Here is a 56117-nt window from a genome sequence, read left to right on the forward strand (position 1 = left end):
CCCACCCTTCGCCCGGCGAAGGATTTTTAAATTTTGAGAACTGGAGACAAGCCACGTGGTCCCTGTGCGGCATGAGGCCCACGTGTTCAGGGCCTCACGGCGTCTGGCCAGACACGCACCGTCCACCTGGAGCTGAAGGGGGCCTGGCGCCCTCTGGGGCCTCGGAGCGGGCCACGGGGACAGCTCTAGGCAGCTCCGGGCCACTGCCCACAGATCCACTGCAGGGAGGGGGCCAAGCCCTGTCCTCGGTGGGACAGTGAGGTCCCTGCCTGGGGGTCTAGCTCCTGCCTGTCCTGGGTACAGGGCAGTGGGCACCGGCCAGCCCGCTGGGGTCTGGGCAGGGGTGGGGCACCCGTGGGCCTGGGGGGGAGGGGCGTCAGGCTGTCCCCCATGTCCCCGCAGAGCCGCAGGGCGTGACGGGAGCGCGGGTAATTGGGCTCTGGCTGTGATTCGGGCTCCGGGTGGGGGGAGGCTGTCGGGGGAGCGGGCTTGCTCGGCATTAAGCCTGGCTCCGCTGCGCCGGCTGTGGGATTCTGTGTCTGATCCGCCTCCAGACTGGCCCGGGAAGAAATTGGGGGAGAATCGATTTGTGCCACATCCAGGCGACCGCGGTGGGGGGGGAGAGCCCCCACCCCATCCCCCGCCCAGCCCTCTATTTGCCCTCCCCACGCGCCCCCGGCCAGCCTGCTGGCGCCGGGAAAGGTGGGGCTGGGGCCGGTGGTTGAGGCCTGACTGAGGGGTGGGGGGGCGGGGGTCCTGGCTGCCCCCAGAGGCAAGAGCCCAGCAGGGTCCCCTGGGGGCGACACTCATCACATGGGGCCTGCGTCTGCCAGCCGGCACCAGGGAAGACACGCACACCCTGGCCGGAGCACCTCAAGGACGGGGACCCCCGTGCCAGGGAGCCTCAGACACGGGCACGGGTGAGATGTCGTGTCCCAGATCCTGTGCAGCCAAGAGGGGGACAGACGGATGCCGCGGCTCCAGGCTTTAGTTCCCTTTCTTGGACTCGCAGCACCTGCTATGAGCTGCTACAGGGAGGAGAGGGTGGCCTCAGGCAGGCTTCCTGGAGGAGGCGGCCCTGAGCTGGTGCCAGTGGGACGGGCAGGGGTTGGTGAGCAGGGCTGAGGAGGGAGGAGGGATGCCTGGCAGGAGGTGAGGCCCGCGGGCCCGCGAGACTGTTGGGCTGAGCCGCAGAGAGGCAGCGCTCCGTGGGCCCGGCCCCGGGCGAGCCGCCCTCTCCTGGCTTCAGTGAACAGACGTGCTGCGTGGTCCTGCGGGTCCCCATGGTCCTGCGGATCCACGCTGTCTCACGCCCGGCTGAGCTCTCTCAATCGCCTGGAACATGTCTCCCTGACACCCTGGCTTCCCCGAGCGCGCCAGTCGGCCCAACAGGCTGGCACCGTGCGCCGAGCCCCTTCCGGACCGCCAACCCCAGGGGGGCCTCCTCGGCCGGGCCCAGGCGGAGGGGCGGGCAGAGCTGGGCAGGAGGCCCGGCTGAGATGCTGGGGAGGGTTTTGGCCTCAGAGCCAAGAGGTTTGCCTGGCTCTCTAGGCCGGCGGCGAGGGGTGCTCTGCACGGAGCCAGCCCCCCTTGAGCGGCGTGGGGGGCAGTGAGCACAGGAGCCCCCCGGGAGTGTCCTCCTCGGAAAGAGGCCAAAGCGGGACGCGGCCCAGGACGGGGCATCCCACACAGACCCTGCAGTGCAGCCCTGAGGCATTGGCAGGCCCGGGCCTCAGTTTTCTCATCTGTAAAATGGGACCATCTGGGTTCCTGTTGGGCCTCTCAAGACCATTGCGCAGAGCTGATAAGGGCAGGTGGCTCTGTGTCCATGGGAGGGCTGGGCTGCAGGAGGGTGTGAGTTACCGACCATGCCCCTGCAGCCCCAGGAGAGCCCAGGCCCGGGCCAAGTGTTATTTTGACTCAGATGCTGCCGCTGGGGCGGACTGTTCCTGCCTTTCGCTTCTGTCGCATCCTGTACATTAAACAGCATTCACGCAAACCTCTCGTTTTGAGGAATAACCACACCGACACCAGCCATGAGGCCCCAGGGGCGCTGGAGGGCGGGCGCCGCCTGCTGGCCTGGGCACGGGGCCGGGGTGGTGGGGGTTGGAAGGCAACCTGACCCTGGACCCCCGGTCTGGCCCGAGAGCCGTGGTGGAGCTCGCCCAGCATCGAGTTGCCAGAGGCCTGCCTGACCGTCAGGCCGGATGCAGCCGTCCTTACCTCACGCCACGGTGGGGAGGGAGGCCGGCGTCGGCCCCCTGTGTGCTCCCAGCCGGTGTGGGGGTGCAGGGCCCGGGGGGGAGCCGAGCCCCAGCCTCGCGCCTCCCCCGGAGAGGCCGGCCCGGGGTCCAGCCCAGGGCAGCCGGGCGCCGGCTCACTGCCCGGGGTGAGAGGCCTGGGGGTGGGAGGGGGGCTGCGAGCCGAGTCGGAGGCCAAGGAAGGGGCAGCCCAAGGCCCTCCCGGTGGCCCACGCTGCCAGCCGCCGGCCGGTCTGCCACAGGCCAGCCAGGTGGGCAGAGGGGCACCTCAGAGAGGCCCCGAGCGGCCAGGGAGGGCCCGAGGGTATGTGAGGTCTTTCCGGTGTGGCTCTGACCCTGGGCCGGCCCTATCCCTGGGGTAGCTCGCGTCATACGCTCTCAGCCACCCTGGGGCGGTTCTGGTGCAGATGGAGAGACCGAGGCACAGAGGGGCCAAGTCGGGGTGTGAACCTGAGGCCTGCTCTCGCCCAGGGACTGCCCTCGGCCGTGCTTGGCTCCTGGGGGCCCACCCCCTGCCCCTCCCGCCTCTCACCACCTCCAGGAAGCTGCCAGGACTGCTCTGCTCAGAGCCGGCCCCCCGTTGCCAGCCCCAGCCACCGCCCAGGCTGCAGCGACAGCATCCAAGTCCCGGGTGTGGCCGGGCATTGGCCCGGGGCCGGCAGCGGGCCGAGGGCCGCCTCGCCACATGCTGTCCAGGCCAAGCGGGCGGGGCTGGGGTCGGGAGAATGGGTGCCTTCATGCTGTAGCCCCGGCTCTGTGTGTGCCGTGCCCTGGCCCGGCCCGGCCCACCCGTGCCCCCGCCCCGCCAGTACCCGCGGTGCCCTCCTCCGCTCGCGCGGCTGGCGGCAGGGCCTCCCCGTGCGGGACCGGGCAGCCACCTGCCGCCCACAGCCGCAGCCACACAATGGGGCCCTTGTGCGCGGGCGGCCGGCGGGCGGCGGGCAGCGCCTCCCGGCCCACCCCGGGCTCAGAGCCCCGTTGTGTGGGGTGGTTGCCCAGGCGGGCAGCACGGAGCCGGACGGGCAGGCCCCGCCCGAGCTGGGCCACGGTGCAGCCGGGCCCCTGCCCCCAGCCCATGCGGCTCCTGGCCCGGCACCCCCCTGAGGAGAGGGTGGGGCTTACCCAGGACGAGAGCTGCATGTCTTGGGCCCCTTCCCAGGGTGTCTGGGCTTCACCTGGAGCTGGGCACCGGCCATGTGCCGCCAGCCGCCCCTGGCTTCCCTCGGGTCCCCAGACCTCAGCTCCCCACAGCCGGGAGGCGCTCTGTGGACACTAAAGCTGCCCCAGGTGCCGTCCTGCTGTTCCCGGGACGTGTCCCGAACACGCTCTGTTGGGAAGGGGTCCCCCAAAGAGCCTGCTGGGTGCGGCTCCGGGGATAGTTACCAAGCCGAGGAGGGCTGGCTGTGTGTCCCCCCCCCCCCCGGGAGGCCTGGGTGCATCTAGCCTAGCACCGGGGTGCTGGGGACCTCGTCCCGAGATCCTGCTGAACATCCCGGGGAGTCACAGAACGACCAGCACCCCCTCCAGGCAAAGAACCTTCGAGTGCTGAGGTTCTTGGGGGCCTAGACCCCACAGATCCTCAGAGGGGACCAAGGCCACTCTTCCTCTGACTGCCTGGGCTCTGTGGGGTGGGCAAGGGGATTTATCACAGGGTCCCCTTCCCAAGCATGGGGTAAGGCAGGTGACTGCAGAGCCCACATGAGACAAAGGACAGACAGACCTCACATCTCTGGAGCTCAGCCCACGCAGGAGGCCATCTGCCTTGGGAGAGCGAAAGCACAGAGAAGCTGAACTGAGCGGTGGAACAGTCAGGAAAGCAGAGTGCTGGATCCAGCCGTGCCTGAAGCCATCCTCCCAGCTTCATGATCCAGAAACGTGTGTGTGCTTTTCACTCACTCCCTTCATCAGGGAGACTGATGTTTCTGTTAGTTGCCTCGGAGGACTTCAGGATGTCGAGCCGATCCCAGGAGCAGGGAGGAGCACTGGGGATGAGCTCCGGGGCCTGTGACAGGTGAGCACCAGTCCCTTTCCTCCTCCAGGTGGACCAAGGCTTCGGGGGCCCAGGTACTGCTTTGGCTGCCTGTGGCCTTGTCCCTGTGTTCTCCCGAGAAGCATCTCGGACCTACTCTGGCCTAGCAGGCCCAGCAGGCTCTATTCCCCTCCCCACCCACTGGAGGGCCACCAAGTGACCCCCTCCCCCCTGGGGATCTAGAGACTGGGCCCCCACTTCTCAGGCCTGCATGTCCTAAGCAGGTCGATGCTGCGGCTGTGGGGGGCTCCGTGAAGGGCCTCCACGTAGCTGGTTCTGCTTCAGGCGGTGGGGGAGGGCTCTGAGCAGGGGTGTCCCTGTCCTCCAGCCTGCACGTGGCCACTAACCCCCTTGTCTGACCCCCAAGGCCGCTGCTCCCTGAAGGGGTTGTCCAGTGTCCCCTGGTCACACCTGACTGCAGCCTCACGGCCCCCCAGGACAGCTCCAGGGGCAGCTGGGAGGAAGGGCCACGACCCTCCCGGGGCTCAGGACCCCACAGCGCCCCCTCGTGCCCCACCCTTCTTCCTTCGGCACCCCGCCCCCACCGGCTGCACCGTTGGCTGTTGCAGAGGTAACTCCGTGACGCTGATTCCTGGGGTTCTTTCCTGGCAAGAGGGGGTTAGGGGGCTCGGCCCTATTCTGGGGCAGTGGCAGCCGCTCAGTGGCCAGGGGCCCCAGCGCGGCCCCTGGGGGGAGCCGTGTGAGGGCAGTGGCCTCCACTTGGGGACGCCTTGCCTCCCAGCTCTCCTCAGTGGATGAGGGGCGATCCCTGAGTCCAGGGGTTTCCTGGGGGGCGTCCGCCGTGCCTCCCAGTTCAGAAACGGTGCCCGCAGCCCGGCCCCTGCCGGAGCGTCGGGACAGCAGCCCAGGGCCCCCCCCCCCCCCCCCCACCCAGCCAGCCCCTTCCCAGCTGTTCCAGGCAGCCCTGCTTCCCCCGGGACCTTTGCAAAGCGGAGGATTTCCTCCTGCCCGGGGTCCACAGCTGCACTCACACGTGTGCAGGGAGGAGGGTGGGGCGAGGTGAGGGCCATGTGCCTGAGCCCCTCCCCAGCTGGCCTGGGGCTGACATGGGTTCCCGAGCCCCACGGCCAGGCAACCCACAGCCGCGGGGCCCCCCTCACGGGACACAGAGCCCGGAGGCCTCGGCCCAGCACCGACGGCGGGGGGGGGGGGGGGGGGGGGGGGGGGAGGGGCGGGGAGAGGGGCCCTGCCCTGAGGTCCCTAACCATCTGTGAACGTTTCATTTTGCACTGGGCTCCTCAGGCCTGTGTTCTTTCCCGAATGCGGGGGTCAGGGGTCAGGAAGCACCCCACCAGCAGCACTGGGTCCTGGGCTGGTCACGGCCCCCGAGGGCTCCTCCCGATCGGCGCGGTGCCTGGCGCTATCAGGGGAGTCAGAGACGGGCTGCAGCCGCTGCTGTCTCAGTGGGGCCCCCGCCTGTCACCCCGATAACCTGGCCGCTGGAAGAGCCGGCAGAGCCCGGGAGGCAGGCCCACGCCTGTCCCCCCTCAGCTGCCCCCTGCACCCTCCTGGGCCCTGCACCCCACGAGCCCACCCATCCGCTCTGCCAGGACCCAGGGGGGAGGGGAGGCCAGGCCTGGGGCCGCTGGTTCTGTCCAGGGCTGGGTGGGGGCCAGGGAGTGTGGTCAGCGCAGGGCTGTTTACATCAAGGAGTCCTGCCCGCACAGACCCCTGCAGCCCCGATCTTTATGATCTAGTTTTGGTGGAGATCGGCCAAGAGGTCACAAGACCGGGCGGGGCCGGCAGGTGGGGGGCCCGTGAGGGGGACGGTCCCGCAGCCCTTGCTGCCCGATCAGGGTGGTCCACGCCCGGGAGGGGCAGACCTGGCCCCTCAGCTGGCCCCAAGCCCCCTTGGTCACTGGGTCTTCCTGAAGTCACCCTCCCGCTCCGTCAGAGTCCCCACGAAGCCCCCACTTCGTTCAAGTGCCCTGGGCGGGGCTGTGGAGGAGGGGGCTGGGTGGGGGGGGTGGCCTCCCTCCCCCCACTCCCGCTCCTGGAAGCTCGCCCGGTCTGGGCCCTGGCTTCCTTGCCCAGGGCACGGGATGATCGTCATGTCTCTGTCGGATGGTCGTGTGAGAGCAGAGTGCAAATTTGTGCCGCGGTCCAAACGGCGTGTGCCTTCTGCAGCCCACGGAGCTTGGTAGAGGTCGCTCCTCAGAGCCCTGTGTGCGAGGGGAGGCCATGAGCACCTGGTGTGGACATGAGGCACGTGAAACCAGCCGCACCCAGTGGGCGCTGAATGACCTTCCCTGGAGCCCTCCTGGTGGGGCCAGTCCGGCCAGAGCCAAGACTCGCAGCGTGGGCCCTGATGTCTGCCCTCAGGGAGGCGGGACGCCCACGGGCGCCCAGCCCACGCGTCCGGCCAGGGCACCTGAGGTTTTGGGGACCAGCCTGCCAGGGGTGCTGCTCGATCCCGTGGAGCTGCCGCTGACCCCAGGACAGACGCGTCCGAGATGAGGAATGGTAGGACAATCTGGCTGAAATGAAGCTCTTAATAGGAAAACCACTTTCGCGGGAACACATGATATGCGGCCAGCCGGCGCGGACACATGGGGGTCTGGGAAGGAATGAGATCCGGAGAGACAAACGGATCCATGCGGAGCCGCCCCAGACCTGCTGCTGAATTATTAAACTCCTGAGTGGGGAAAAGTGATAAAATAAACATCCACCGCCCCAGCCCCTCTCAGAAGTGAAGGGTTCCCGGAGATGGGAAATCCAGACCGTGCGGGGAGCCGCTCCGTCCGAGTAAAACCATCAGATGTTTGCTTGAAACGAAGCCCAGATAAATCACCTGTTTCAAGCCGGCTAGCCACCTTGCGGCTGGGCCCTGGGCTGGAAGGGCAGCTGACGGATTGGGTGCCGGGGCAGGGGCGCCGCGTCACGGTGCCTGAAGCTAGGAAGGGGCCGGACCTTGTCCGCCTGTGGTGTCTGGCCGAGGCCTTCTGTCGTGAGGGGGTCAGGAGGGGGCCGGGCTGGGGAAGCCGGAATGCCCACCCCCGCGTCTTCGTGCAAGGCAGCCCAGGGAGTCAGCTGGGGACCGGGGTCCAGGAGGCCAGGCTGCTGGGTGGCTGAGGTCTGAGGTTGACCTGACTCCTCTCAGGAGTGGCCTGGAGCCTCATTCAGAGGCCTGAGCGGCCCCAGGCTGGGTGCTATTCGGGGCGATCTTTAGATGTCACCCAGCTCATTCAGCAAACACGGCACCCACAGGCCACTGTGTCAGCCTCTCCCGATGGGGTGACCAGGGCTCAACCCCCCGCGGAGCCACGCTGCCCAGCCCCCACTGTGTCCCCACAGAGCCTTCTCCTGGGGTCTGCAGCCCCGCCCTGAGCCTTTGGCTCCCGTCCTCGACCTCTCATGGCAGCCACCAGCTCCCCTGGCTGAGCCCCGCATCCCTGAGCGCCACCACACCTGGGCTTGGCTGGCATGAGGGTTTACTCCCTTCCGCTGATAACCGGGGCCCCGGGAGGGAGACGTGGGCTCAGTGGAAACACGTCTCTCGGGGCAGACATGTGCTGGTGGCCTCAGCGGGCTTGCCTGGAGGACAAGCAGGCGGGTCTCTGACCCTGGAGCCTGGGGCGTCTGTGGACCGGCCGCCCTTGAACTGGAGTCTCTGCCATCAGGACAAGTGGTCCCTCAACAGTGCGGGTTTGAGCTCAGCGCACAGGCCTTCAGGGAAGCACCCGCCCTGCCCGGTGACGCTGCCCACGAGCGAGCACCGTGGAGGCCACTGAGCTGGCTCAGCGCTCGTGGGGGGTCAGGGACGAGGCTGACGTCGGGGGGACGGCAGGGCCAGTGGATAGCTCACAGGCGGGCCTGCCGGGCACCTCCTGGGCACCGGGCACCAGGAAGCCACTCGGCAGTTTCCTGCTGCGTCCAGGGACGGAGGGCGTGTGCCGGCGTCCTGGGCCAGTTAAATGCTCCCCGCAAGTGGGGGGCTTGAAAACAACACGAATTCATTCTCTCACAGTCCAGCACCCATCAGAGGCACCCCAAGACAGAGGGGCGCCCCTCAATAAATGTTCACAAGTGGCCTGACAGCGTAGGGACCCCCTCCTGTCGCGGCGAAAACGGAGCGGACGGTGCCTTGACCAAGGCGCTCCATCTGGGTTTGCACCACTGGCCTCGAAGGGCTGGGTGGTGTGGCGGGTGGCAGATGTCCTTCCCGGCTCTGTCTGTAGCGAGCGTTCGGCCGGCCTTGCTGCCGCAGGCCCGAGGACCCCTAAGGTCCTGCCCCCAGCCCAGGACCCCCAAGGCCTAGCGGAAGAGGGCACGGGGCCCCCGTACCCCTGGGAATGGCCCTTGGCAGACCGGACTGGGCCACGGAGGGCCCACCTGCTCCAGGCTAGGTGGGGGCTTCCGGGCCTGCAGCTGTTGGCCCCCGGGACAGACACGGCCTCCCCGGCAACAGCTGGGCCGGAGACGAGAGGGCCAGGGGAGCCCAGAGCCCGGGCCGCCCCGCCTGGGGGATCAGTTACAGTGAGTGCAGATGCTTGTGGACAGGGCTGAGGGGGGTGACTGCAGATGCCTGGGGGCAGGGCTGATGGGGTGAGGAGGATAGGAGGGAGGGGCTGCAGGGGGAGGCCTGCATGGCGGAGAGCGCAGGGCTGAGCCCTGCCCAGGCCCCCCACCACACTGCTCCCGGATAGGGGTGGGGTGCACGAACACAGTTCCTGGGGCTGCACGTGCTCAGGGGTTCAAGCTGGTCAGGGGTTCAAGCCGCTCAGGGGTTCAAGCTGCGTGTAGGAAACCATCCTTGGGGCTGTTTACTTGTGACGATGTCGGGCCTTCCCTCTTCTGGGCCTGAATCTCTGCTTGGCGACCGTGGCTGACCCCTCCCCCGGTGACGGAAAACCCCCTCCCCCGGGGCAGCGAACATCAACACCCAGCAGCTGCCCTCACCCCCTCCCCAAGGCTGACATGTGCCGACCAGCGTCCTGGGGCTGAGCAGAGGCGGGGCGGGTGTGGGGGCGAGGCAGAGGCTGGGGGGCCTCAGTGAGGGACCCCAGAGGGAGGGGGTGCCTGAGCAAAGTTGGGGGCGCTCACGGTTGTCATCCGTGCCCAGGGGGCCAGGAGGAGGCTGCCCCTGTGTGGCACAGCATGGTCGTCTAGGGCCCCTCAGCCAGGGTCACAGCAGCATACCGCAGGTGCCCGCAGGCGTGCAGGGTTACCGCAAGCATCCGCGTGGTGCCGCCTTGCAAACTTCCTGCTGCCTTGTGCCCTGAAGCCTGAGTTTTGGGGGTCCCCGTCACGACCACGGGCCAGAGCCTCCCCGGGGGCCCCCTAACTGCAAATGGTCAGCACCGCAGACTCCCCTCCTTCAGGCCCGGGGCAGCCACACTCTCACATGAAGGTCTCTTACTCGCCCTGCTAAGTGAATCTGCAGACCCTCCAGATTCACTCGAGCTGGGGGGCGGTGGGGGGGGGGGCACGCCCAACCCCAAGGGCAGGGGTCTGCACCATCTGGGCTGCCAGCATCTCGGGACGCCGGAGCACTGCCCACCTGCCCACCTGGCCACAGTCCCTGACGGCCAGTTCAGTGAGGGACAGGCTGACACACAGGGCCAAGGACTCCCTGGCCGGGCCAAATGGGGCCGAGCGGCCGGTTTGTGGGATTTGGGGATTTTGAACCAGCTGCTGTGGCAGGTGTGGCCGGCCGGGCTGAGCAGAGTCCACCAGCCACCGGGAGGGTCGCCAGCCAGCTGCTGGAGGGTGCGGGGCAGCCGGGCTGGCCCCTTGCCCGGGCAGCAAAGCCCACAGAGGGTGGACGGGGCTGGGGGTGGCTGACCTCCACTCCCCACCGGCGCAGGGATGACGACCCAGCTCCCCCGGGGCCAGGGAGATCAGTGACGCTGGGTCTCGGCCTGAAAGCCCAGGTTCTCAATCCCGATGACGTGGGACATCCTAACCAGGAAGCAGGGAGGACATCCCCCTCCCCAATCTTGAGGTCTCAGCCAAGACTCGAGGGCCCTGGTTTGTGATGGGAGCGTTTGTGAACTGCTTGCGCCCCCAGGTGGCGAGTGCCTGCTTTGCTCTGAGTGATGCGCTGATGGGGGCCCTAGGGATGAAGGAGCCCAGGCCTGGGCCTGGCAGCACAGCACGGTGGTCCACTGAGAGCACAGAATCAGAAGGGACCCTGTCCTCTCCCTCAGGGACACTACTGGCTATTATCAACAGCCCCAGGCAGGGGCAGGTGCTTGATGGGGACAGGTTTGGGGACAAAGAGGAGGCTGCCTCTGGCGGGGGTCCCCAGATCTGGCCCCAGAAAAGGGTCTCAGTGCCAGAAAGCAAGGGCAACGGGGCTTAGGCTTTGGGTAGCTTGCCAGGTGTTAACAGCCCTTGTCCTATGGCCAGGTGGGCTCAGCCAGCCCCTGGGCGACAGGCCCCAGCTGTCCCCCTTACAGAAATGGTGAGCACCTCCGGGAGGGGCTGGGGCCTGGCTGTGGATGAGCAGTCACAGACCTGCAGGCAGGTCCCCAGGGAGTGGGCAGAGGAGAGACCAGCTTGAGAAAGTCCTCTGCCCCCTCCTCTCCCCAGGGTGTCTATGCCACCCACAGCTACAGCCCTTAATGCCCATGGCACTGGTACCCAAGAGAAGGGCTTGCCCGTGGAGGGCTGTGGGGCAGGGGGAGGTGAGGTGCTGGAGGGGCACTGTAGAGGGACGTTCCAATGGAGGGGTCCCCAGAAACCCCAGAACAGGCTTCCAGAGGTCTGGGGACAGACAGACTTGGGCCTACCGGCAGAATCAGGGCGCGGCTCTCCTGGAAACTTAGGGCAGTAATTATGACCCGATGTAGCTAAGGAGAACATAGGCTCAGAGAGGTTGAGCGAGCAGCTGAGGCCACAAAGGAGCTTTGGGCTTACCGCCAGGCTGTAGAAGTGGCTGAGGGGCCGTGGGCGGGACCGGAGGCTGTGGGCAGGGTCGCGATGCCCAGGGTTGTGCTCGGGGCGGGGCCGCGGGCGGGGCCGGAGGCTGTGGCAGTGTCGTGATGCCCAGGGTTGTGCTCGGGGCGGGGCCGTGGGCGGGGCCGGAGGCTGTGGGCAGGGTCGGGACGCCCAGGGTTGTGCTGGGGGCGGGGCCGCGGGCGGGGCCGGAGGCTGTGGGCAGGGTCGGGATGCCCAGGGTTGTGCTCGGGGCGGGGCCGCGGGCGGGGCCAGAGGCTGTGGGCAGGGCCGTGATTCGGGCAGGGGGCGGTGGGTTGCGCCCGGGGCCGAGCCGTGGGGAGGGCTGGAGGCTGTGGGCAGTGACGTGACGCCCAGGGTTGTGCTCGGGGCGGGGCCGTGGGCGGGGCCGGAGGCTGTGGGCAGGGCCGTGATTCGGGCGGGGGTGTGGTTGTGCCCTGGGCCGAACCGTGGGCAGGGCTGGAGGCTGTGGGCAGGGTCGGGATCCCCTGCGTTGTGCTCGGGGCGGGGCCATGGGCGGGGCCGCAGGCTGTGGGCAGGGTCGTGATTCATGCGGGGGGTTGGGTGGGGGAGGGTTGTGCCCGGGGCCGAGCCGTGGGCAGGGCTGGAGGCTGTGGGCAGTGTCGTGAGGCCAGGGGTTGTCCTCGGGGCGGGGCCGCGGGCGGGGCCAGGGGCGGGGCCTAGGGACTCCCGCCCGGAGCTCTCGTCCTTCCCACCCTCGCCCGCGGTTAGGGACGCCCTATGGCTGGGGGCGGCCTGCCTCCCGCTGTGACCAGCAGATGGTGCCAGAGGCCGGCCGATGTCGAGGCCTCCTCTGACTCGGAGACCAGCTGGCTGGGGGCCGAGTGTGCAGGGCTTCCAGTGTCTCTCCGGGTCTGGGCCTAGCAGGGGAGAGATGGGACACGGCCTAAGGAGAGTTGTGGGCACAGCTACTGGGCAGCCCCTGCCTGGGGACCCGGCGGTGCGGACATCAGACCCTGGCTCTGACACCTCCAGACTGCCAGCAGGGGCGGCAGTTCCCCTGGGGGAGGGTGGACTGGGGTCTGCGCCCTCCCAGAAACCCCAGGGGAGGGGAAGCGGGTCCGGAGTTTCCTGTGGCTGTGACTTCCGCTCCGCCTTCCAAGCTGTCCCTTCAAGGGCCTGGTGGGAGTGGGCAGGATCGAGGTGTGGGGAGGAAGGGGAGAGGTGGGGCATCACCCACAGCAAGGGGTCCAGGACAGACGGAGGGAACTGTGTCAGGTGGGGGGTTTGACCCTTGTGTCTCTGCCTCTGCCCCCCTTCACAGTGCCATCACCCCCCCTTCCCCCTGCAGCAATGGTGAGAGCCTCTAATTTGTCCCTGAGGCCTTAATTTGCTTTTCAGCCAATTATCACCACCTTAGCTTAATATTCTGACCGCACAGGGAGGGGAGGTCTGCATAGCTTTGAACACTTCCTGTGGACACGGAGCCCCCCTCCAACCTGGGCTCCTGCATCTTGGCCCACCCCACCCCTCAAATGCCTGCTGCGAAGCAGGAAGGGGTCAAGGCCAAGCCCCAGGGAGAGCTGGCTGCTGACTCTGGAGGCCCCCTTCGTCCTGCCTTGTCCAGGCGGAGCCTGGAGGGTAGTTCACAGGCCTGCCTGGGAGCCCCACTCCGGCTGCTGGCTACTCCTCGTGGCAGAAACCCTGACCACCACCACTGCCCCCCCCCCCATCCATCAGGGTTCCCCGGGGAATTCTGGGAGACCTGACTGCGGATCAGGATCCGCAGGATCCTCAAGATCAGAGGAGCCCTCCCAGTACCCACTGAGGCCAGGAGTCGACACCCAGTCACTCCAGCACCGGCCCAGGGCTTGGCTCTTGCCGGGTGAGGACATCTCAGGTATCCCCTCCTCCTGGGGGTACCCTTCGAGCCATTCCCCAGGGAGTCCAGCAGCCTGGCTGGTGGGGGAGGGTGGGCACAGCCCCTCCCCGGGGCTTTATCTCTACTGGGAGGCGGGCTAGTTTCCCCAACCCCAGGCGCTGCCCCACAGGGAGCAGCCCTAAGCCCCAAGGAGAAGCTTGCCGAGGAGCAGCCCAGCCCAGGGGTCGCTGCAGCCAGCGACTCGCACTCTGGTCCTCAGAGACTGGTGGGAGGCATTAAACTGTGTCCCCAGAAGATCCGTCTAAGTCCTCTCCCCTGTAACTGAGGGTACGTAAGCTCTTTGGAGATGCTTTCAAGGTGAATCAGGGTCATCTTGGATCAGGGGGGGCCCTGAACCCGTAACTAGTGCTCCCATAGGAAGACGGAGCCCTGGACACAGACACACGGAGAGGGGGTCCCTACAGGGAGAGCAGGCACGAGCCTAGTCCTACCGTGTCTCCTGGTGAAGCTCGGGGGGGCCACCCAGCCAATGCTCCCCACCCCCCACTCCAGCCACCAGGGGCATACCAGGCAGCTGGGGCCTCTGGTCACTGCTTGGGCTCCTGGTGAATCTGGCCAAACATTAGTCACCCTTGGAGAGGCTGCAGCCTCGCTGCGTGGCGCTGGGGGGTGACTCGGGCCTGGCGGGGCCCAGAGCCGGTTCCCGAGCCACCCCAAATCGCTGGCTGCAGGCGTCTGCTCCTGTCGGCCTGGTGTTCTCCCACCGCCAGTCCCTTCCAGGCTCCGGGCCCAGGTCACCCATCGCCAGGCCTGGAGATGGGGGCTGAGGGAACGAGGTCATGTGCCCTGGGGGAGTCCCGGGTCTCTGCGATGTGAGCCTGAGTCTCGAGGTAGCATGCCCGTGGGATGAAATCCAACGCAGTGCTTTCTTGAGGTGGAAATTCCTCCTTCGCCCGGAAACCTGAGGCTCTTAAAGCCCTCAACCACTTAGATGGGACCCACCCACAGCACGAGGCTCGTCTCCTGTACTTAAAGCCATCTGCCGGTAGACGTTAGCCGCAATCACAAACACCTTCCCAGCGACATCTGTACCAGCGTGTGACTGAGTAACCAAGAAATGGAGCCTCGCCGAGTGGACCCAGAAAACTAACCACCACAGTTTGTGTCGTTATTGTTAATTCTCATTATGTTTATTTTTTCCCCTTTCCAGATGGAAGCTGGGGCTTGGAGGTGGCTGCTGTCCTGGTCAGGGCTAAGCCGGGGCCCCCCAGCTGCACCCATCCATGGGCCTTCCCGAGACCAGGTTGCTGGGCAGTGATGTGTTGCCCACAGAGATACACCCACTGGCCCAGACCATCAGACCAGCATGTCCAGAGGGGCCAGCACGTCCGGAGTGGGGGCGGGGGGGCCAGCATGTCTGGCAGGGAACAGCATGTCCGGAGGGTACAAGCACATCCTGGAGGGACCAGCACATCCGGGGAGGATAACGTGTCCGGCCGGGGGGAGGCCAGCACATCCGGGGGGCGTAGCACATCCAAGGGGGATAGCATGTCCGGCGGGGGTGGGGGCAGCACATCGAGGGGGGACAGCATGTTTGGAGGGCCAGCTGGCCCGGAGGGGTGGCTGGCACCCTGGGGTCAGGGCAGCTGCCAGGGCAGTTCGAGGCCCCAGGGCGCTGGGGGGCTCCCAGTGGCCGTACTTGCCCTGGATATCTGTCATTTGCTGCCGACGTGTGTGAGCCAGGCAATGCATGTAGAAAGCTTTTGTCTTGAGAAAAATCAGAAGTGTTTTTGCTGGGCCTGTGTTCTCAAAGGGCAGCCATGGGCTGGAGCTCAGGGACCCCCACTTAGCGGGCCTCTGCTGCCTGGACGTGGAGGAGAGCCAGGCCCCAAGCTTTGCCACCGAGGTGAGGCAGTGCTCGGGTCTGTGTTTCCATGCTGACTTCTTAATGACTTGTTCTCCAATGAGGAATTCTGTCTCCAGATGCCGTTTGACTCTCAGACGTAAATGGGATGAAATAAGGGAATGAGTCACTGAATTCTGACATCTTAGAAAAGATCGCATTCCGTTGGCATCAGATGAGCAAAATGGGCTTTTTTATTGATGGAAAAGTTGACTGGTGTGAACAAATCAGAGGAGATGTGTTCCTTTGGATTCGCCTCTGAGTGGGAAATCAAGTGACTTGAATGGGCCTCGAGTGTGTCAACATCAAAACACAAGGACTGTGGAAACTGAAAATGTCTTGTGGCCACAGCGTGTGTGCCAGGGGCATGGGGACAGGATGAGGCAGTGCCCCTCAGCAGGCAACCCTTCCTTCTACCCGGGAGCTGGGACCACGGGGCACAAGGCAGGCAGTCAGGACGGGAGACCAGAGCCCAGGGAAGGCACAGGGGATTAGCCCACATGAGGAGTGCCAGGCCAACGGGCAGGGAGGGAGGGAGGGAGGGAGGGAGGGTTGAACCTGGTTTCCTGCCCTGGGGCCATCTTACCACCTTATCACAAACTGGTGGCTCAGGGAACAGAAATCCAGCCGCTCACAGTCTGGAGACCCAAAGTCAGAGATCCAGGGGGGCAGGGCCAAGCCCTTCACCCCGAGGGGCTCAAGGGGAGGCTCCCTCCTGCCTCTTCCAGCTTCTGGGGGCTCCAGTCTCCGCCTCCGTTTTCATGTGGCTTCTCCTCTGTGTCTGTGTCTCTCCTCTTCTTCTAAGGACACTTGTCATTGGATCCAGGGCACTTATAATGCAGGATGGCCTCGTCTCCAAATATGTCCCTAATTACATATACAGAGACCCTATTTACAAATAAGGTCACATTGTGAGGTTCTGAGTGGACATGAATTTGGGGGGAAACTTTAACAACAGAACTCTGAGGAGCAGGGCTTCCTGGAGGAGGTGGCCGGGGTCTACCAGCCAGAGTGTGGACATATTTGCCCTCTGGGTGCTAGGCCTGCCATCTTTGGGCAAGACCCCTGTGGCCAGTTGACACTAGCTGAGACCTTGGAGTAGACCTGCCCGGTGCCAGGCCGGGGTAAGGGTGACAGGGGCCCAGGACAGCCTGGAGACGTTGTAGTTCCGAGGGGTGGCCCCCTGGCAGGCATGGGCCAAGGGGGCAGGGAGGGCACTGTTCGAGTACTGCCCGCCCGCAGAAAGGCAGGGGTCTGGGAGCAACCACGACGTCCTTCAGCAGGTGACGGGTACGCTAACTGTGGTCGGTCCCCACAATGGAATAGTGTTCAGCTAAAAAGAAATGCTCCATCAAGCCACGGGAAGCCACACAGGAAGCTCAAATGCGTGTTACCAAGTGAAAGACGCCGGCGAGAAAAGGCTACACTGTAGGGGTCCAACTACATGACATTCTGGAAAAGGCAGAACTGTGTTAAAAAAAACAAAACGCAGTTATCGGGGGCTGGGGGAGAGGAGAGGCTGAATAGGCAGGACAGTGAAACTATGTGACGCTGCAATGGTGGAAACCGATCATCGTCCATTCATCCAAACCCACAGTGTCCAACACCAAAAATGGGTGTCAGTTAATAATAACGTGTCAACAGGGGCGCCTGGACAGCTCAGTCGGTCAAGCGTCCCGACTTCGGCTCGGCTCATGATCTCGTGGTCACGAGTTCGAGCCCCGCATCGGGCGCTGGGCTGACAGCTTGCTTCGCACTCTGTGTCTCCCTCGCTCTCCACCCCTCCCCCGCTCTCAAAAACGAACATTAAAAACGTAAAAAATAATGGGTCAATAGTATCATTGTAACGTCGATCGTAACAAATGTATCACAACAATGCGAGACTTCATATAGAAGAAATTCTGTGTGTGGGGGGGGCAGAGGTATAGGGAAACAGTGCTCCATTTTCTGTAACCCTAAACCTGCCCTAAAATATAAAGTCCATATTAACATACACTATTTAAAAAAAAAAAAAATGACGAGGGGCTGGTTCCGGGCTCGGGCTGGCCCGGGAGGTGTGGCTGTAGGGGTCCCGCCCGCAGGGTTCCATCCGGGCATCCGGTCCCCTCCAGGCCTTGCCCTCCCCGGGGCCCCTCCCAAGGGCCAAGGCCAGCTGATTGTCATCCCTGCCTGAGATCCAGAACTTACAGCTCATCGCTGCCCCTCCAAGTGCCACCAGGTCATTCGGGCTGTCTGCCGGGCTGGTTATGTCACCGCTGCCTCCGGGAGGCTCCATGGGTGTCCTCAAGGACAGGGTAGGGACCGAGGCCACTGCAGGGGGAGGTGTCGCTCCCACTTCTCCCCCAAGGGGCTCTGAGTGGGGACGGAGACCAACCGCAGCCCCTCGCAGAGAAGGGGCGGGTCGTCCCCGCTCCAGATGCCGGCCGGCCATCCTGCCTGTCCCAGACACAGGGCTGACTTCTCGCCGGGATTCGGTCAAAGCCGCCGTCCGGGAGTGGGGTCTTTACTTGGTTACTTAATGTTGCTGAACAAGGAGGAGTTAACGACCCTAACTGTGAGCACTCACTGGTGAGTGGCATCACCTGGCCGGCCCCCGTGTCCTCCGTGGGCGGCACACACCCGTGGCTCTGTCGTTACCGCGTGGCTGGCCTGCACCTGTTCCCGTTGGCTGTCAGGGGGAGGGACCCGGCGTGCACGAGGCTGCGGTCTGGGCCGGTTGTTTCGTCAGAGCTCTCTTATCGCGTGTGGCTGAACGCAGTCCCCAGCCGGCCGCCCCCCAGCCCATACCCTGGCGACCGGCTGCCTGACCTTGCCCTCCAGCCGTCTCTTCGGGGCATTTCCTGTTCCCGGAGCCTGGGGGCTCAGGGTGGTGGTGGGGGACACTAGCCCAAACCCACCAACCCACTCCGGGGGCCTTAAGACCCACCCTGACCCTAGTGCAGGCTGCTCTATGTTGGGGGGAAGAGCCACCGCTCGCCCTGCCGCGGGCGATGTTCTGGAGCCGTGGCACCCCTTGGCCTCTTCCCCAGATGGGGTGTGCTGTCTGTCCCTCTCCTCGTTGCCTGGTCACCCGCGCTCCAGCTCCCTGCACCCCCTTGGCCCGTCTGCAGAGAAGGCTGTGGCCTTTGCCACAGGGCGCTGAGGGCGCTGGCTCTGCCCGGTACCCAGGTGCCCTCAGGAAAAGGCAGAACGTCTCTGTTCATTGTCTGTGCCCAGGACAGCCGTGTTTGGCCCCTTGTCCCCAAAGACCCGTCGGTGAGCGGGGCCATGATAATCCCCGCTTCGTGTCGTGGCTAATTTTGGAAGCTCACCGCCTTCCTCCTCCCTCTCGTGGCCGCCTTCCCTCCCCGCCGCCAAGTCGGTGCCCACGGCTGTACCTAATGCCACACAGCCCGGCGCCAGGCCCGGCCCTGCCCCAGGACCTTGTGTCATGCACACAGGTGGCCCCGGAACGGCCACATCATCCGCAAGATGGGCCTTAGCCTCCTGCCCCACCCTGCCCGGGCTGAGCCCACATCCCAGGGAAGCCTTGGCCCGGCCACCCTGCACAGCTTGGTGGGGGGAGGCGGGGCGGGGACCAGTCCAGCCTTCTGGGGAGTCTTTGGCAGGAGTGGGGCCGCTGGGTCACCCTGAGAGGCTCCTCCCCGGAGCTCATCATCTGGGGACCCAGCATCTAAGGTGAGGAGGGTCCCAGGTGGGCCACGCCGGGTGCAGACAGATCCCCACCTGGAGTCTGGCCCCTCTCTCTTCATTCACAGGCCCTGGCATGTACCCTGCGTCTGGGGAGTCTGGCCCAGGGGCTCCGACCATCTTGCCTCCGGGGTGCCTGGGGCGGGCCTGGGGCCTCACCCGTAAACGCAGCCGCCTCCTGAGGGAAGAGCTGTCTTGGTGGGGAGGGAGGGCCAGGGGGGTCCCGGAAATGCCCTGGGGGTGCAGGGGGCTTCTCTGCAGCACAGGGTGCCAAGTCACCCCAGTACCTCATCTTTCTCTTCCCCTGCGCTGACCGGGCTGGTGGCCCTTCACCCGGGGCCGGGTCTCTGCTCCCCGCTCTACACCCACGACAGCGTCATGCCCAATTAGCGCCCACGGGGTGAAGCCTGCCATTCTGAGGGCTGGGGCAGCCCGGGAAGCTGCACTGAGGGTGCATCGCCACAGAGTGCCCACTGAAGCCCGAGGCCACGGCCAGGAAGGGCCCAACCTCAGGCCCCTGCAGAAAGCCCAGGGCCTCCCGTGAGCCCACAGCCGCGTCCGCCGGGTGGGGGGCAGAGACAATCCGTCACCAACACTCACAACCTCTATAACCAAGACAAACATCACCGAGGGGATGCGGTCTGGGACCACCAGGTGGCAGAGTGGCGAAGAACCAGTGTGCAGCAGCCAGGAGGGCTTCCTGGAGGAAGGGGCACTGGAACAGACAGGCTAATTACCTGGAGAAAAGGAGACGGGCTGTGCTGGGCAGGGATACAGCTAGGAAAAAGATTGGGGGGTGGACACAGCGTGGCCTCAACGAGTAGAGGGGGGCCAGCTTGGCCCGAGGACAGTGAATGCCTCACATCAACCTCCCCAGGGCCTGCCCCGGCTTGGGGACTTTCCTGGGGACACAGATGGGGGCCTCCGGGGTGTTTCCAGGTGAACCGGAGTCAGCCTCTGTGGCTTTTGAATAATCACTAGGAGCCTCAGCACCGGTGGGGGCCGGAGTGGCTGGGATGGTCAGAGAGGTGCACTCGTGTCCTGGGCGGGGGGACAGGCCTCAGCCTCTAGAAAGGGGAAGGGCGCAGGCCACGGCAGAGCTCGCCGCTAGGATGGGGGTCCCTACTCAGGGGCCATCCCTGGGGAGACCACTGGGCCGTTGTCCGGTTGCCATGGCTCCCAGCCGCCACTAATCCTCAGCCTTCTCTTTGGTGCTGGCCTGACCTCTGCAGAGTGTACCCAGATGTCCCCACACTTGCTGCTCCTGGGGACTCATGCCAGGAGCATGGGGCAACGGGGAGGGGGAAGGCGGACAGGCCACCTCTCTGGACACCTCCTTTCCCATCGGAGCTCCCGGCAGCAGCCAGGTGAGGCCACCCAGGTGGGAGGGTGTCACAGGGGTCCCAGCCTGATGCTGGGCTGTAACCAAGCACCCACCCACCCACAAGGCTGTGTCCCCCTTGTGTGCCAGACGCTGACTCCCACACGGGACCCTGCGCCCTCGGGACACTGAGATCGAGGAAGCTGCTTGGGGAACCCCAGAACTTTGGGGGCCTCTGGCCAGCAGGAGCTGGGTACAGCCCATGGCTGAGGTGTGAACCACAAGGGTGTCAAAAGAGGCTGAAGGAAGGGGCGAGGCAGATGGGGGTGGTGGGGAAGGAGTCTGGGGGGCTTGGAGAGGTTCTCGGGGGATCCGCATAGAGAAGCCACAGCTGTGGACTGGGCAAGGCATGGCCAGGGATCTCCAGAGAGGGTGGAAAGGCCAGGGTTCACACGGGGCAGATTCGGGTCGGAGGGGGGGGGGCCCGGGACCCGGCCTCCGATGCCACTGTCCACCCAGAGCCCGGCCCCGGCCTAAGGCATGGCAGGTCCCAGAACGAAGCCCAGGGATTGTGCAGACAACAGGCCCTGTGTGGGGCAAGAAGGCATGAGCCCTAACAGCCAGAGCTCACGGGACGTGGGCCATAATCATACCCCAGGGCACTGTCACCTCCTCCACAGGCTGTGACCCGGAGACACCCGAGCTCTGTGCCTGTGGAGGACAGAGCTGACCATTCAGGCTGTAGTGGCCCCTATGTCCTCAAGACACAGACCCAGAGGTCCCCACCGTGCTCAGACCCCCAGCACCCCCCTTCTGGTCACTCTCACTGTCAGATCACGCCCCTTGCGGTGGCCCGGCCCTACTATTTTGGCCCCTTTCCCGCCACTGGTCCCATTGTCACCCGTCCAGTCACAAGAACATGCCAAGTTCACTCCTGCCGCAGAGCCTTTGCATCTGCTGTTCCCTCTGTCTAGTCTGTTCCTGGCCTCACTGGAGTCAGCTGTCTCCTTATAGAGCCTGTCCCAGCCTTTCTGTCCCCACGACTGTCTCTTCCTCGGCACCTGCTTCTTTCCACACAGTGCTTACAATGATTTAAAAGCACCCCCGTTAAATACCTCTCCGGGCCACTCTGGCGCTCACAGAATAGGCCCCTCCTGTTTTGTCCAGAGCGAATCTGCATCGTCCAGCGCAGGCCGGGCCGGGGAGCGCCGAGAACTACGTGTTTTCCACCCGATCGATTCCAGAGGGTTTGCGCACAGCCGCTGAGCTCGCGACAGCCCACACACAGGTGCTCGTGTGGTCCGCCTTCCCGGCTGGCAAGCCAAGGAGGACACGCAGCCTGGCCCTAGCTCAGCCCGCCCACGGTCCAGGGGGACATCCGAACCGCAGGCTCGGTGCAGCCATCGGGCCCTCCCGAGGGGCCAGGACCCCTTGACCTCCTGCGGCTACGGCTCCCTGCGGGACATCGGAAAGACGGCAGCCTCCTTGTGGGCCGGTGGGGACTGTGGGGGAGGGAACAGTTTCCTCTCCGGGGCTCCATGTTTCCTTGGCAGGGGGTGTCCAGATTTACCACCACAGGGGTGAGGTCTATGCGGCCCCCTTGGGGAGCTGAAGGACTGCAAGGACCCAGCCTGGGGTGGGGGACGGGGGCTGGGCCACCTTTTGAACAAGGGGTCTGGGTCTGGCTGGGGAGGGGCTACTATGTGCCCCAGGGAGCAGCCCAGCGCCCCCCACGTGGAGCCTGCATGGAGACAGGCAGGTGCCCCAAGCTGGACCCCCTGGTTCCGTAAGTGCCTTTTCTAGATTAAAAACATAACCCACATTTCTTGTACAAAATGAAACATCTCAGAAAAGCATAAAGAAGAAAGTACCTTGGGGCGCCTGGGTGGCTCAGTCGGCTCAACGTCCAACTGTTGATCTTGGCCTGGTCACAGTCTCACGGTCCCGAGACCCAGCCCCACGCTGGGCTCTGCACGGGGTGTGGAGCCTGCTTAAGACTCTCTCTGTCTCTGTCTCTCTCTCTCTCTCTCCCTCTACCGTCGTCCTTCTCTCTCTCTCTCAAAGAAGGAGAAGGAGAAACAGAAGGAGGAGGGGGAAGGGGCAGAGGGAACAGAAGAGGGGGAGGAGGAGGAGGAGAAGGGGGAGGAGGGGAGGGAGGAGGAGGGAGAGGAGGGGAGGAGGAGAAGGGTAGGGGGAGGAGGGAAGGGGAGGAGGAGGAGAGGGGTAGAGGGAGGGGGAGAGGGAGAAGGAGGGGGAAGACGCTAGGGGAAGGAGGAGGGGGAGGAGGGGGAGGAGGAAGGGGAGGAGGGGGAGGAGGAGAGGGAGGAGGGGGGAGGAGAGAGGAGGAGAGGAGGAGAAGGGTAGGAGAGGAGGGGGTAGAGGGAGGGGGAGAGGAAGAAGGAGGGGGAGGAGGGTAGGGGGAGGAAGAGGGGGAGGAGGAGGGGGAGGAAAGAAAATACAGGGTAACTTGCTGCGGTCCCCACCTATCAGCACGCCGTATGTCAAGGGCGAGGATCCGGGCGTCTTAGGGTTCCGCCATCTGGAGGCACCTCAGTCCTTCCAGCCAGTGGCTACCCGCCCCCCCCCCCCCCATAAGTCCAGGGTAAGGACTCTGGAGGCTGCTCCTTGGTGTGGGGAATGGACACCCACCCAGCGCCCCGTGCCCAGCAGAGCACGGCGCCCAACACTACCGGTTACAATCGGCTCAAACGGGGGCCCCGACCGCCCCCCCCCACCCCGCCCCGCAGCCGCCGCGCCTGGAACCTTGCCAGAATGCAGCTTCCCAGGCCCGCAGCCCTGCCGAGTCCCAGAGCGCAGGTGTGAGACCCTGCACCTGTGTTTGGATCAGGTGGCTGTGATCCCGACCAAGGGGACAGCCTCCAGAGTGAACGGGGATCCCCAAACCGCTCGGCCAGCTGGGCCCCGCGCCCGGGGTTAGTGGCCTCCGCCGCCAGACCCAGGCGTCCAGCTTCTCCGAGTGAGGACGGCTTCCGATCCGTCGACTTTGAGGAGCGCGCTGCGGCGGGGAGGGGGGACCCCCGGGCTGGGCTTTCCTGCCAGAGCGGACGTTAGAGACTGAGGCGGGGGCGTCGCCGTTCTGGGGCCCGACCCGGCCGGTGCAGCAGACTGCCTGGAGGGGAGGGGGGGGACCGCGGGGACCAGGGCCCGCCCCGCCCCGCCCCCCGCACTCGCCCCGCCCCCCGCCGCGAGCCGAGCCCAGAGCGCCGAGCCCGGAGAGAGCGCAGCGCGGGCACTCGGCTCCCCGCCGCCCGGTGAGTGCCGCGCGCCCCTGCCCCCCGCACCTCGCCGGGGCCCCGCGCGGATCCCTGTTGTCCTTTGGGGGGGGGGTCTCACTACCCTGCGCGAAGCCCCGCGCGGCCCTGGTCGGGGGTCCTGCCGCGCGCCCCCGCCTGCGCCGCCTTCTGCGCTCCTGCCTCACCTGTGTTCCTTCCCCCGGGGCTCACCGGCCGCCGCCCTGGGGGCCTCCACTGCCCGTCGTCCGCCCCCCCCCCCCAGTCTCCGCCGCTCCACCCCCTCCCGCTCCCCGGCTCCCCGACCCTTGCCACCCTCCGGCCTCTGGACCCGGTGTGCCGGAGTCGGGGCGCAAGGGAGACTCGGCCCGACCCCCGGCGGTGGACGCGCAGCCCAGCTCGCCCCGAGGCTGGCGGAGGGTGGGCGGCGCGGCCGGGGAGGGATCGGCTGGAGACTGGCGGGACAGTGAGGGTGGGAAGCCGAAGCGGAGGGAGCGGGAGCCGCTGGGCGAGCGGGGCAGCAGGTCCCAGGGGGAGCGGGCCGGGTCCGAGGTGGGGGGTGGGGGTGGTCTGCCGTCGGCACCAGGGGAGGCGGCGGCCAGGCAGAGTGAGCTGTGGGAAGGCGGCAGGAAGAGCGGGCCCAACGTCTAGGGGTCCCGGGAAGAAGGGAGCCCCGGCATCCCGGGTCTTGGCCAAGCGCTCTGAGCCCTCCTGATGCTTCCCCAGCAGGAAGGCCCGCCCTGCAGGTTCACCTGTGTGCTGTCTCCCCACCCAGAGTCCACACCAGCCGCTCACCTGCCCCACTGCCCGGCCCACCGACCCTGGCCTGCAGGCTGACCTGGGGTCCCGAGTAAGGGCAAGGGCCAGGAGTCCCAGTGGCCACCGTTGGAGGCAGTTCTGGCTGCCCGCTCCCCCCCTCCATCTGCCGAAGAGAGCAGGTTTCCTGGGCCCGGCTGCCCCTTGGGGGAGGCCTGGGAGCCTCAGGCGGAAGGCTGTTGACAGCATCGATGACAATGACCCTCCATTGGCTCCGGGTAAAATGACCCAGATTTCTCAGAAAGTGTGCTGGGGGCGGAACGTGGCCTTGGAAACAAACGTGGTGCTGGGACCCTGAGGAAGGGTCTCCGCTGGCCAGCCTCCCGTTCACTGCCCCAGGCCAGCCCACACCCACCTTCGTCTCCCCTGGGGGGGGGGGGGCAGGGACACCAGTCTGTCCAGAGCTGCCTTGAGGACAGAAGGAGCATGTGTGGGGGAGGCAGGCCCGGGTGCGGTGCTGGGGCCGGTCCTCTGGGTGTTGGCCCCTGCCCTGCGCAGGTCGGGGGAGGTGAGGACCCCAGGAACACGGAGCCGCTCCCGGCTAGTGCTGCCCTGGGTGGAGGACACCTGCCCTCTCCTGCCGACCTCACGTGGGGCCAGCCCGGGGGAAGCCGCGGAGCTCTGGGCACTGAGGGCCTGTCCCCTCCCCATGTCCCCGGGAAGCCTCCAGCCCCTTCTCCTTGAAGCCCAGGGCAGGAACCTTTTCCGACACTGGGAGAAGATGCTGGGCTGCTTGGGGCAGGCGAGAGGGAGCAATTATTTAGCACCCACTGTGTGCCAGGCACTGCACACAGCATCTTGCGTATCTGAATTTATTTCATGTGTTCAGGGACTTTCCATTTGCCAGGGGCTCAGGGAGGTGACGTGACCCGCCACCCCCCAAGATCCCTGGCGGGACGGGAGGGAGGGTAGGGGGTCTGTTCCCTGGGCCACATCAGTGGGCAGGCAGTCCTTCCCTGGTGGGGGGCTCTGGGTCAGAGAGCCCCAGCGCGGGCCCGTGGCTGATTCCACCCCCCCCCCCCACTAAATCCCCCGCCGCAGGAGGAAGGGCCCCAGGGACAATTTGCCACGAGTGTAATTTCTGTGACTAAGACGATTGCCACTTCTAAATAATGGCTCCTGTAGAACCGTGTTCCCAGAGGCAGGCGCCACTGTAACGACCTAGTTTCATTCTTCGCGGCTCCGCGGCCTGAGGAATTGGGGTGTCCGTGGGGTGCCGGGGCTCCGGAGCCATCTCAGGGGAGCCCTGAGAAGCTTCTGGAAGGCACGGGCTATCTGAGTCAGGCCTGAGCTCACATTCAACTATGCCACGCTGGGGCCCCAGGCCCCAGCCAGGGACGCATCTGAGCTGACAGTCGCCCCTCCCTCCGTGGGTGAGCCGAACATCTCAGGGGACGGTGGCTTCTCCCCCTCCCAGCACTCGGGGTCCCATGCAGGAAAAGGAGCCAGAAGCCCCTTCTTGAGTATTTTTTCCCCAAATGTGAGCGGGGGCCTGGGGCACAGAGACCAACGGGCCGATCTCAGCCCGAGTGTCCCCGGAAAGCCCTCCTCCCAGCTGGGCCCCCCGGGGAGGTGTGGACCCACCAACCCGGGAATGCCGCTTCCAGCTGAGGGATCCCCAGCTTTCTCTGGAGATGCGGTTGTTTCCAGAGGCCGTGCCTTGCCTTGTCTTAGTCACAGTCACTTGGCTCACATCGGGTCCCCATATAGCTGCCAGGGGCCCTCCGAACCAGGAGCAGCAGATCCAGCCCAACCCCGAGTGTCTCTCCCCCTCCCACGAACCTCCACCCGGAGGGGACCCAGGGGGACAGTGCTCTCCACTGGCTGCACTCGTCCCGATGCAAGTTCTCCGTCTGGGGCCCGCTGTCTCCCAGCTGCCATTCTGGGGGATTTCCTCCTCATCCGGGTCTTATCCGTCCTCCCTGGGGGCGCAGGGCTCCTGTCCGGGGCCGTCCCTGCTGCCGGTGCCCTCTCGTCCGCCCACCCCGCTCGCAGGGCCCTCGACCCCTCTCCCCTTCTCCGAGTCTCTCTTCAGCTGTGTCCAGACCCAACTTGATTCTGACTTTTATGGAGTTTTTTTTTAAGTCCAAATGATTTTTCACACCCGAGAGTTGTGAATTTTCAAAAATACACACTTGCTCATTTTACTTCTTAGACAGGAGCCAAATTTGTTTCATAATATTTTTACCCGTGCCTTATTGAGGAACCTAAACGTATTTATTTAAACAGATCTTGGACATGCTTGTCGATTCCTATTATTTTTAATTTCACATGAAATGGACCGGCTGGCCCATCTCCCCGTTGCCGGTTTTCTAGGGCCACATTTCGTAACAAACTTGGAGAGTCGGCCCATTGGGACCTTCAGGTTTCTTTCTGACACCTGCCTTTGTTCTTTGTTCCAGACACACACCCCCGGACACCCCCCCCCCCCATTTGTCTGCCAGAGTCCGGGGCTGGCCACCAGTGGGGGTGTCCTCTGCTCTGAGGAAACTCGGGGCACTGCGGGCCAGCCGGGCAGGGCAGGGGGACCTCTGGGCCTGAGTGGCCCTGGTTGGGTCCCCTGGGGCACTTAGGCCCCCACCCCCTGTGCGCTGTGCCCCCTTTCTCTTCCTGTCATCAGCGGAGATAGTTATTGTCTCCGGAGCACCATTGCTTTTATGAACTTTCTCAAACATACGGAAAAGCGCCAAAACTACATAAGGACACATGTGTGTCCATGACCTTGAACCGGGGATGTTAACATTGTCCCTTCTCTGCCTGTGCCTCTTCCTCCACGAGACCCAAAGCCTTGCCCCTGCACACCCCCTCTCCCAGGGGCCGGCTCACATGCATGCGTGTCCTTCTGGCCTGGGCTCCGTGTGTTCCCTGGTCTAGGGCACATAAGGACCTCACCTACCTGCTCCGCTCCCCGCCCTGGGCCGTGGCCGTGGAGGTGGCGGGCCGGCCCCAGAGCGCATGCCCAGAGCGTGTCCCTCACAGCTGTGATGATTGCACCCTGGAGCGGTCTCCTATTGTCGTCCCCTCGGCCCAGAGACACCCTGCCCAGCGGCAGCTCTGAGGACCAGGGCACCAAGTCCTCTGGCCAGCCTGCGGGCTCTGAGGGCGCTCCTGAGGGGACAGTGGTCCTGAGAGCCTGCGGTGGACGCTGGAGGGGGCTCTGCAGACCGAGGTCTGGCTCCTCGGCCACACGCAAGGCCTGGCCCCCTCCTGATGGCTCCAGGAGGTCACCTGGAGTCTGGCCGTGGGGTCACCCAGGAGAGCAGGGCTCGGCAGGTGTCATGCCCGGCCTCAGCCGGGTGTGAGGGGCTTGGCCTGCCCGGCTGCCGTCCCGACCTCCCTATCACTGCCCCGTCCTTCTGCACCCTCCCTGCGCCGTCCCCTCCTTGCTGGCGCCATGGGGACCGTGACACCACCTCCAGGCCCCAGGAGGCCCTAGCCGACTGGAGGAGGGCAGAGGCCCAGCGGGGAGCTGCCCCCGGGCAGTTGGCGGGGCATAGGGATAGTCAGGGCTCTGGAAGCCATCGAGCTGCCAGCCCCCTGCTTCTTCCTCTCTGGGCTTGTTTTCCAAACAATTTGCTTAATGTGACTCGCGGCCACAGCCGAGCTGGACGTGAGTAATCGTGTTTACCCGCCGAGGGGAGATCCTGCGCCTCCCGGGCGGGCGGGGCCCGGGGAGGAAACACCTCGGCCGGTAATCGCCCCGCGTCCTCCCTTGTCTTTGCAGAGAGGACGCGCTGTGCCCGCGCTCGCCCTGCCTGGCCCGCAGCGGCCGCGATGGAGCCTCTGTTCCCAGTCCCCACGCTGGCCGGCTGGAACGCCTCTGCGGCGGCCCCCGGCACGGGCGGCCACAACGGGACGCTGGCGGGGCCGGCGGCCTCGCCGGGGGCCCGCGCCGTGGTGGTGCCCGTGCTGTACCTGCTGGTGTGCGTGGTGGGGCTGGGGGGTAACGCTCTGGTCATCTACGTGGTGCTGCGCCACGCCAAGATGAAGACAGTCACCAACATCTACATCCTCAACCTGGCCGTGGCTGACGTGCTGCTCATGCTGGGGCTGCCCTTCCTGGCCACGCAGAACGCCGTCTCCTACTGGCCCTTCGGCCCCGTCCTGTGCCGCCTGGTCATGACCTTGGACGGCATCAACCAGTTCACCAGCGTCTTCTGCCTGACCGTCATGAGCGTGGACCGCTACCTGGCCGTCGTCCACCCCATCCGCTCCGCCCGCTGGCGCCGCCCCCGGGTGGCCAAGCTGGCGAGCGCGGGCGTCTGGACCTTCTCGCTGCTCATGTCGCTGCCCCTGGTGGTCTTTGCGGACATCCAGGAGGGCTGGGACACCTGCAACGTCAGCTGGCCGGAGCCCGTGGGCCTGTGGGGCGCCGTGTTCATCATCTACACTTCCGTGCTGGGCTTCTTCGGGCCGCTGTTGGTCATCTGCCTGTGCTACCTGCTCATCGTGGTCAAGGTGAAGGCGTCGGGCGTGCGCGTGGGCGCCACGCGGCGGCGCTCGGAGCGCAAGGCGACCCGCATGGTGGTGGTGGTGGTCGTGGTGTTTGCGGGCTGCTGGCTGCCTTTCTTCATTGTCAACATTGTCAACCTGGCCTTTGTCCTGCCCGCGGAGCCCGCCTCCGCGGGCGCCTACTTCTTCGTCGTCGTCCTGTCCTACGCCAACAGCTGCGCCAACCCCGTGCTCTACGGCTTCCTCTCTGACAACTTCCGCCAGAGCTTCCGGAAGGTTCTGTGCCTCCGCAAGGGCTACGGCGCCGAGGACGCGGAGGCCGCGGAGCCCCAGGCCGACAAGAGCGGCCGGCTTCGGGAGGCCACGACGCCCGCGCGCGGCTCCGAGGCCAACGGGCTCATGCAGACCAGCCGGCTGTGAGCACCGAGGGCCGGCGTGGCCCCAGGTGGCCCCTGCCCCCCGCCCGGCCTGCATTTCCTGCTGGGCAGAGCCCCACCCCAAGATTTGGGGGGGGGGGCGCCTGCTGAGTGCCCCACACTCCCTGTGGCCCGGACGCTCTGTGTGGTGCGGGGACCAGCTGTGTGGGCCGAGGCCATGGGTGGCCCTGCAGGGACAAGCTGTCAGCAACCCCCCCCCCCCAGCCCGTTCCTGCCATAGAGGCTGGGCTCCTGGAACGCTAGGGAGCGGGTGGGAGAGGCCGGGTGTCACCGGCAGTGCTCAGGGCGCCTCGACCTTATCCTGCCCCCAGCTCGTGCCAGCCTGCCGGGCCGGGGAGTGACCACTGGAGTGAGCCGGTGACTGCTCTCCCTGCCTCTGCCCTGCGGTCCCATGTACCTCGTCACACCAGCCCTGCATCACCTGGTCAAGTGTCAGTCTGTGAAAACAAAGACGCCCGAGGGTGCTGGGCTCGGGCCCCTGCCCCCGGGCACTGCCCGGGGCCCGTGACCATGCTGACTCTGGAGGTGGCAGATGCAGAGGGAACGCGGCTGTGTGCGGGGAGGGTGGGCCGGGGCCCCACAGGGGACGGCTGGGACTGCGGAGCTCTCTCGTCCTGGAGACCCCCAGCTGCCGGCTGCCCACCCCCGCCACGGCATCTCCCTTCCTGGTTGGCCACAGTCATGCTTTGGGGGGCAGTGAGGGGCGGGCTGGGGGCCGAGGCTTCCGTGGCGGGACCGGGATGGGGGAGCAGCAAGCAAAGCGGCTGAATTGGGGGTGGAGGGTCGGGCCCCCGGGTCCGGGGGACACAAGTGTCCCGAGGGGTCCTGTGCAAAGGGTCCCTAGGGCATCAGTAGAGGCCATCCTAGGGAGGGGGCAGGAACCCACAGTCATCTCTTCTGCTTTTGGTAAGAGCTCTGGCCTGGAGAGGATGGGGGATGAGAGCAGCAGAGGAGAAATTTCCAGATAGCAGTGGGGGGAGCAGCTCCCAGCACAAATAGCAGTCACTTGGAAGGCGGCACTTGTGTGGGTGCGTGCAAATGCCAGCAAATGCCAGACCCCTGGGGAGCTCTGCCACCCCCAGACTAGAGTGGTCCTTCCACCCCCAGAAACGCCACCCCCTCCTGCCGCCGCCCCGAGCCGGCGGTGCGGTCCTGGAGAAGATGCCAGCCCGAGACCTGCCGGGGCACCATGTGCCTTGGGCCTCTCTCCGAGGCTGGAAGGAGGACCAGAACGTGGGGGCTCACTCGGCCTGTGTGCCCCCCCCATCTGGACAGCCCTCCCTGGTGTCACCCCGGCTCACGCTCCCTGGGTCTGCGCAGAGCAGGACCTCCGACCCGCAGGAGGGCAGGGGGAGCCGCAGAGCCATGCCGGGCAAGGGGGAGGCCTGGTCAGTGCCGCCCGCGGCCCCGCACCGACCCTGGACAGAGGCCAAGGCCTGGAAACGCAAGAGCGTGGCGAGGCCGCTTGTGTTTGACAACCGATCTCCTGAATAAATTGGAGAATAAATGTTTGACTGTTTCCCAAAGCAAATATTGTCCCTGGAGCCGATCGAAGTTGGTGCCGATCTGGGTTCACGGGTCAGCCGAGGCTGGGAGGAGGCAGACAGGCACCCCGGGAGGCGGGAGCCGGGACACGCAGGTGAAAACGGGGAAAGTACAAAACAGCGGGGCCCAAGGGAGAGCCAGCCTGGGGCGGCCCTGTGCATGTGGGGAGTGGGCGGGCTCGTTTGGGGCCCCTGCCCCCGGGCCTGTGGGGCCTCGGTTCCTGGGGGCCGGGGCAGCTCCTCCACGGGTCGGGGCCGCAGAGCCTCGCTGGTGACCAACCCCCGCCCCCCGCGGCCAGCAGCCAGGGAGGGAGGGTGCCCTGGGAGAAACTGAGGCTCGTTCGACCCGCCACCCACACCCCAGTCGGACCTCCCCCGGGCTTTGGCTGCAAAGCGAATCTGCTCAGAATGACTTTGGGGAGCGAGCAGATGGCTCGGAAATCTCTGCCCGAATCGATTCCTCCCGATTGATTTGACATCATGAGCTCCCGCCCAGGGCCACGCCAGCCCAGAGCGCCCTCGTGTGTGTGTGTGTGTGTGTGTGTGTGTGCGCGCGCGCGCGCGCGCACGTGCGTGTGTGGGGCCCCGGGCCTGATGGGACGTCCCCGAAGATTCTAGGCAGCCCCTGGCCCCTAGGTCTGGGTGGTTTCTGGGAGCTAGGCTTGGCCAGTGTGGACAGTGTCTGAAGCCGTGGGTGCGGGTGCGGCCCGGAGCAGGAGCCACGAGGACCCAGACACCCCCGCAAGCCTATCTGGGAACGGGAGGAGCAGGTAGATGAGGAGGGCCTGGGGACACCGGGGTGGGGGCACGGGTCCACCACGCTGCTGGCGGGCCCCACGTCCCCAGGCCCTGAGAAGGGGTTGGGGTTGGGGGGGACACAGAGCAAACATGCTATAGTGGCTGACCTGCTTTATGAGCTCTCTCCACGCATCGGTGCCTTTTATTGGCTGCTGGGCTCCAGTGGATCCCAGAGTGACCTTGCTCAGGAAATCCGGCCTGCGGGGCCAGGATGAGGCTGCCTCCGGGATGGGGTGCAGAGACAGGAGGGGTCTGTTTGCCTGGGCGGGCGGGGCATGGGGTGGGACAGGCATCCCCACAGGGAGAAAAACCGAGGCAGGATGGCCCCGGGGCTGTGCTCACAGGCCCGGCCGGCGGCGGCCGCTCCCCGGCCAATCCCTGCCAGCGGGAGCGATGTTGGGGTGCCCTGGGTGTGGCCAGAAAGGGCCCCCCTCTCGGGTGTCCTGGCGCAGGAGGGCGGACAGACCACGGGGAGACACCAGGAAGGACACTTGACGGCAACGTGGGGGCACAGAGAGCTGTGAAGTGCTCCGGAGACAATAGAGTCTTCAGTGGTCACTGGTCAGGGCCCCTGCACAGCTTGGATCTCCAGGGAAGGGTGGGGACAGGGACCCGGAAAGACAGTTGGGTCTGCGGCCCCTCTGGCCACTGGGCGTCTCTGTCCCAGACACCGCCATGTCCCCTCCTTGCAGCCAAGCACTCTGACCTGACCTGCCCGGGCCAGCCAGCACCACTGGGGCTCCTAAGGGAGGGTTGTTGAATGAATAAAAGGATGTTGAACAAAGGGGGCTCTGGCCAGGTTGGAGGCCTTACCCAAAGGTCCTGTGGCTGCCCGGGACCCCGGCCCCCGCCCACCCTGGGGCTCCCTCCCACTCCCTCCAGGCCCGCCCTGTCCCCTCCTTCAGGATGCTTCTCTGCAGACAGCACTGACCGCTCTGCATTTGGTCCAGGGGCACCATCGGGCACCTGGGCAGGTCCCAACACAGGGTGGGGGGTGAGGGGCAGGGGCTCTGCCCGCACAGACATGTGGTTCTTGCCAGCCCAGCCCTTCCCTGACGTTTGCACCTGCACTGGAGTCTCTCTCCCAGACCGTAGCCCCGTGATGTGGGGGAGGAGCAGGCATGTCCCCGGAGGGAGACGGCAGGTCCTCCTGGCCACATGGGCTGGTTCTCCTGCTGGAGGACACCGACCGCCGAGCAGCGGGGACCGGCCATGTTCTCTCCTGCTCAACACCCCGCCGTGACTCCCACTCTTCCCCCACGTTTCCCGGGCCCGGCCTGTCGGTGGGAAAGGCAGCCCGCCCCGCCGAGTTGTTTGAGAAGGCTTCATACAGGGACATTCTGGCGTGGCGGGTGGTGACAGGTGCGAGGACGGGCTTATGAGAACCAAGAGGGGCCCTCTTTCAGCACAGGGCAGCTGGGGCCTGGTGGCCAGACCACCAGGAGAGCTGGGACTGGGTGCCCGCCCCTCTCTCCTCCCTGCTTCCCGTACCCTGCTGGGCTCCCCGTTGCCAGACATGCTGGGAGGTGGTGATTTGGTCCACAGGGGTCAGGGTGAAGCTGGGGAATGGACGTGGCGGGGGACGGGAGATGCCCAACACACACACACATCCGTGTCCCAGTGGCCATCGGGCCTGGGGTGCAGGTGACATGGGGAGCTGCCCCCAATCCCTGCCCGCACGGTGCCCAGCCTGTCCTGCGGGGTCTTCATTCAACCTCCCTCCTGACTCAGCCCCCAGCGGGCGTGCCCAGAAGTCACTGGAGCCACGCAGGGGTCCGCCCCGTGGCCGGTGATGCAGTGGGGGAGGAGACAGAGGTCACAGGAGAGAGGCTGCCGTTGCCTGGGGCCTCCTGCTTCTGACACCTGACTGTGGCCTCACCACCCCTCTGAACAGTAGGTCTCTCCATGTGCCCCCTGGGCCACTCTGCCGGGGCCTGTCCACCTGGGTCCCTCCAGGGGCACGTGTGAAGGTGTGACCGGGCGCCCTTCGATGGAGAATGTCTGGACACCGGCACTCCGGCTGTCCCCCCCGAGCGGCATCCCCCGGCCCAGGGCGACCCTCACTCCTTCCCACGCGGAGGAATCATCCAGCCCTCTGGTTTCACGTATCCTCCTGTGTTGTGTTTGGGCTTCAGGGCTGATGTGGAGCCAGCCTATCACTCAGCTGTTTGGCAAATGCTTCCACTTTGGGGTTTTTTTTTGTTAATTTTTTTTTTAACCTTTATTTATTTTTGAGACAGAGAGAGACAGAGCATGAACGGGGGAGGGTCAGAGAGAGGGAGACACAGAATCGGAAGCAGGCTCCAGGCTCTGAGCTGTCAGCACAGAGCCCGACGCGGGGCTCGAACTCACGGACCGCGAGATCACGACCTGAGCCAAAGTCGGACGCTTAACGGACTGAGCCACCCAGGCGCACCATCACTTTGGTTTTTAAATTGAGCGTTGTGTCCCCTTCCAGAGATTAGCTGAATATTTTCACGTATTTTTACTGTGGTAAAGTGTACGTAGTCGAAGTTTCCCGCCTTAAGTGTTTCTAGGAGCACAGTTCAGTGGCAGGAGGCACATCCCCGCTGTTTGGGACCACGACCGCCGCCCATCCACACAGCTCTCCCACGGCCCCAAACGGAAGCTCTGTGCCCACCCCTCCCCGCCCCTGGGGACCACCGTCTCCTTCTGTCCCCAGGGGCACCCGCACTGTCTTCCTGTGACAGGCGTTATGTCACTGACCACGGCGTCCTCGAGGTCCATCCGCATCCCAGCGTGTGTCGGAATGTCTCGAATAATATTGCATCGTGTGGACGGAGCACAGTTTGCTCATCCTTTCGTCATCCGCGGATGGCTTGCGTGGCCCTCCCTTTTAGAGGGGAATAACGCCACTGTGGGGGGGGGGTGTCCCATATGTTTTTAATGGCTGTGTTGCTGGTGGCTCTTTTACTCACCTGAGGCGTGCTTCACTGGGGGTGTGCCCGACGTGGCGGTGTCCCCATCTCGGCCTCCTCCCTCGCTGGCACATCGGTCACCTGGGTCCTCCCGGTTCCCTTGGCCTCTGCCTGGTGGCCATGGCACTTGCCGTATCTCCCAGGTCAGGCCCGGTTTCCACACAGAGCAGAGCTGGGTCTCAGAATGTTCTAGATTCCCGTCTACCCGCTCTTCTAGGTTGTGTCCAGGGTTGGCCCACAACACTGAGAGAGTGGATTTTGCACAAACGTTCACGATAACGCTATCCACGACAGCCACAGGTGGAGAAAGCCCCAGGGCCCCCAGTGCTCACATGGACGCACCGTGGTCCGTCCACATGACAGGACGGGGTTCAGCCACCCAAGGGAATGAAGCCATGACAGGTGCCACAGCGTGGACCCACCCGGGGGATGTGACCTCACAGAACAACACGCAAAGGGCCATACGGCCAGTGATTCCGTTTCTCTGAAACCCCCAGAAGAGGCGAATCCGGGGACAGAACGCAGATCGGTGGTGGCCAGGGGCTGGGGGAGGGGACGGGGTCTCCTTTTGGGGTGAGGAGAAAGTTCCGGAACTAGATGGAGATGGTGGTGGAGCTGCCCTGTGAATGTGCTAAATGCTACTGAATTGTTTGCTCCAAAATGGTAAGTTTCACGTTCTGTGAATTTCACCTGAATGTTTTAAATGGGCATTTGTGGGAATCCACGGAACGGACAGACTAACGTGGATAAAGCGGCCGGAATCCCGTCTCAGGGGCACGTGGCAGGGCTGTGCCTTCTCCAGCCTTCTCGTGGCACATGCACACGCCTGGTCACCCCGAGTCCACAGGCTTGCTGTTCCCGTTGGGGTCTCCACCGGACTCCCACCGGCACCCAGCTCCGTGTCCCAGCTTTGTCGCTTGGAAATGGTGACTGGACCCTGGGTCCCGCTTGTTCATGTCTCCAAATAAGTGAACCTGGGGGAGGGGGGATATCGGCACTGCCATTTTGTCCCGGACCGCCCCCCCCGAGGGCCCTGAAGCGCCCCACGCACCCCACTCCTGGTCCCCAGGGGACGTAGTGGCCTTGACTCTCAGAGGTTATCAGACGCCCTCCTGGGCCAGCAGCTGGGAGCAGGGCCTATCCCCCCAGGCTCCACCGAGCTGTCCCAGTGTCTCCCTGGTCCAGGCTCCGTGAACAGCCGGATTCACACCCTGAGGTTAGAAGGAGGGGTCGCCGGGTCAGCAGGCTTCCCCAGACCCGGGCATCCCAGGCAACAGGCTCTCTCGGCCGCGGCTGCCCTGGGGGCCTGACCGAGGCCCTCCTCGCCCACTGCTGGAAGTGGGAGCTGAGGTCATGCAGCCAGCTGGGGAGACATAGGCTTCCCTCTGGCCCGGCCGGCCTGCTGCACGCCGGGGTCCGGGGGTTCCGTCCCGGTCAGGGCAGGAGGGGAGTCCCCAGCTTGCATCCTGGGTCAGGGGGCCCGGGGCGTCTGGCTTCCCGCAGCCTCTCTGTCCCTCCCGTCTCTGGCAGGGCCGGGTGTGAGGGGCCTGGGCTGGCACATTGGAGGCCCAGGAACCCACACTCATGGGGCTCAGCTTCCTTCTGGGGCTCCCCACTGGCCAGGACCGGCTGCAGGGCCCGCACGGGGGGTGTGGGGGTCTCATACCTGGGGCGCCGGGACGCCCACTGGGCAGGACACACGAGGCTTCAGGACCCGGCCACAGGGTGGGATCCCGGCAGAGAGGACCTCCCCCGCAGACAGGCCCTGCGTGGGCAGCACCCTCCCCCACAGATGGGCCCTCTGTGGGCAGCAAAGGGGTCCCCAGCACCTTTCCCAATGAGGCCTCTTCCTCTGGGGCCACACTTGGGGAGGGTGGCCCAGCAGGTGGAGAGCTGGCTCCCTGCACCATACATGCCCCTGTTGGGCCTCAGTTTCTCTACTTGTTAAAGGTGTGGCCGTCTGTCCTGGGACAAGAGCCCGTTCCTGTGTGTCTGGAACGGTGATCCCTGCCGACCCCTCCTCCTCCCCAACCTTCCTGGAGGTCTTCCAGGGAAGGTGGGTCTGGGGGCTCCATATCGGTGCTCTTTGGGGCCCAGGGTGAACGTCGACTGAGGGAACCCCGCCTGCTCCTGGTGCTCCCACAGGAGAGAGGGGTCTGGACCTTCCAGCAGCCACCTCTGCCACATCCTGCGTCCTGGCCAGGGGCCTACGGACCTTCCTTCTACAAGGCTCTGACGTGTCCTGCGAGTACAGCCTGCCTGAGCTCCAGCCACCTCAGCACAGCCGGGACCTGAGTCAGCCTGCCCGGCTCTGGGGGGACCAGACGCTGCTCTACCCAGGGCCTCCGTGGTCTCATCGCCCCAGGATCGTCGCCTGGGCGGGGCAGCTGCGGGAAGACATTTGGGGAGGCGCTGCGGGCCGTGAGGCTAGAGGAGGGGACAGCCGAAGGCCCAGGCCAGGGGGACACGCACCGGGAAAGCAACAGACTCTGAATGGCCTGTGGGGGGCGGGCAGCCTGGAGGCTCCAACCCTGGGGTGCACGGAGCCCTCCTCTGGCGTGAGCACGGCCACCCTCCACCTCCACCCCTGCCTGTAGGGCCTCCTACTTCGATGTGACGATGGGGGTCTGGGCCCCCCCCGCCGGGGCTCTGGCACACAGCCAGGTATGACCTCCCTCCTCCATCCAAACGGACGAGGGGGTGCCGGGAGTCCCCGAACATCCGCCCACCAGAGCTGGGCCCGTGTCACCCCCAGGAGGACTCTCACCCCCGGTCCAAACCCACACCCCACCCTGCTCGATGCCATCCCGTCTCTGGCCTTGGCCCCCCTCTCACACCCTGGGATACGGCCTGCCTCTCGCGGGAGTCAGCTCTGAGGGGGCGGGACCTATATTTGACCCCCCTCTCCGCCTCCCCGGTGCCCAGCCAGCGGACACTTTGTACATGTCCCCACAGCAGTGGTGCCTCTCTTGGCCCTTTATAGGCAGAAAAGATAGCTCCACCTCAAAGGCAAACCCCGCCCGCCCCACCCGCCCCTCCACGGCCCACCAGGCCCACCCCACGCCACCCAGACCGCAGGTCTCATCCCAAACTCGTTGATGTGAACACTCGATCGTGTCCCTCCCCTCCAGGCTAGGCCCCGAGTCTGTCTGGCTGCAGCCACATCTCTGGCGCTCTGCTCAGTGCCTGCATGCAGCTGATGCTCAAACACTGCATACAGTCGGGCCTCAAAGACTGCCGGCGTGGCCTCTCAGCTTCGAAGGTGGGGTGGAGCCGGGTGGTGTCTGGGGGAAGGGTGCTGCCGAGGGCTGGGCCTTGGGGGGGCCCTCCCTGGGCCGCTAGAGCTCTGCGGCCGGCTTGACCAGGTGGCCGCTGAAGGTGATGTAGAGGTCACCGGGCTCGCCGTAGATGGCATTGTCGCGGTCTCGGTGGAACAGGCGCACCCAGACGGTGTCACCGGCGGCCAGGGGCAGCAGCAGGCTCTGGGTCTGCATGACGCTGCGCTCGCTGGGCTGCGCGTACAGCACGGCCGTGGCCTCCCGGTTGCACATGATGTGCAGGTAAGTCTCCTTGTAGTTCCAGGTGTGCACGTTGAGGCTCAGGAAATAGATGCCGGGCACGGCACACAGGAAGCGGCCCGAGGCCAGGTCGAAGGCCCCGTCCAGGTTCACCAGCTCCGTGTCGAAGGGCACGGCCCGGAGGCCGTCGGTGCCGTGCAGGCCCTCGCGCCGGCCCACCGAGAAGGCCGCGTAGGCGCGCCGACATGCGGCGCCGGGCAGCCCCGCCTGCCCCTTCTGGCCCTTGCGGCCCCGAAGGCCCCGGGAGCCTGGCGGGCCCTCCTGCCCGCTCCTGCCGGAGGGACCTCTGACCCCCGTCTCGCCCTTCTCACCTGCAGGGGCACAGCGGAAGCCACGGGTCAAGGCTCGGGGTCCAGAGTCACTCGGGGCAGAGAGAAGGCACACCCCAAGGCGTGGCCGTTCTGGGGCCTGTGCCGATGGCCACGTGGGAAGGGTCTGACCCGGGCTTCGACGGGCGAGGGGCTGGGCAGCCGGAAACCCAGTCCAAGCAACCTGCCGCCCAGGGCCCCAGGGTGAGTACTGCTGGAGCTGACCTCTTTTCAGAAGGGTCGCAGCTCGGGGACCCCCCCCACCCCGGGGGCTGGGCCTGGGGCGCCGCTGCGGGGTGGGTGAGCCGACTGAGGGGACTCGGGCCACGCTGCTCCCCGTCTTTACGCAGCTGCTGGGAGTCCGGGGCAGGCCCCCCCAGGTGCCTTCCTGGAGCCGACTGGGGCTCTCCAGCCCCCAGTGTGCGGAGTCCTGTGGGCTCAGGGGCGGGGGCTCAGGGGCGGGGGCGTGGGGGGCTCTGCTCACACTCACCTTTGAGAATCGACACGTCGATGGTAGGCCGCATGCGAGGCGGCTGCACCCACGGCTCCCCATCGCTCCTGCGGGCATAGGGGCCGGGGGCGGCGGGGGGCCAGGCGGGCGGGCAGCACTGCACACACGGCCGTCGGGGCGGCCCCAGGCTGGGCCAGGCCCCCCCAGGCAACCCCAGGAGGAGCAGGAGGCCAGGGGCCACCATCCGTGCCAGAGCCTGGGGGGGGATGGGGGGGTGTGGTGTCTGAGAAGAGGTGCCTCTACTGAGCCCTAAACTCCACAGCTGCCCAGGCTGTGCCCCCTTGTCTGGGAGAGATGGGACGTGAGGCCGGGACTGGCCCTGTGGGGGTGCCGATCGGGGCCTCCAGGGGCCTCGGTGGGCACCAGACAGGGTGCCTGGCCCACCCCTGGGCCTGGATGTGGCCGCAGAATCCTCAACACCACCGCAGGCGTCTGGTCGAAGCACCCCACCCCGTCCCAACGGGCATTCTGGCTCCTTCTCTGAGACACCCTCGCCCATCCCTGGGGCCCTGGCTCTGGCCCGTAGTAGGTGCCCTAACTGCCTGCAGTCAGAGTCCTGGCCCCCAAAGCCCCCATGGCTGGGGGAGATTCAGGGGAGCCGTCAAGGGGGAGGGATGCTCTGGTTCAGCTCTCCGGGGTCGCCACCCACCGGCGGGAAGGGCAGCCGGGCTGCTTGGGGAAGGGCAGGGAAGGGCCGTGTCCCTCCGCTGGGAGGCGGGGACCGCGGCCCAGGTTGGGTGGGGCCCCACCCGAGGCAGTTTCCCCAGGGCAGGCTGCCCAGCTGGGCAGAGGGCGGTACCCACATCCCGAGCTGCCAGGGCAGAAGGGCAACTTGGGAAGCTCCCCAGGGTGGAAAAACCGTCTTGAATCCCCAGCAGGCCTGGGTCTCCCCCTCTGCCTCCCCTCCCACAGGAGACCCTGCCGGACACCTGGCCCACCCATGCTTCCCCTGGCGAGTAGACCCTCCCTGGCCGGTCTCCCCACGGCTGCACCCCAGAGCAGATCTCTTGTAAGGGCGGGCGTGTGCGGTCAGGTCCCTCACTCTTCCCTGTGGTGCAACGCTGCTGAGAAAAGACCTGGGATCTTCCTCCGGGAAGCCCTTGGGGACTGCAGCCCAGAACAAGTTTCTTCCTCTTGCACAGTGTGTCTGCAACCCACTCGCAGGAAGAACTTTCCAGGAGGTAGGGCCCCTTCTGTTTACCACCCGCCCACCCCAGAGCCCAGCAGACCCTGACCCACCCCCCTCCTAGCTGTGTTGGACCCTGCAAGTCCCCCCTGTAGAGGGACCTGATGGGAACCTGATGGGTGCCCTGGGGGATCCTGCTCCATAGACAGACCGGTGCCCCTTCGGCCCCCACTCATCCCTCAATGCCTGGGGTCTCGAGCATCGTGCCCCCCCCCAGGCCCGCCCAGCAGACAGCCCACCCAGAGTGCCTGTGAAGACCCCCCCACCCACCCCCAAGCTCCCGGTTACCATTTCACGGTCGGACACTGCTGCCTGCCTGTCTGTCTCCGGCGTCACTGCCCCAGAGGCCCGTGAAAGAACCCTTTCATGCTGCCCCAGGCACCACGGCTTCCCTCGGACCATCCAAGACCAACAGCGTTGGGCCGGCTTCAGAGCTCCTGGGCCCGTTGCCCACCACCCGGCCTGCCCCCTGCTCACCGTCGGCCGCAGGGGCAGCGCAGCCCTTCCAGGGTCCTCCTGCCTGCCCCTGTGACATGGCTCAGGGGCCTGGGGCGTCTGGGGTGGCTGGGACTGATGGGTCGTGGGCTGGCCATCGCCTCCATCTGGGGTGCAGTGACTTGGCAGGGAGTCAGGCGGACCAGAGCTGGGGCTCGGCGGAGTCTGGTGAGCGCCTGGAGGCCAAAGCGGGGGGGGGGGGGGGGGGACACAGACCAGGGCCACCATGCCTGTGCCGGGCCCACCTGGTGACGGGGACTGCCTTCATCTCTGGCCGGGGAGAACAGCGTCTGTCCCCACCTCCCGAGGTGCCGTCCCAGGGTCATGGTGCCCAGCAGAGCAGGAGACAGGCTGTGACCCCCGTTGGGGCCGTCGGCCTCAGCCCAGCCTCTCAGAACATAAAGGACGTACACAGTGCTGCCCCCCCAGTGGGAATGACTCACAGGGTCCCCCAGGCAGTGCAGGAAGGGGCTGCACGCACCGTGAGCTGGAGGCCTGGCCTCGTCCCCGCTCTGGGTCTGGACAGCTGGACACAGGGCCCAGGGACAGGGCCGGGCGCCCTGGCCTCTGGGTGTGGGGACGTGTGATTCCCTCAGAAGCGTCCCACCGCCCAAGCCGGCTGCCTGTGGGGGAGGCACCAGACTGGCCTGGAGGACTGATGGCTGGGGAAGGGGCAAGGACGGGGGAGAGAGCAGACAGAGGTGGGCCCACGGTGGGGGTGTGGGGGGGAGTTCTGCGGGGCGAGGGGATGTGGGTGTGAGGCTGTGGGCGGGGCTGCACCAGCTGGAGCCGGTTCTGGAGCCGCAGCGGGGGGAGGGCGGCCACTCCCTTTGGGGACAGCTGTCCTCATCCCCCCCTGCAGGTGGCACAGACGGATGGGGGGGGGGTGGTGGGAGGTGAAGGCTGTGTGGGCCCCCACACCTTGTCAGCACGTGCTGGGAGCTGGCGGGCTTGGCTCTGAGACCAGGCGGCTCCCCCGGAGCCACTCGAGCGGCTTGTCACACGGGCTCCTGCTTCCCGGCCCCACATCCTTGGGGGAGCCCGCGGGCCCCGGGCAGGTCAGGGCACCCCCTCTGGCAGCACCGCTGTTGCCTCTGGGACACCGAGAGGCAACAGACACCCAAGCTTTGCTGCTCCCTGCGTCCGGGCCTCAGTTTCCCCACCCATAAAATGGACATCAATGGGCTCAGAAGGGGCCGGAGTCCCCTGTGGGGGATGGAACCAGGTAGAGCACAGCCACTGGGGGGCTTGGCAGGCTCTGGCCACACTGCAGGGCCCCAGCGTCCCTCCCCCGCGCCTCCCCTGACACCTGCAAGCCGGGCTGCCTGACCCCCCGAGGAGATGGGTGGTCACACTGCACCTTCCCTTGGGGGAGGGGACAGTGAGTTAAAATTTCCATGCACTGGCGGGGGTGGGGGGGCACCTCTTCAACGGGGGGTGAAGGGCCCGGAAGGAGTCCGGGGTTCCTCTGGTCTGGGTGGGGTGGGGCTGAGCTCAGGTCCCCGGGACTCCAGCTGCAAAGTGTTTGCTTAGGTGCCGGCGAGCCTTGCCTGGGCTCTGAGAGGAGGTGGTCAGCAAGGGCTGAGGGTGACTCAGCAGGTGGCAGGAGGACCTGGACAGAAATAGCCTCCCCTGGACACGCGGCGAGACATCTCCGTGACGACGGGAGCGTGGCTGAGCGTCACGGCCCCGTGGGGTCAGCAGCCCACAGACGGCCACGGCGTCGCCCGCAGGGGGGCCGGGCTCCCTCACTGCCTCCCGCCCGCTGCACCCCAGGAAGGCCACACTGTCCTGTGACTCCAGCCTGGGCAGTGGGACCGGATGGCCCCCGTGGCCCCCAACCCAGCAGTTGACCCTCGAGTGGGGGGGTATGCAGAGTTACCACAGACTTCACTAGAAGGGGCCACGCAGGTGGTCCTGGGAGGAACGGACGTGGGCTCTGGGGCCAGGCACGCTGGGGTCCCTCACTCACCATGAGAGTGACCGTGTGGACTGGCCACAAGGCTCCACAGACAGGAAACCTAAGGTGTTTGGAAGGAAGCCAAGGGTAAGCCAGCCGTGCCAGGGCGGCTCTGGGGCAGCAGGGGGCCTGCAGGGGGAGTGGGGAGGGGGCGGCCCTGTAGCCTCTGGAACATGCTCCTATCTCTACCCCCAACAGGTTTCCCCTCCCCAGAGGCAGACTCAAGTGTGGGGCCCCGTGTGGGCAGAGGGGCCCGAGAGCAGCGCAGGATAGACGGCAACCCTCCCGCTGCTGTGGCGGCCTGAGCCTCCCCCCAGGACCCCAGCGTCCCGGCTCTGCCCTGGAGCCCCGCAGGGTCAAGGTCTCTGGGGGCTGCTGGAGAGGCCCAGGCTGCATGGTGACCTCACCTCAGCCATGAGCCTGGCCAGCCGGTGGGGGGCCTGGACTCCGGAAAGCCGGAAAGCCGTCGCTCAGCGCTGGGGGGCCTGGTCGTGTGTCTCTACAAAGGGACATGATCTCCTGCCTAGAGACAACCACAAACGAGCCCCCAGCAGGCAGCTCCCAGGGGACCGTGCCCTCCCAGCCTGGAGCCAGCAGCCCACTTTAGAGATAATGAGCCATGCACCGCACCCCCCTGGCACTTAGCTTCCCGACAGCGGCCCCTGGGGTGGGGGCTGGGATGAGAAGGCCATGAGCTCCCGGGGACACTGCCTCAGCCACGGGCGGTAACGGGCTGAGTGGCGGGTGTGTGCACTGCGGGGGTCATTATCTCCCAGGGCCCCGATGGACGCTTTCCGGAGAGTTCTGCTGATGAGCGACCCAGGGGGCGGGGGAGCTGCCTGCGGCGGGTGGGGTGGGTACAGCGGGAGGGCCTCCTTGCAAGGAGCCGTGACAAGGTGCTCGGGGTGAATGAGGGGCGCTGCAGTTGTGCCCAGAGCCTCCGACACAGGGTGAGGGATGGTGTGTGGCCGGGGGGGCGGTGGGAGCCCTGTATCCCTGGACCTGCCACACCCCAGCCTGACTCACTCACTGGTTGAGCAGAGGCCGGACCGGGAAGGTGGCCACCCGAGGTGACCACAGGGGCTGGGAGTGGAGGGTCCCCCGCATCTGCCCCACCCCGTGCCAGGTGGAGGTGGCAGGGAGAGGTCCCATGGGTGTTCTGTGTGGTCATTGTCCCAGGCCCTGCCTGGCACCCTGCGTGGGTGCTTGCAACCTGGGACCCAGCCCCGCGGGACAGAGCTGCCCGGCCTCACGGTGACAAGTGCCAGGACACACAGACGAAAAAGTGCGGGACCTTGGTCATTGCTGGGAATGAGTGTTGTGGCATCCATGGTGGCATCTCGGTGGGCAGAGGGCCCCTATCTGAGCCTCAGGGGGCTCAGACGTGGGGTCCACGGGTAGGGCGCACCTGCCAGGTAGCAGTATCCCGACTCCACTGCGAGCCACACATGACAAGTAAAAAGCTAACGTGCTCTTTATTTGAGGGGCGGGGGGGACAGCCCCTTCCCCAAGTGCAGCCAGGCCACAGAGGCACGTGCTGTGGTGCCCTGCTCACTGGTAGCCGGCCAGCTGGAGGGTGGTGGGGTAGTGGGCACGGTGGGCCATGCACTTCTGACGGTCGATGAAGAGGCTGTTGGTTTTGACCGTGATGTCCTTCTCCAGGCTCATGCGCGTGTCCTCCAGATTTCTCAGGGACTGCTCTGCTTCTAGAAGCTTTTCCTTCAGTGCCGCAAGGGACGTGTTCAGCTCCTCCACCTCGCTCGCCAGCCTGTGGGGTTGGGGGACGGAGGCGTGAGCTGGGGCCTGTGGGCCGGGACCGTCAAGACCCAGGAGCCCTGGTGAGGGGTCCGGGCCAAGATGCTGGACCATAAAAGGACCCAAAAGTCCGAAAGGGACACCTGCCGGCAGCGTGGGAGTGGGCTGGGCCGGCGGTCCATCGGCTGCCCCTGCCCCCAACCCCCCTGACCCGAGGGGAATGGCTGCGTGGGCAGGACCGTGCGGGGCTGTGTTGAGCGACACCGTGCGGCGGTTCCAAGCAATGGCAGGGGTGCGCGGAGGCTCGCGGTTCCCTATATTCCTGGCGCCCGGAGTCCTGGAGCTGCACGAGGCCCCAGTTCGCCGGACGTGCTGAGGCCTGGGGAGGAGGAACGCCAGGGAGGACGGCCGTGCTAGTGCTCGAGAGGGCGACCGGTACTCGATAAGTTTGAAACACCAGAGACACGATCCCCGTGAGACTTCCGGCCAGGGGCCACGCGTTCCCAGAGGTATGGACGGCGCCCCGAGGCAGGGTGGGCCCTGGAGGATCCTGTGGCCTCGCGATTCCTGGCCAGGGAGACTGCGCGGCACAGAGTGAAGGAAGTGCCACGCTGTCCCTGGGACTCGCAGCCCTGACAGAGCCCCGCAAGGCACGTCGTGTCTAGTCGTGCTGGGTGGGGGTAGGACGTGGGGACACCCGCGTGTTGAGCCCCGCTGTGTTTCCACTGCAAGCCTGCGGGCTGCGGGGGACGGGCGTGGATGGTGGGTGGTGACCTGTCCCACGGCAGGCACCTGAACTGGGCGGTGTCTCGGCACAGCTCCACGTTGCGCCGGTGTGAGCGCTGGTATAAGCGGGTCTGAGCCACCTTCAGAGGCGCCTCCTTGTCCTTGATGGCCTGCTTCAGCGCTGTGACGTTGTGCTCCTGGTCTGTGATCTCCCGCAGCGTCTGCACAAAGGAAGGTCCCTGGGAGGGTCAGAGGAACTCCCGCCCCCTCCCGGCCTCCTTCCCAGCCCTGGGGCTGGGACCACTGGGCAGCCTTGTCCACTGACTCGGCGGGGGGGGGGGGGGGGGGGGGGGAAGGGACACGGAGGTTGGAAGATGCGTGTGGCCACCTCGGCCCCCACCAAGGGTACCCAGAGGTTGTCCAACAGCTGTGGCCTGAGCGCCCGCAGTCCTGCGGGTCACTAGGCCCCCAACCCTGGTCAAGAACCGGAAAGACTTGGCAGCAGCAAAGGCCATCCTGAGAGCCTGGGGTCAGAGCCCTACCAGGCCTGGCCACCTCCTGCCAAGGTACCTTCCCTCCTGTTCCTGCCTGACAGCCATCCCCAATGTCACCTGGTTTCTCACTGGCTTAGAGGGTGCCCAGGGAGGAGTGGGTGCCTTGCCTCTGGAGTCCCTCAGGATGGATGGAACAGAGGAAGGGCAGGGACCAGGCCAGGTTGTGACCAGGGCTTAGTAGCCAGGAGCGGGGCTGGGCCGGGCCAGAAGGAGCTTCCTCCCTCAGTTACAGATGCCCAGCTCTCAGGGCGTGGTCAGGGCGTGGCCCGGTGTGGGTGGGCGTGGCCTGTAAGTGTGGGCGTGGTCGGTTCTGGGGCGTGGCCTGAGCTGGGGCGGATGGCTTGTGTGGGCGTGGCCTGAAAGTATAGGCCTGTTCTGGAGCCAGGCTTGTACGCGGGTGGGCGTGACCCGTTCTGGGGCGTGGCTTGTACATGGGTGGGCGTGACCTGGTGGTGAAGGCGTGGTCTGTTCTGGGGCGTGGCCCGGTGGTGTGGGCGTGGCCTGTTCTGGGGCGCGGCTTGTACGCGGGCGGGCGTGGCCTAGGCGCGGCTGGCGAGGCTTCACCTTGCGCAGGTGGTCCGTCAGCTTGTGGCGCGCGTCCTCCACCTCCTCACAGCGGCGCTCAAAGGCCAGGTTCACAGCGTCGCACTGCAGCCGCAGGTCCTCGGCCGTGTCCCGCAGGATGCTATCGATGAGCACCCGCAGGTTGACGGAAGCCAGGCGCTCGCGCTCTGCGCGGTACAGATTTTCCTGGGTGAACCGGGCCCACGTCTCCGGCGTGGAGGCACTGCGGGAGGGGAGCGGTCCGTGGTCAGTGGGGCACCTGCCAACGGCCCCGGCCCACCCAGCCCTCCCGCGTCTCCTGCGCCCCAGCACAAATCACCACCCCTAGCCCCCTCGCCGCCCCGTGGCCCCCGCATACTTTGGACCCTGCGTCCTCGCAATCTGCGTCCCCCGGCCTCCCGCAGCCTTACGCCCTGCAGTCCTCTGGACGTGGCCCGCGGCGCGCGCCCCCTGCCACCCGCCCTCCAGCCCAGCTCCTGCCTCCCTCGGTGTCCGCAGCCCTCTGGTGAACTGTGTGGTGCTGCGCGCTAGGGCAGGGACCCTGCACACCTGCCCGTCCTGGGAGCAGATAGAACTGGGCCTCCGTGTGAGGGCCTCAGGGGCCGGTGGGTCTCTGAAGGATCCCCAGCAGAGGGATCAGGAGCTGGAGCCCCATCTTAGCAGTTGCGGGTGCGTGGAGAAGGGGTTTATGACGAGGGCCCCGGGGAGGCACTGGGGCTGAGGCGGCTCACCTCTCCTCGAACTTGGCCGAGTGTGGGTAGAACTGCACCTCGGTGCTCTGGTTGTGGTAGTGGGCACAGGTCTGGTCGATGTTGTAGGCCTCCACCTTGTCAGACCAGTCCATCTCACACGTCTCCTTGTGCTCCCAGTTCAGCCTGGGGTGGGCAAGGTCTGCGTTTGTTGGGGTGGGGGGGTTGCTGGGTGCCACCCCGAGGGGCAAGCACACGTCCAGTTCTCAGCTGAGAACCAGGACACCTCATCTGCCCAGGATGGGGGTCCTCAGGCTACCCAGGCTCTTACCTGACCAACGGTGTCTGGGCCCTGGAAAGCTGGCCTGGGCTCTGGATGCCCAGCCCCCAGGGCAGGCAGGAATCTGCCCCCTCCCCTACACACACTAGTTGCCTCTTCCTGGCCCTGTACTCCTGGCTGTGACCTGGGACAGGCCCCCACCTGTCTGAGACTCAGGGCCTAGTCACCCCCCCCCTTTCTTCCCAGAGACATCCCAAGGGGTGAGGAGACAGGGGTCATCCCGAGGGCAGACCTGGAGACCACCAAGACCCACCGGATCTGGTTCACGGCCTGCATTATGGTCCTTTTTAGGAGCTCCTGAATGTTCCGGATAAGCTCGGCCTCCTGGGGGAGAAAACCCCCACCCCTGGTGAGGATCTGAGGATGGCCAGGCTGGTATGGGCCCACAGTGAGCCCCTTAAATGCCCAGATCAACACCTGATCCTTGCTTGGGTAACTTTGGGCCAGACCCCAGTCTCTTTCCTGGAAAATGAAGGCTGAGCCCAGCCCTTTCTCATTGGGTTTATTCTGGGCTTTTGAAAATTCTATTTGGTGTAGCACAGTGGTGTTTTTTTCTTGGGGGGAGGGGGTGAGTGCTTCTATGGGCTGGTGGGAGTGTCACCTAGGGGCAGCTCCCACCTGCCTGGCACCAGCACCCTCTGGGCTCTAGGGGCCGTCCCTGCAGCCTTCCCAGGGCACTGGTGGCCAGCAGCCCTCCTGGGACCCCGGCCCCTGGGAAGCAGGTCCCTTCCCTGGCTGCCCGTCAGGGCCTTGGGCTCAGAGATGCCCTCTCTTCCACTGAGAATACAGGGGGAAGCCCTGTGTTTCTTTCTGCTACTGCAATGGCTTTCTTTTCAGTGCACAAACAGCACCCCCCCCCCCCCCACCAATTTGGATTTTTGCCTCCCTCTGGCACTAAACCCACATATGTCAGGGTCTGTCCCTGGTTCTGTCTCCCTGTCTCTGGGTCATTGTTGGTTCTTCACATTGGGGGGTGGGGGGGGCAAGGCCTGGAAAGTGGGGGTGGGGGGACCGGGAGGGGGGATGTTTCTTGGCTCAGGGCAGGGGGGTTGTGGAGCAGCTGAGTGTGGGGCTGAGGTGGTGGGGGACCAAGAGGGGTTGGGGCCTGGGAGAGGGCCGTGGGGGGGAGGGGAGGGACCCAAGGTTCTGGCCTGAGCTGGGAGAGCAGAGGGAGGCCCTGAGCCCTTGGACTGGCTGTTTGCCTGCCCACAGCCTACAGCGTATTCACAAGCCAGGCCCCCAGGCTCTGAGAGGTGCATGAGCTCTGCCCTGCCTGGATCAAGGGACTGGCCTGGGTGATTCCCTGCTCCCATGGGGCTGCCCCAAGGACAGATCCTGCTCAGTTTGGAGCAGGAAAGGCTCCTTGTGGGATGAAGGTGGCTCCATCCTTCACCCGTCTACCCTGCATCCTGGGCTGTGCCTGGATGTCCACCACGGGCACCAGGGTAGGGGGAGATGCGGTGGGCTGGGTCTTTAGGCGTTCAGGATCAAGCTTAATTTGCATGATCTAGGGTGGCCAAGAAGCCACCCAGCGGGTGCCAGGACCCAAGGGTGACCAAGGGGCCGCCCAGCAGGTGCCAGGACCCAAGGGTGACCAAGGGGCCGCCCAGCGGGTGCCAGGACCCAAGGGTGACCAAGAAGCCACCCAGCGGGTGCCAGGACCCAAGGGTGACCAAGGGGCCGCCCAGCAGGTGCCAGGACCCAAGGGTGACCAAGGGGCCGCCCAGCGGGTGCCAGGACCCAAGGGTGACCAAGAAGCCACCCAGCGGGTGCCAGGACCCAAGGGTGACCAAGGGGCTGCCCAGCGGGTGCAGGCATCATCAGGACCTGACTTCCTGGCCCTGCATGCCTCCCAGACCTCAGGCCGCTGCCCACGGGGTTCATCTCAGGCACCTCCCCATCCTTCGGTATGTGGGGGGTCATCAGGGCTGGTGCATGGACCTGGCCAGACCCTCTCCTGCCTCAGTGGCCTCTGAGTGTCCCATCCTCAGGCAAATGCCCCAACAGACGTCCAGATGTGAATTCTGTCACAGCCTGGGCCCCACCTCATCCCAGGATGAGCTGTAATAGGTTGGGGGGGGGGGCAGTGCAGGGGCCCCGGACATGGGTTGTGGTGAGCAGATGAGCACTGAGGTCCAGCTCCAGCCCCCATACATGCTCAAACCCCTACGCTGGGACCTGCCCCCAGGCAGCATGTCCAAGCTAGGGCTCACCTTGCAAGGAGCCCAGCCTCACTCAGTGTCCACTGTGAGGACCAGGCTGTGGGAAGGTCAGACCGGGCACCCTCCTGGGGTCAGGGATGGTACCTCTGTCCTAGAAGGCTGGAGCCCTGACCTCGCCCTTGTTGGTTCTGGGGAGTGGACCTGAGCGTGTGCTCCACACGTGTCTGCGTGTGCAAAGCATTACGTGCTCTAGGTTTTCCTGTGTGCGCAGAGGGGCATGTGCGCCCTGAGCTTGTGCACGCCCACCTGGTACACAGGCGCCAAGCTGTCAGCCCGCGTCGCGGGCATACGTGTGAACCCCCCCACCCTCTGCCTTGTGCGGGTCACGCTCTCAGGAGAAGGGTGACCGCGGCAGGGCCTGTGGTTCCGGGGTGGTGGTGGAAGGGGCGGGGTCTACGGTTCTGAGGCGTGGCCTGCGGTTCCTGGACGGTGGAAGGGGCAGGGTCTGGGGTTCGGGGTTGAGGGGGAAGTTCCGGGACGGGGTCTGCTGCTCCGGGAGGCGGAAGCGGCAGATTCTGCTGTTGCAGGGCCTGGAAGGGGCGGGCTCTGCGGTTCCGGGGCGTGGCCTGAGTTGTGGGGGGGGGGCTGGGTGGGAGAGGCGGGGCCTGCAGTTCGGGGCGGGGGGGGGGGGCCTGCGGGAGCGGAAGGGGCGGGGCCAGGGGTTGTGTCGGGGGCGGGGGTGAAGGGGCAGCGCACCTTCAGCAGCTCGATCTCCACGTGGTCGCGGACGAGGTCCGGGTGCTGGCGGCGCTCGCGGCACTGCAGGTTGTCGGTGGCGATGGAGAAGGGCACGGCGGTGGCGTCCAGAGCGCGCTCCAGCCGCTGCTTCTGGGCCAGCAGCAGGTCGGTCTCGGCGTCCAGCTCGCCCACCTCGTGCTGCAGCTCGGACTTCCAGCAGTGCATGTCCTGCAGGCGCGCGCCCACCTTCCTGGTGGCGTCCTCCTGCGTGCGCCGTGCCAGCGCCTCGGTCTCGGCGGCCAGCTGCTGGCTCTCGTGGCGCTGCCGCTCCGACTGGTCGCGGTCGGCGAAGGCTTGGTGGTAGCGGGCATAGCAGTTCTGGAACCACTCGTCCACCAGGTACTTGGCCGAGCGGAAGCCGGCGGTGGCTAGGCCCGAGGACGTGTAGGCGCCCGTGTTCCGGGCCACGTCGTACAGCTTTCGGGGCAGCTCGCACGCCGGCACCGTCTGTGGGGCGGGCTGCTTGGTCAGGAGCACGTCCGTCTGCGCCATGGTGCCAGCCAGCCCCTGTGCCAGAGAGGGAAGAGGGCCGCTGGCACGGTCAGCAGGGCCGCTTGAGGCCGCTCTGTCCCAGCAGCAGGACACTTCTGGTCTCCCAGCGACAGTACACACTCGCCCTCCTGTTACTGGGCAACAGGCCCCCTCCCCTGGAGCCTCTCTTAAAGGGCCAGCAGGCCTCAACCCTACTCAGTCTGGCCCATGTCTGGCATCTGCCCAGAGTTGCACCTGGGACTGTGGCCGGAGGCCAGACCCGCATCGTGCCCTCCTTGTCTTACTTGTCCCAGTGGGGCTCTCCCCTGGATCCGAAGAGGGTGGACTTGTCTTTGATGAGGAGTTGATTTCAGTCTCCAGTGGATATCTTGGAGCCCAAATTTCCACACGGGTGGAAGTGAATCCCGACAGTGTCCCCAAGGCCACCCAGGGCCAAGCTCATGACTGAGGTCGCGGGAGCAGGAGGTACACCTGGTCCTCAGAGCACATCAATCCCTCCGCCCCCCACCCATCATGCGCCGGGGCGATGTCCAACATGGCCAGCAGAGGGCGCCGTTGGCCGCTAAATGTTTCCGGGAGTCGGAGAGGGGGCGGGCAGCGGCTGGGGCTGGGGCTGGGGCTCCGGTGGGTAGGGAGAGGGGCTCGGCCCTTGGAGGTCTGACGCCGTGGCCCAGATAGCCCTCTCCTCGCCCCTGCCAGTCCCGCGGGTCGTCTCCAACAGCCCACCTAGCGGGACGTGAACACCGCTTCCCAGCACACCCCATGGCCCTTGTCCCTCTGCTTACACCACTGTCCCGTCCTAACTTGGGCCACACCAGCCCCGGACCTCCTCAGATACACCAGCCTTGGTTCAGCTGTGTGCTTCTCCAGCGGCCCTGACCTGGGGCACCAGCCTCCCTTTGTGCCCTGATGGCAGGGGCCACGGGGTCCAGCATCTACACCACCTGGCACCTTGGGGACAGCTGCCCCAGACCTCCCCCAACAGAGACTGAACCTGAGCCTGTCCTTGAGGGCAGGAGGTGAGGAGGGCCTCTTTGTGCCGTTTCCCCAGAGGGCACCCAGGATGGGTGGGCTTTGTCTCTGCCTTTTGTTTAGATCCTGCCTTTCACACACCATGGCTTTCTCCTGAGCCAGAGTATGGCACAGCTGTCTGGGGTGCGTCCCCTAAGAACCTACCGACCCAGGGAGCTCACTGAACACAGGGCCAGAGGCAAGCTCAGGCGACCCTGGGGTGCAGGGCCATCCTGATGGGGTGTGTTCCCCAATGCAGGTGCTCTGGGGTGACCTGACCCTGCAGCAAGGCTGCTCCAGCAGGACTCGATTGAGTGGCCCTCAGTGGGGCCGGGCCCCCTACCCCAGACAGAATATTGCCGGGGAGGGAGCAACCGGTCCAGAGATCCCCAGGCCAGAGGCAGAGGGGAACACGCCCCAGGAAGCCTGCTGGCTTGGAGTCCGGCTCTGCCCCTGACCCCTCCGTGGCCGAGCAGGTGGCCCCGTGCCTGCTTCTCCCTCCACAGAGTGGGGTTACGCCGTCCACCGCACGGGGCTGCCGTGGGCACCGCCTGAGCGGAGGCCAGGAAATGGCTGGCCCGGTGCCCAGTGCTGGGAGTGACCGCAGCTCCCCACCCCTTCCCGCCCTACACAGCCTCCCAGCCTTGCAGGGTCTCTGGGCTTGAATCCTCAGTCAGGCCGATCGCCAGCGTGGGGGCTCGAAGCAGCTGCTGAGTGATGTGCAGGCTTATTGGATTTGTGTCTAAATTGCATTTGGGACGAGAAAATTGAGTCTTGGGACACACTGAGGTTCCCAGGGCAAGTACGTGCCGGGTGCCCCCTCCTTGGCAGTGTTCAGACAGTGGCTCGGAATCTGCGATAGGGTCAGGGAGACCCTGGGGCCCCCAGCGCCCCGCTCCAGACTCTGCTTGCACGCCCCCAGGGACGGGGTGCTCCCTTCCTCCCAGGCAGCACTGGAGAACACCCCCCTCACGCGCCTCTGCCTCTGGCATTGGTCCCCTCGCAAACCCTTACCAGGCCTGTGGGGGGCCTGGCCTGGGCCTGCAGCCCTTGGCCCTAATCCCTAGAGTGAATGGAGGAGAGGGGGTGGGGATGGCTGAGTAACGATGCCCTTCCCAGAGCTCACCTGGGGCTTGGATCTGGCTCTCACGTGACCCCAGGCAGCTAGTCTCCCTTTGCGCGGAGGGACACTGAGTCACAGGCAGCGTGGCGGGAGCCTCAGCACCAGGACCCCAGCAGAAAGGATGAAGCCCCTCGCAGGTGAGGGGGGTGGGTGGGGCCCAGAGGGAGGGGGAGGCAGCCCTGACCCCTCCCCGCCAGGTCTCGGGTGTAGAGCTCCTGACCCCAGCTACGCAGAAGGGTGCCCCGCGTGCCGGCGGCCCAGGTGAGGCGCACCAAGTTCTCCATCTGCCTTCGCAGGGGCGGGGCCTGTGACCCCAGCCTGGCCCGTAGGTCTGGGGCCTGGGGTCCGGTCCCCATACAGGGCTTGCGCACAGCGGAGTCGCTCTGGCACAAGTGATCCGTGCCCCTGACTCCCAGGGCCCGCCACGGGCACCACCAAGGGTGAGCCTGGCGAGAAGGGCCCCCCACCCCCTCCCCCAGCAGGGTCCAGCCCAGCCGCGCCCTCCACCCTCCCACATGCAGTGACAACTCAAGGAACTTTTCTCCCCGCTCTCCCCCGCCCGTCTCCTGGGGCGGGCGGGACTTTTATTAAAGGAAGGATTTGGAGCGTCTCAGACAGCCCCGAGCCTAGCTGGTCACAGTCGCAGGAGATGCCGCCGGGCCGGTGGGCGTGGGGGGGGCACCCCACAGGCAGGAGCGGAAGGGCACTCTCCCCCCTCCTGGGCCAGCAGCACAGAGTCGGGACGGGGCCCAAGAGGTGGACCAGGGAAAGGAGGCTCAGAAGGGGAGGGAGAGTCCCCTTGGCCGGGGCTTGAAGGGCAGAGTCCAGACCAGGCTGGGGCACCTCCCGGGCCATGAGAGGGGGCCTTGGGCAGCTGTGGAAGTGCCCTTCCCGGGGAGGTGTCAGGCCTGTGCTGCAGCAGGAGGGGACGAGCAGGAGGAGGAGGACGATGTGAGTGTGGACAGGCGTGCCAGAGGCCCGGCTGCCTGTCAAACGGGCTCCGGGCCACCTCCCTGCACTTGGTGGGAGGGCAGCCGGCAGGCTGGGGGCTCACCCTCCCTCGGCTCCTGGGCCCTGAGCAGAAGGCGGGGACTCAAGACCGTGGAAGCTTCCCTGTGCGCCCTGCGCCCACTCTGAGCAGCTGTGTCCCCTTCCAGGGCTCGCCCAGCCCCTGGCAGCCGCATGGCCCACTCACCCAGGCGTCCCACCAGCATGGCCCCGCTTTGCCATTCGAGGCTTTGGAGGTCATAGGGGTGAGCGACAGATCTAGGCCACGGCACTGGAGGCTGCAGGGACTGTGCCTCAGTTTCCCCGCCTGTGAGCTGGGGATAAGGGCAACCCCACCCTCGTGGGTATTTGAGAATGAAGTGACATGGTGTGTGGGCAGCTCCCGCTGTGGCCGGCCCCGTGCCTGGGCGCCCTGACCCCTGACCCCGACCTCATTCCCCCCGGGAGGCTCTCTGTCCGCATCGCTTCCCAAGAGTTCCTTCCCGGGCAGTCTGTGGTCTGTCTGCGGGGAGAGAAGGTTGGGAGGGCCCCCAGCCCACCCAGAGAAGCGCCTCGGGGGGGGCTGCGAGCCGGACAACGTGCCCTTGGCCTTCGTCACCCCTGGGAACCTGCATCCTGCAGAAGTGCCTCCGGATACATCCGCATTAAAGGCGTTTTAGAAGAAGCTGTGACACTGCAGGGTGAAGTGAGCTCGTGGACCCCGTCTGCATGGCCAGAGGACCGTCCAGGAGAGCCCCGGCCACAGGACACCTCGGCCAGGACACGGCCGTGGGCACGGCCACACAACGACAGATGGGGAGGGAGGCCCAGACGGGCGCCAGCCCGCCGCCAGCAGGGGAGTGACCGGGAGAGCCGCCTGCCCCTCCTGCCATCCGCATCTGGAAGTCGGCAGCTGCGGGCCGTGAGGACTGTCACCGTCATTGATGCTTTTTTATCCCAGCCCAGCACACGCAGCAGAAAACCTGCCCGGGTAGCGTTCGGTCTGGCAACGCTCAGTACATTCGCAAGGTTGCACGACCGCCGCCTCTATCTGGTTCCAGAACTTTCTCATCCGGCAACGGAATCCCGTCCCCATCACCGGTCACCCCTCCCCCGCCCGCCCCTCCCAGCCCCAGCCACCTCCACTCTGCAAATGTCTGGGTTTGCCTGTTCTGCCCATTCCATAGAAACGCGGTCCCGCGACATCAGCCCCCGTCACCTCTGCTGTCTCCGGGGCCCATCCGTGTGGCAGCAGGGGCTCCCTTCCTTCTCGTGGCTGAGCAGCACCCCACGGCCGGGGTAGACCGCGTTCTGCGTATCCGTGCGCCCGCCGAAGGACGGCCTTGTGTCTGTGGTGAACGTGGGCACACGAGTTTTTGTTTGAACGCTTATTTTCCATTCTTTGGGGGTGTTAACATTTTCATCTCCCGGACCCCACAGAAAACCCCGAGAGCCCACGACTTTAGTGAGGGGCTCTTAACGACTGCCCGCCACCACCACGCCCCCATCGACCAAGGAACGGAAGTTGGGCACCCGGCGTGGGCGGGCTGTGTGCCCTGGCCCATCGGGGGAGCTTTCTAGAAGCAGTTTGTCGGGTGGCACTGAAGGACATAAGCTGTTCCTGCGTCCAGCCCGCAATTCCGGTGCTTTAAATCCAGCCCTAGAATGCGATGGCAAATAGGGGGCATTTTTCAAAGGAGAGGAAAATGTCACCATACCAAGCAACTCAGCAGTGAGATTTGTAATCAGAACAAGGAGGAAAGGGGCCAGACGACCAACAGTGAGCAGGATGAACCCCTGGGAAGGTTCAGCTCCGCGGACCCAGGGCATCTGGGGTCTGGGACGGCGCTGAGACGTGTCCACGAAACAGCTCGCTAAGACACGCAGCACAGAGCCGCCTGCCTGGTGCTCTGATTACTGCGTGGTGAGAACAAGGCTCTGCTGTCCTCAGGGAGTGAGCTCCTCGTCCTCGGAGGAGTTCAAGCAGCCACGCGTCAGGATGTAGTGGAGGGTGCTGGAACCGGACGGGCTGTCCGTGATGCCTGAGCGAACTTGAGCTCCACACCCAAGGATACCTCGGGGAGGGAGGGCCGCCTCCAGTCCCCATCAGAGATGAGTCCCTGAGAGCTGGACCCCGTCTGCCCACCCCGGGGAATGGCAGAGGGATCAGGGAGGGTGGGTCAGTCACAGAGCGGCCGCCGTCCCTGCCAGATGTCTCCCCGCCGCCGACCGCGGGGCTTGGGGCCCTGGCAGCCGGTCCTGTGCACACGTGTTCCTTGCTCCCGTGGAGCACGTCCCCGCCGGCTTCTGCAGGGGTCCAAGCAGCTGCTAGGAGAAGCCGCCTCAGGTGCAGCAGGCCCACCTTGCTCTGCTTAAAGAGACCTTGTGCGGACGCTCCAGAAAGGGGCTGCTCTGGGCCCGCTTGGCTCTGTGAGGCTGGGCACCCATGCCCTGGTCCCTCCTGGCCTGGTCCCCCTCTGGGCACGTGGAGCCTGAGAGCCAGGGCTCCCGTCCTGGGGCTCCAGCGAACGACCCCCAGCAGGTGTCTGGCAGAACCCCTCACGGAGCCCGTGCGCATGCCCACACCCAAAGAGCCCCGCTCCAAGTCTCCGTTGGCCCCCGTCAGCACCTGCTGGACGCTCACCCTGGGGGTGCTGTGGGTCCCCAACTATG

The 56117-nt window shown here is 65.8% G+C and overlaps 3 protein-coding genes and 1 long non-coding RNA gene across 5 annotated transcripts; 1 reads left to right on the forward strand and 3 right to left on the reverse strand.

The window, feature by feature from the left end:
• Positions 1 to 14233: 14233 nt before the first annotated feature.
• On the reverse strand, positions 14234 to 23105 carry LOC128313643 (uncharacterized). 2 transcript variants are annotated; one of them, XR_008294617.1, is made up of 4 exons: positions 22802 to 23105; positions 21840 to 21937; positions 20622 to 20679; positions 14234 to 19384 (listed from the first exon to the last, which is right to left on the reverse strand). It is a non-coding gene; the product is annotated as an uncharacterized LOC128313643 (long non-coding RNA). The 2 variants fall into 2 exon arrangements; XR_008294618.1 differs by adding an exon at positions 22428 to 22538 and having other exon boundaries at positions 14234 to 20679.
• A 108-nt stretch (positions 23106 to 23213) lies between these two features.
• SSTR5 (somatostatin receptor 5) lies at positions 23214 to 30561 on the forward strand. Its single transcript, XM_027043678.2, has one exon. It carries the CDS (start codon positions 27810 to 27812, stop codon positions 28905 to 28907), a length of 1098 nt encoding a protein of 365 aa, XP_026899479.1. The 5' UTR covers positions 23214 to 27809; the 3' UTR covers positions 28908 to 30561.
• A 6703-nt stretch (positions 30562 to 37264) lies between these two features.
• Positions 37265 to 41011, reverse strand: C1QTNF8 (C1q and TNF related 8). The gene is made up of 3 exons (XM_027043677.2): positions 40077 to 41011; positions 38582 to 38798; positions 37265 to 38094 (listed from the first exon to the last, which is right to left on the reverse strand). Exons 1-3 carry the CDS (start codon positions 40509 to 40511, stop codon positions 37544 to 37546), a joined length of 1203 nt encoding a protein of 400 aa, XP_026899478.2. The 5' UTR covers positions 40512 to 41011; the 3' UTR covers positions 37265 to 37543.
• A 2688-nt stretch (positions 41012 to 43699) lies between these two features.
• Positions 43700 to 50597, reverse strand: TEKT4 (tektin 4). The gene is made up of 6 exons (XM_027043676.2): positions 49790 to 50597; positions 47125 to 47195; positions 46574 to 46717; positions 45843 to 46065; positions 44791 to 44945; positions 43700 to 44011 (listed from the first exon to the last, which is right to left on the reverse strand). The coding sequence occupies exons 1-6, from the start codon at positions 50321 to 50323 to the stop codon at positions 43795 to 43797; spliced, it is 1344 nt and encodes a 447-aa protein (XP_026899477.1). The 5' UTR covers positions 50324 to 50597; the 3' UTR covers positions 43700 to 43794.
• Between the last annotated feature and the right edge of the window lie 5520 nt (positions 50598 to 56117).

The sequence above is a fragment of the Acinonyx jubatus genome, chromosome E3, assembly GCF_027475565.1.
Source record: "Acinonyx jubatus isolate Ajub_Pintada_27869175 chromosome E3, VMU_Ajub_asm_v1.0, whole genome shotgun sequence".
Taxonomy (NCBI): domain Eukaryota; kingdom Metazoa; phylum Chordata; class Mammalia; order Carnivora; family Felidae; genus Acinonyx; species Acinonyx jubatus.

Bases quoted from the DNA above. Each gene is read 5' to 3' on its own strand.
- TEKT4 (XM_027043676.2), bottom strand. From the start codon at position 50,323: ATGGCGCAGACGGACGTGCTCCTGACCAAGCAGCCCGCCCCACAGACG. The intron at 47,196-49,789 runs GTGCGCTGCCCC...TTTCTCCCCCAG, and splicing joins TGGAGATCGAGCTGCTGAAG to GAGGCCGAGCTTATCCGGAA. The intron at 44,012-44,790 runs GTGCCTGCCGTG...CCAACCCCACAG, and splicing joins CGAGACACCGCCCAGTTCAG to GCTGGCGAGCGAGGTGGAGG.
- C1QTNF8 (XM_027043677.2), bottom strand. From the start codon at position 40,511: ATGGTGGCCCTGGTCTGTGTCCCCCCCCCCCCCCCCCCGCTTTGGCCT. The intron at 38,799-40,076 runs GTAACCGGGAGC...ATCCCCCCCCAG, and splicing joins CAGTGTCCGACCGTGAAATG to GCTCTGGCACGGATGGTGGC. The intron at 38,095-38,581 runs GTGAGTGTGAGC...GTGCCCCTGCAG, and splicing joins CGACGTGTCGATTCTCAAAG to GTGAGAAGGGCGAGACGGGG.
- SSTR5 (XM_027043678.2), top strand. From the start codon at position 27,810: ATGGAGCCTCTGTTCCCAGTCCCCACGCTGGCCGGCTGGAACGCCTCT.